This window comes from Protopterus annectens, chromosome 7.part0 (genome assembly GCF_019279795.1).
Source record: "Protopterus annectens isolate FY-2018-M chromosome 7.part0, PAN1.0, whole genome shotgun sequence".
Taxonomy (NCBI): Eukaryota; Metazoa; Chordata; order Ceratodontiformes; family Protopteridae; genus Protopterus; species Protopterus annectens.
Window position 1 is genome coordinate 300,235,526 of NC_056739.1, and position 72,089 is coordinate 300,307,614.

Below are 72,089 nucleotides of genomic sequence, written 5' to 3' on the forward strand. Positions count from 1 at the left end.
CAATTTTCACACTCCTCAAAACTGAGGTGGAATCCTTCAAAGCCCCCGGGCCTGTGGAAAATATGGCCCAGACCGCAGAATCCTTCATAAACGCATTCTATGAACACCTTCAGGAATGCATGGATCATGCAATCCCAAATAAAACCAAGACCCAATCCTCCAAAGGCAGACGTCCTGTCTAGTGGACCCCAGCCATAAACAAACTATACAATAGCAGGAGGAAGCTACTTCATGATAGAGCAAAATCCCAAAAAGGGAAGGCATCTCTGATCAGTGTTAGCAAAAAACTACGGGCACTCATAAAATCGTCTAAGGCCAGCTTCGAGAGAAAAATTGCACAGGACACTAAGGATAATCACAAGGCTTTCTTTAGTTATGTTAGGAACCTGGGTGGGAATTCCCAGATATGCTCAGAATTGGTCCAAAATGACAAAAAATATACCGAACCCACAGACATTGCCAACATCCTAGCTGACAGGTTCAGCGCAAACTCCCCCCCCTCCCCACCAAAAGGGCAAATATCTATCCCAGCAGAGTGCTGCCCCCCTGACATCTTAGATGCTCAGGTAAGAGCCACCCTCTCCAAAGCAAAAAACACAGCATCAATGGGACCAGACGGTGTCCCGGGCTGCATCCAATATGAACTCCAAGAAGAGCTAAACCTAAACTTAAAACGACTGTTCAATCGCAGCCTTACCACAGGATATGTACCCAAAGAGTGGCGTACAGCAACAGTGGTCCCTCTCCACAAAGGTGGTGCCTCAACGGATCCTGGAAACTATCGCCCCATAAGCCTGACTAACTTGGTCTGCAAAGCTATGGAAAGGATCATCATGGACCTCATAAAAAAAGATATTGGGGACCTACAGACACTGGAACCTACCCAGTTCGGCTTTGTTAAGGGCAGATCCTGCCTCTTAAACCTGGTCAATTTCTTTGAAACAGTCACCAAGGCCATTGACGAGGGGAAGGTGGTCCACACAGCCTACCTGGATCTCGCAAAAGCCTTTGATACAATACCCCACTCGGGCATTATAGATAAGCTCACCAGCTTAAATATAAACCCCTATGTCACTAGATGGGTTGAAAACTGGCTCAAGGACAGAACCCACATTGTTAGAATTGGTGGAGCCATGTCAGACTCCAAACCAGTTACAAGTGGCGTCCCACAAGGCTCAGTCCTGGGACCTCTCCTGTTCAGTATATATTTCTCAGAGGTACAGGCAAACACGGAAGGACTGTGGTTGACCAAGTTCGCAGATGACTGCAAACTGGGCGCTATAATCGACTCTCCAGCCGACACAAGCATCCTCCAAAAGGGCCTCATAGAAACAGACAACTGGTGCCAGAGCCATGGCCTCAAGCTAAACGCCAAAAAGTGTATAGTCATCTTTTTTGGCAAAAACAAAGTGCTCACAAATTACCACATAGGTGGTAATCCATTAAGTACGGAAGAAGTAATTAGGGACCTGGGGACCCAAGCTGATAGCAATCTCCCGTTTGAAAACCACGTGGCCAAAGTGGTTAGAAAAACATTTTATATAGCCCACCTAATCATGAAGGGATTCACATCTAGATCAGGGGAGGTCATCGTGCATCTTTACTCATCCCTCATCAGGCCCATAATTGAGTACAATGCCCCTTTTGGGATGTACCTTACCAGACATCTGCAGCAACTGGAAAGACCCCAAAAGTACCTCACCAAGAGGATCAAAGGGCTCAAACAGATGCCATATGCTGCCCAGTTAAAGAAACTCCAGCTCTACTCAGTGGCATACCGCCTGCTAAGAGGCGATCTATGCCTGACGTATAAAGCCATGTCCAACCCGAAATTAATAGACATGCTGCCCCTCAGAAAATCCAAATCCCATCAAGCTACGCCCTCCAGAGACTTGAACCTCAGCACTGAAATAAATAGGACATGCTGGAGTGACAGATTCATAACCCAGAGGCTCCCTTCACTCTGGAATAAAATCCCAGTCCAGTTTTGGCAGAGTCCCTCATTGACTCTCTTCAAGAGGAATCTTGATGAGTGGATGGGGGAGCGTAGGTTTACCCCGGGTATCACTTCTGTGTCACTGTTAGACAGAGGCACAGTATACTAACCTCGAAAAAGGGCATAGCAAAATTAATTTTAAAATGGGTGGCGAAAGCCAAACACACTCTGGCTAGGCTTATAAATGTCCTAGGGCAGATAGCCTAGTATGAACCTATAAACTTATGAACAAAAGAAATAAAACAATTGTTATCTGAACTCTGAGTATTCACTGAGTGGCTGTTTTAGAGTACAAAACACATTCAGAGATCACTGTACATAAGCTACAGGATTCACTGTACCCACACCACTACAAGCCAATTAGTATTTGTCAACTAATTAATATGTGATGTGGATATCCACCACCACCACAAACGTGAAGTGGATCCCACCACTGCAAACCACATGGGATGACAGTGCCCTGGCCCAGCAATCAAAAAGCCTCAATCATCACCACTAACACCAGAGAGGTCATCCCATATATGAGGAAAGGATAACAAATACATACAGTAAAGTGCATTTTTCTTAAGTGCACACAGAGATCACAGTCAGTCTGGGGCTGGTTGCTCACTTGCTCTCCAGGTCCCCAATAAGACTCCCCATTGGCACAGCTATAGGGTCCAGATTTCAGCCTATCTGGCAAGCTAACCTCCAGTACCCTCTCTTTCCAACCAGTGTTTTGTGTCGCTGCCCAAGTAGCTGACATACACTTCGAGATGAGTATTTACACAACTTCACAGACACTCCTGGGAAAGGCTGACACAGCTTCTCCAGCTGTGCCCCTTTACCCAGACTATATGGTAGTAATCAGTGCCACCACCAGCTAATAATTATCAGCTACGCAAAGGCCATTAAAAGGGTGTCCAATTATTACTGTGCAATATTATTATCCATTTGGTAGTATAGCCCAGGGCTAAAGCCATTGGAGTGGCTTTGGCAGTAAACTCTATAAATATGCAATGCTCTCTAGAGCTTAACTTCTCTACATAAGCCAGCCACAGGTAAAAGGTTTTTAAAATATTTAATAATAAATAATTAAAACACAAGACAATACTACTACACCACAGTGCTATTCAAGAGTTCAGAGATCACACAGAAATTTAAAATAATTCAGTAGTGCAGTTCTGACATAACAGAAAAACACTTAGTCTAACTTTATTCTAATTCCCTAGCTATTTCTACAAGAAAACATACTTCTGAAACAACTTACTTAAGACACAGGCAGAGTGCTGATGAGATGGATATCAAGACAAACATGCTTTATAATCTCTGGTTCTCACTGTTTAAATTGAAACTGCAGTTCTGATAAAACATTACATCATTTATTTACACTTTCCTGATTCCCAGGCCACACAGAAACTGCCTTTACATTCTTTTACACTTTGCGCAATAAAGGACATTCCACATGTAAATTCTGGTCATTAACTTTAGCCTTAAAACAATAGGCATGATGCTTACTCCAGAAACATCGACTCCAAATTCTAACTTCAAAGGAACAGATATAAAGTAATGTTAATTTCAAAGGACCAATAAGAAATGCTTGACTTAGTTTTCCTTACAGCAGATGGCAATGTTGCCACATTGTTGAAACAACGTTTATTTACATTTAAGACACAAGCCTGTATTTTACATTTATATTTACAAATGCCAGAATTATGTATCAAATTCTATCTGGCTAGGCTGGCAGCCTTCACTCTTCTCTACCAGTCTTCACAGTGCACATCACTTACTTATTACAAATTTTGTGCAGCAGTGATAAAACTGCTCACCCTAATGGAGAGTACAGAAATGAAATTGTTAACTCTTTCCTTCACCTATGGCTTCTATTTGCACTCAGTTAAGCAGGCAGAAATTACAAAGAGAAAAAATATATATAACAATTTGCATTCTAGAAAAGAAAACACAAGCTGCATGTTTACATTTAGAAGCAGCATGTGACTTCATCCAATATTCAAAGCATGCATCCTCTTTTCTGTTTCTTTAAACTCATTTCATTTGCACTGTGTGCTACACTGATACTTAGGTGAGGTGAGGAATTTCTTCTTTTACTGCTGTCATGCCAACTTAAATTTCTAGGTTTGTACCTTGGGAAGTGTGACTCTCTTTCACTGCTATGAAATGCTGCTAGTCTAAAATGCATTTTGCCAAAATGCATGCAAATGAGGAACACAATAAAAGAAAAAAATTATCAGTGGTAACAAATATCATGGAATAATAATGAAAATGAAGGATTGTGAAGTTTCCAAAGTTTGTGTGTGTTACAACCTGATCATATGCTCAGGAAATATGCATTAACTCTGTCAGACACCACACTATCTGCATTTGAACACTTAATTCAGTGCAATAACAACACACATCCAATTGCAACTCCTATCCCTCTTTGTCACCAACACAGGCTTAGAGCAGTAATCAGAAAATGTACATACCATACAGATCTAACTTAGAAGACCATCAAATTACAGGTCCAACAGTAGAAAGATCAGAAAATATTCCTTTCTCATTTGCTTGAACGTGTCTAGATGAAGGTAATATTAATGAACATGTTCAGCTAATAACAGCCCACACCAAATTAATGTAAGGTTGCCAATATTACCAGCTATTTATTCTCTTTATTTTCTAAGCATCTTCCCCTACTCTCAACATAACTACAGAAATGCAATGTCATGGGCATTTATTTGCATCTTTGTTTCAATCTGTAGCATAGCTAAACAGCATTTCATAAAGGTTTTTAAGCATTGGATGGACAGTGTGCTATTAGTACAATAATATCAATGATGTTATGGTTGTTATCATAGCTCTCAAGGTGCTTCTACTTTGTATTTTAAGCCTATACTGCATGATACACATACTTCAGAGTGATGAGTCTCTTCAGCATTGCTTGTTGTTGTAGTCAGAGTAATCATTAATACTTACAAGCCACTAGCAGCTAACGATTGTCATTTCTCCTCTCTGTAGTCCTAGGGCATGTGCGTGCAGTTGTGTCACTACTTACACCATGTTTACATCCCTACACCAAGTGATTTATTCAGTATTCAGAAATGCTAATGATGTCACACCTCATTTCCATCTTTACACTGCTCAGAGGGCTAAATCTACACTACATAAAGGTAATGATGTGGCTATGGAAGTAGAAGGAAGGGAGACTGAATAGAGAGACTGTTACTCTAGTTATTTGGAGATTTTTCTACAAATGACTGCACTATTTCATAAGGTATGTTTGTCATCTTTATAAAATACTTACATGTTCATATTTGGAATCTCCCTCAATATGTAGTAGAAAAAAGAATTTTGATATGTGTGCATTTTTTCATTCACTACCGGCATACTGCATGTACATCAGTCTTTGCTGTGCTTTCCAAATTAATCAATAAATTGTATGGTTACATCAGAGTATTGTGTTATTACTGCAGACAACTGTATTGTGCTAAATAATCAACTTCAAGGGGTTGTGCATGTATAGCTAATGGAAGTGATAGGCTCATCATATGTCTTGTTGCAATCTCCAAAACAGTGGAGAGACCAAAGTTAAATTGGACAGTTTGACTTTGAATTTTTGCTTAGTTATTGATAATCCTGCCATCCAGTAGTCAGTTACATAACTGCTGTCCTCATTATAGAAATGTTAACCTAATGAATGCAATGCTAATTTAATACAATGTTTCTTTTTGTGGGTGGGGGGGGGGGCTCTCTTAGCTTGTGTGCAGTCCAAAAAGAGCATTGTGTGTTAAAATTGTTTTGTGCTGAGGTTGGGTGCACAGATTTTCTTTTTTGGAGAATGATTACTGTATGAGCTACAAATGTGTTTTGTGTTTATTTCATGTCATACAGGATTATGTCACCAGACCATCTGTTTCATGCAAGCCACCATTCAGTGAGGTCATCACTAAAGCCTTACGCTGCCATGGATCCTTCCTGTTTGACAGAGTCAGAGGTGATATGACTGCCAGAAAAAGCATATGGCAGCAGGTGGTCACTGACATAAACATAGTGGGTTGCCATTCCAGAACTATAATGTGTGGCACCATGCCACTGATATGATTACAGTGGCATGCAGGAGAGCAGCTTTGGGTGCATGAGAACATATGGCTACTGGGGGGGGGGGTCCTGCTATGGAACCGCCACTCACTGAAAATGAGCATTTCCTGTCCACTGTCAGAGATCCAGACAGCTCAGCAGCAGGTTCACAGACTCCTTGATGTTGCTACTGATGTGGACAACAGGCAAAGTGTGTCCCAAGAAGAAATTTCTGGTATGGTATATATAATGCATTTACTGCCATACTAGACATCTTTATGTGTTACTACTTGTATATCTGTAAACACAGAGATGTGTGCCTTAGAAGAGAGAGAGATTGTCTTGGGGGGAATGGTCAGTCGAATTGATTCTGAGATATCTCTTAACGGAAAGATAGGCAGAGACTTATTCTCTTGTTCTTGTGTAATTTGCATTGTGATGCTTATTAGCCTTTTTTCTACTGTCTTCCTCTTTTTCCAGGAACATCAGTATTACAAAATGAAAGACCACCTCCACAAACTTCTTTTTGATTAGTAGTAACCATTACTTAGATGTTAAGTCTGAGGAGAGAGGGAAAGTACTGTATTCTTTTAGCATTTCAGATTGTTTAACATGAGTGTTTATAACCCAGTTTGGATCATTTCCACTTACTATATCTCTCCTTTTTGTGCTTGTTTATTATCACAGGTGACCTTGACAGTAGCAGTGTAGAACTTGCACCACCTGATGTCAGAGCATTGGTAGCCTCCGATGATGATGGTGATGATATAGAGCCACAGTCAGGGGGGTGTAGAAGTTGAGTCTGACACTGACGTTGTGGCTCACACATTCACTGGCCTTATTTTGGACACAGTCAGTATGCCTATGCATACTCATTCTACTAAACCTCAGATATAGGACAGGTTGAGAGTGACATGGTTGATTGGGGTAGTAAGGTTACTCCAGCTGCACACCTAGTTGAATCTGCCTATAGGCATCATGAATGTGTTGTCCACCCTCATACTGATGCTGGTGTGTCATTATGTGCCACCAGATGTATGTATAGGTACATAATGGAAGCAAAGGCATGTTCTATCAAGGCGTTGGAAGAGATTGTGTGAGTCCTAAATGGGGTGGATTTCTGATATGCATGACTACCTCAACCATGGATCGGGCAGTGTCTGTGATAGAACATCTACTAAGGAAAAGCTGGCATCCACGTGTCCATAGAGCTGCAATGGCATCTGCTGTTAGCCAACGTGACAATGCCAGATCCTGCTCCCAAAGTAGCACTATTTCCACTGCTTTGTTAGTGATTGAAGTGTCTACATCCAGAAATGGTAGGCCATGGGATCGTGGTCCTGGACATAGTCATGAAGAGAACTCATTTAGCATATATCACTCAAATTCAAGTAGCACTCCCACTTCAAACTGAGGACATGGAAGTGGCAGTACACACACACACACACACACACACACACACACACACACACACACACGCTTCGCATAAACTGACCATACCAACCCACAAACATGCAAGCTAGGAAAACCTTGCTGTTGATTGGAATGCATCTCCTATTAGGGGCCCTGAGATATCTCCTTCTTTCTTGAATGTTCTGTGTTTCTTACTCACACTCACTCCCTCAAAATGCAGATGATGCCCTTTATTCATTTGGGTTTGACATAGGGTTGCATATATGCTTGATGCACAGAGTGGATAGCTAAGAGAGTCTTTCTCACCATATTGATTTTATGTATATTTATTTCATAAGATACTTTTGGATGTTTTTGTACCTAGTCATTTCAGAAGGCTTTTTTACAGTTAATATTGTAAGCATTGCATTCAGACCACTGATGTTGCATTCCTGCTCATTTGCTCAACTTGTGACACTGCTGATATAATTGTCCTGTTGACTACTATGAATACAGTGGGTAAGTGATTGGCGTGATGCCAGTTATTGTGAACAATGCATAGCTGTATGTTACAGATATCATTTCTCTAAGCAAAGACTGTCATTGGTGGACACCTCACACAGGTTCTGATTGAGTGCATTTATAACTAGTAGTACGCAGTTATACCATTTATGTTTATCTTCTTACACAGTTATTCATACACTATGGGTTGCACATTTGCATTGACATTACAGCAGTTATGAATTGTGCACTTTGGGGCTGTCTCTGTCTGATGCTAGCTATTCATAGCCATTACATGGGGAGTAGTGGAAGCTTGGTTAAGAAGGGATGTGACGATTAGTGATCAGCAGTATGGTTTCATGCCGGGAAAGAGCACTGCAGATGCGATGTTTGCTCTGAGAGTGTTGATGGAGAAGTACAGAGAAGGTCAGAAGGAGTTGCATTGTGTCTTTGTGGATTTAGAGAAAGCATATGACAGGGTGCCTAGAGAGGAGTTGTGGTATTGTATGAGGAGTCGGGAGTGTCAGAGAAGTATGTAAGAGTGGTACAGGATATGTACGAGGGTAGTGTGACAGCTGTGAGGTCTGCGGTGGGAGTGACAGATGCATTTAAGGTGGAGGTGTGATTACATCAAGGATCAGCTCTGAGCCCTTTCTTATTTGCAATGGTGATGGACAGGTTGACAGACGAGATCAGACAGGAGTCCCCGTGGACTTTGATGTTTGCAGATGACATTGTGATCTGTAGTGAGAGTAGGGAACAGGTGGAGGAGACCCTGGAGAGGTAGAGATATGTTCTAGAGAGAAGAGGAATGAAGGTCAGCAGGACTAAGACAGAATATATGTGTGTGAATGAGAGGGAGGCTAGAGGAATGTTGAGGATGCAAGGAGTAGAGGTGGCAAAGGTGGATGAGTTTAAATACTTGGGATCAATAGTTCAGAGTAATGGTGAGTGTGGAAGAGAGGTGAAGAAGAGAGTACAGGCAGGATGGAGTGGGTGGAGAAGAGTGTCAGGAGTGATTTGTGACAGATGAGTACCAGTAAGAGTGAAAGGGAAGGTCTACAAGAGGGTAGTGAGAGGAGCTATGTTATATGGGTTGGAGACAGTGGCATTGACAAAAAGGCAAGAGTTAGAGCTGAATGTGGCAGAGTTAAAGATGTTAAGGTTTGCACTGGGTGTGACAAGGGTGGACAGGATTAGGAACACGTATATTAGAGGGTCAGCCCACTTTAGAAGGTTTGGAGATAAAGCCAGAGAGGCAAGATTACGTTGGTTTGGACATGTGCTGAGGAGGGATGCTGAGTATATTGGGAAAAAGATGCTAAGGATGAAGCTACCAGGTAACAGGAAAAGAGGAAGGCCTAAGATAAGGTTTATGGATGTAGTGAGAGAGGACATGCAGGTGGTTGGTGTGACAAAGGAAGATGCAGAGGACAGGAAGAAATGGAAACAGATGATCAGCTGTGGCGACCCCTAATGGGAACAGCCAAAAGATGATGATGACATGGGGAACTAAAGTTTGTGGACATTGGATGGGATCACTTTTAATATTTCTGTGTGCTTAGATTATTATGTGTATTGCTTTGCTGGTGACTGTGTGTGCTCATTTGCCTCTTAACTCATGAGTATGTATGCTAACCTTTGAGTCTTATGTTGTGAGTGTGTGTGCTGTCTTTTATTTCTTAGCCACGGCAAGGGCATATTTTACATGCATACATCTGCTGACACCCTCTACAGCCGGAGGTTCTCCCTCAGAATCATTGTCTGTAGGTGCTGGCCCTGACTGTGGTGCAGGAATATATGGTCCTGACCCTTGCTGCCCCTGATGCAGCTGTTTCTTCAAGATGACATTGTGCAACATGGCACAGACTGTGAGAATTTCTGCACAGGTGCCTAGGTTGTACTGCAGGGCACCCCTAATGTGTCTAGTCTGTGGAATCATGACTTCAGCATGCCAAATGCATGCTCTGTGATGTTTCTAGTTTCAGCATGGGCATCATCATATCATTCTTCTGTTGGTGTACCTACATTTCTGATGGGTGTCTTGAGCCATGGTTCCAGTGCATAACCTGCATCACCCAGTAGATCAGCAGATGGCATTGTAAAACATCAACCCTAGCAAACCTTGTGTAAAGCTGCAAAGTGTGCATATGTATGAGTCATAGTAACTGCCTGGGTTTCCTGCATATAAATTGAGAATGTTCAGCAGGTAGAGCTTTTATTTCTATGTCAGTGCAGTCAGTGGCCCCCAAAACGTGAGGGAAGTGTGCTACAGCATAAAATTCTTGCATTGTTCTTGCTCTTTCCTCTGGTGTGCATGGAAAATAGATGTACTCTATTGCATGTTCTAGTATAGCATTAAGACACTAGTGTAATATTTTGGAGGCTGAGGCCTGTGACACCCCTAGTATATCCTCTGTTGGTCTCTGGAATGTACCAGCAGCTAATATCCTTAATGTTACATATACCTCAGTTTCCACCAGTATAGGTTCTCCTCAATTTCCCCCTGGGTCTGAAGTGGGGGTGGCAGAGGTTGCTAAGTTCGTGTAGTGTTTCCCTATAAACCCTATATCACTCTAATATTTCAATATTATGCAGTCCATGATATGTTAAACAGGCTCTGAACACCTTGGACAAGGTCTGTCAGCAACAGCAGTAGCGTAGATCTGAGCCTGGTCCACATACACACAAAAGGGAGCTGCAGCAGCCCCTAAAATTGCATTTTTATCTAAGTGTGATGGTGGCTGTATTCCAGTAGGTTTTGAAGTTCATGGCAAACTCTTCATAATTACTTTATAGCGTCCTCAATGGCTCTGCCATCTTGGATTGGCTAATTAACATTTAATTCAGTTGATTAGGCTTTCATTCACACTCTGCTGTTTACCTTGGGCAGAGCCATTTAATAAATACAAAATAGTGTGCCGTTGCGCAATGTGCCCCCAATAGCAGTGCAGAGATTAGCTGTTCATGAATCTGGCCACCTCTGTTTCCACTGATTGCCACTTGTTTTTTGTACTTCTGTAATTTCTGCTGTGTTGAGTGACTTTGCCCTTGTTTATGCTGAACTGTTTAATGTTGCTCACCTGACAGAATGATTTACTGGAAGTGACTAGTTATCTGATCTCTCCAACATCAGGCATGCACACTCCCATTTTTAAGGCTAACATTGAGACTTGTGTTGACTCCCAGTAGCTTTCATTTGGAGCAACTGTGAAAGGAGGAGGGTTATGTTGTGCTTAGAGCATTTATTTGTTGTTAGCCAGCACTGTGAGTTAATAAAGGCTGTTGCTTGAGTTTGGCTTGCTGTAATTTCCACTGTGTTCTGCTCTTATTTGAACTAAGCTGCATAATGCTGCTCACCAGATAGACTGGTTTCAGGAAGTGATTAATGATCTGATATATTCAACATAAGAGAAGTGTCCTTTTTAAGTTAATTGACATTGACACTTATGCTGTCTGCTGGTATCTATCCATGCTATATAGTAGCAACTGGGTACTTTTTCCAAATTCCCATTTCAAATTATCTAAACCTATTTATGGTACTCTTCCCATCTGTACCAGATACCCTGTGTCTTCCCATCCTTATTGTGCTGCTTAAATAACTATATTTCTCTTGCAATGACAGTTTCCAGAAAATACATCTCCAAAGCCAGCACGGCTCTTACATGTCTGCATAAACAAACTGAAATTGTATTACACCATTTTGTGTCTTGTTGCACTGAGTTTTCCCCTGCTGCAGTGTTCAACAAATTGCAGCACCAGTGCCTATACTGTCCTGCTGTATCTGAACAGATAGCATTACATTTTATTTTCCTCCTTGCTTCATTGATTTTCATTTACTGTATCTGTTGCACTGTTTAAGTAATTGAGGTGTCCCTGCATAAAGCGCTCTGCCATAGCTGGATATACTAACTCAATTAATTGGGCTTTAGCATTGCAAGCCCTGCCACGTTTGGATATAAAACCTCAAGCTGTTTTATTATATTTTTCTTCTTGTTGCTCTGATTCACTCTCACAATACTTAACTGCACTGTTTAAGTAACTACTGTTTTCTTGTTCACAGTGCTGTGACATATCTGAATAGAGTAATAACTGTTTTTATAGTTCCCCCCCTGTCTTACTGCACTGATTTTTACTTATTGTACTTTCAAAATAATTGTGGCATCTGTGCCTGCACTGTCCAGCCATTACACTATGTAATTAGTCATATTACTGTGTATATCATACCATTTACTGTATATATCATACTACAGCTGGAAAACGGATTTAGTTTCACTGCTTGTGAGTAAGATTCCCTGCACTACTCAGCACAGTTTTGGCTAAGTTATAAATTACTAAGCTATTTAATAGGCAAATAAGGGTTACAAGTACTAGGAAACCTATTTTCTGTTCCAAGCGTAATGAAATCTTATTACATTCGTATGTCACCACTTTTAAATAATATGTAGTTGTAGCCAGTTCTCACCCTTTCTTTAGCCGGTGTTATAGAACTTGGTGTATCAAGGCAGTGAAACAACTACATTATATTTACCAGAAATATATTACTGCTGCCACAAAATGACTCAACATGTGAAAATTATAAATATTTAATGAGTCTTGGGGCATCCTTCTAACAGTATAATGCATTCAGTAAGCACCACATACATGCCACCACAGCACAAAGTACCTCCAGTATACTTACTTACGGTGGTATGGTTGAAATGTCACTCCTCAAATCTCTCATTATTAGAGCAGAGAAATCTCAAGCACTAGACAACACCTGGACATCATTAATACATGCTTCAGCAGCTATTACATATACTTCAGAGAGTGACAAGAGTGCATACCTTGCTCCCTTAAGGCCTAAAATGGCTGCATCCACTGTCAAAAATGATTTGATAATTGCTGTTTTATGAAGCACACTGACACTACATTACCAAGCTGGACAAAAATAAGGTTAGGGTGATACTTGCCGTCTTTTCAGACCTAGAATCTGGGACATTGCAAGGGCACTTAGAATCTTCTGTCATTGTATATACAACAATAATCTGGTGGATGTCCATTTTGTGGTAAATGACCTGTGGTACTTCATGCAAGGTGAACTGCATTACGGTATGATTGATCCTACTAGGTATGTGACAGAGGCAGGAAAGGCTGTAGGTTTGAGAGGTATTTTGCCATAATGAAGAATGATGCCAAAATTTAAGAAGATTTCTGTTTTCAGTTATTGATGTGCTTGCTGGTGTTATTCTAGAGGCATCCAGTTATATGTTTGATTGGGATGAGATGTCTAGTAGAGCCTGTCTTACCAGGGCTTTCAACTTCTGGTTAAAGCATTTGTAGACTTCAACTTTTTAACATTCTCAGCTAGGGAATTCCAATGTAGGACACATTAAGGTGTTTCTATTCAGTGCCAAGGGTGTTAACAAAAAGGTGCCTGAGCTTGTATAGCAATAGTAATATGGCTGCAGTGCAGTTAATGCCAATTCAGTTTATTCCCAAACTTATCAGTTTTCATGCTTTCATACCTATGGAGAATTGTAGGAGACTATCAGTCATCATTAGAGACCCCCTAATTTCAAGGCATATTGTTCCATGGGCCCAGTTATGAAATTTTGCAAATCTATATTTTGAATATATATATATATATATATATATATATATATATATATAATATATAATCTATATCCATACTTCTACTCTAGAAGCCTCAGTCATCCAATATGCAGATGACTCAACACTAATTTGCTTCTCTCCTTCCCTCCAAGAACTGCAAGCCCAAACACAAGCCTCCTTCCTCTCCGTGGAAAAATGGCTTACCAGCTCGCAACTAATACTTAACCCCAATAAAACCAATCTTCTCATCTTCCGCCCTACAAATCACTCTTCTCCCCCTCCACCCTCATTTACTATCCTTTCTAAGAACAAAACTGCCATCTCTCCAGTCACACACATCAAACTCCTAGGGATAGAAATTGACTGCAACATGAAATTCGATACTCACATCTCACTTACCATAAAGAAAGTACACAAAAAACTAGGGGGACTTTATAGAAACAAAACATTCCTCACAAATAGTACCAGAGCAAAATTAGCACAAACCCATCTCACCTCCACACTTCTATATGCATCTCCCATCCTCACCAACCTAAAAAAGTCACAATTATCCAAACTTGACACCTGCTTTAACAAAATTCCACGATTTTCCAACAACAGCCCCTACAAAACTCACCATTGCAAAGCCCTGAAACAACTAAACTGGCTTTAACTCCCCAATCTCCTTCTCTATAACCAGCTCTTACTAACCTATAAGATACTGTACCACCCCAAAAAAAACCTGCATTACAAAAACTAATACACCATCATACCAGTACGAGGGTTCTACCTTCCAACAACAAACCGTTTCTAAAGGTCACTAAGTCCAATAACTCTGCAAGGGCCACCCTGTATTCTAACTATATCGCTACAAAATGGAACTCACTTCCCACTAACATAACAGCTGCAACATCCTTATCTTAGTTCAAGAAATCTCTAAAAACACACCTACAAACTAGCCAGGTTTGCCATTGTGACACCCCAGGCTAATCCTACTCTATCTTACTCTGGCTCACCCCTAGTTAAATCTCCTAGTTAAATCTTCTCCCTTATTTTCATTCATTAGATTTCTCTTATTCTTGTTAGTCTCACTTCTCTAGCTTCACCACTCATCCAACTCTCCTCTCCCTCCTCCAAATGATGATAATTATGTATACTCTATAATATCATATCATTCTGGATATTTCTACTGATGTGCAGCTCAGTCAATAACTTTAGCTTAATCATTTATGCTATATTCTTATGTAAATATATCTCTACTGATGTACAGCTCACTGAACAATCTTAACTTAATTTTGTTATTCCTATTCTTATGTAAATGTATGTAATTCTTATCACTTAATGAATTAGTCACATGTGGTGTAACTGGAGCTTTTCTCCCTGGGCCTCTGCTGAAAAAGGACTTGTGTCCAGTTGGACTTCTGGGTTAACAAATGTGAACCAAAATAAATAAAATATATCACCATAAACAAAATCAGTTACTAGAGATCTCCCACCATGTCCTTTATCGACCATGACAGCTACCTCAACACCATAATACTACCACTATAAACCTAAATATATTTCTTCTAGGAGAGCATAGTTTCCCACAATAAACTTGCTCACATGCACTACAAATAGAAAGCCTGTCCAATACATCTTTGACTATGTACATGCAAACTAACTAGAACAGGTAAAAACATGCTAACCAGAGGATACAGTATCCTTGATCTTGCCCTTACTAATGTCACCCCCCCCCACATTGTATAACTCACCAGGTATTACGCACTGTTGTTAAATCAGACCACAAATTGATTAGTTGGTTATTTTCATGGCAACCATTTGAATTCCTGACACTCCCAATGTGGAGCCAGGAATGTGAAGACTGAAAAAACAGACTTGGGTATACTAATATCAAGACTGTCATTTCTCAGAATATTCTTTTCACCCTAAGGTACGGCAACATTATAGATGATATATGTAAGTTGTAGGTATGTGAGAGTTTGTGTCCTATATCAGGGTGTGCAAGGGGCTTGCCCTGCGCAAAAATTCTTTGTTCTTCTTTCGGCTTTTCCCGGTTAGGGGTCGCCACAGCAGAATTCCGGTCCACTAATGATTGGCAGTAAATTTTTTACGTGTGCCGAGGTGCCAGCTCAACGCCCAACCTTCAATGAAGGCACACCCATTCTACGCATGTCTTTCAAACACCACTTGACCACAGGGAGGACATGCAGACTCCACACAGAAGGCGCTCCAGCTGAGAATTGAATGGGAGAACCTCTTGCTGTAAGCCAACAACGCTACCAATGCACCACCACGGCTTATGCCCTCTGCAAAAATAATAAGTTGAAATGAGAAAGTCAGTGCTTGATATGCACTCTTCTAATGCAGTTTTGTTATTTTCAGTCTTTTTTTCAGCATTTCTGGGCTCAGCATTGTGAGTCCTAACATTTCAATAAGGAGGCTGTCCAAGTACATGCCTAGAGATACCATCTAAACAAATATATAAGTATTCAAGGAGTTCTCAAATGCAAGCTTCAAGCAGCTACTTAGTGACCTAAATAACTTCTAGTACACCCAAACCCAGACTGACCTTATACACAGAGCTGACTTTACCTCCAAATTCTTCTGTCACCTAAATAGCTGTATAGAGAAAGCAGTACCTCTCTATACAAAATACTTATGGACGTTTAAAAAACCTTTATGGTGAAACAATCATATAAATAAAATACTACAAAAGGAAGAACATCCCAAGTTCTTAAAGGAGGTCACATGCTCCCCATATTAAGACGGAACTTAAATATGCTAGCAAAAAGCTTAAGGCAGCAGTCAGAAAACACAGAGTTGACTGTGAACTCAAAATGGCCACTGATGCCAAAAGTAAATACAAATCCTTCTTTATGTATGATAAAAGGTTAAGAAACAACACCCAACAATGTTCACAATTGGTCACTACATCACCCATTCTGATCACTAGGAAACAGATAATATACTAGTTGCCAGATTTAGGGTGAACTTATATTCACTCCATATAATAACTGCCTCCATGATTCTTCAGTCCTTACATTCCCAAAATCAGCATGGAACAAGTCCTGGCAACATTTTTCAAAAACAAAGAACACCACATCCATAAGCCTTGACAATATACCATGAACCGTAATGGTTAGCATCCGTATGGCCTATTAGAATCTCATTTAAACCTCTTTAACATGAGTTTTGCATTGAGTTATATCCCAAAAGACACAATTTGCTGCTTTTATCACGTTAAATAGTAAAAGCAGTAGATACTGAATATGTATTATGTATATATATATATATATATATATATATATATATATATATATATATATATATATATATATATACATATATGGTCCCTATCATATGATAGAAACCTCATTTGACTGAAACTCATTTAACTGAGACCATAAGACTGAAATTTCAAAATACTGAAAACTCACCTGACTGAAACCCATAATACTGAATTTCAACATACTAAATTGTAAACTGGACCATATATAGGGGGGGGGCAGAATATTTGAGGGATATTAAGAACAAAAAGACCACTAATGCACTTTTTGCCACAGTGATGTTTGTGAGGGTTTTAAAAAGTTTTTATTTTTTTATTGTAGATAGAGTGTTATATAATGAGTGGGGGGGGGATTTTAAAACGTTACTGGAATTCAGGGAAACTATGTGGCAGATGAGACTTAATGCCACAGTATCTGCGGATGTCTGGGTGTTGTGATGACTTCTCTGTTTAGAAGTATTATGGAGACTAAGTGAAGTGCATGGAAATGTTTTGTGTAAATGAATGTTCTCATTAAGTGCAAGCATGTATTCACACATAAATGCATTACTCCCTTTTTCCACTCCTTGATCAAAATATGCACCAAAGAATGGTCGATACACACTGAAGCCATAAAAGATATAGGTTATGCCAGAGCACTGAATGACACTGTTGTACCAATACTGCACCCCTATAAAAGCTATAGGCCATGAACTGGCACTGAAGTACATTATCTCTTTTAGCCGCATCACACATACTACCATTTGATTACAGTACTGTATTGCAACAAAGCTCTGTAGAACAGACACAATACTTCACTTATAAGGCAGTGTGAGACATGCCCCTGTGCCAAATCAATGTGACCAGTCCCAAAGATGTCCACTGACACGTTTACATTCCTCTCAAACTCTTAGTGTAAGAAATCTGGACAAAGCCTAAAATAATGTGCAACAAAGGCCCAAAAATAAGGACAGATTTTATATATTGCCCTTATACATTTAGAAAGTTGCTAGACTAGCATGATTTCTGCTAATATCTATCTTCTAAAGGATATGAAGTCTGAAGCTCAAATTTATGCCATTATTTTGTGACTTCAATCCCCAGCGATTTGCCAGAAATCCACACATTTTATGAAAAACAGACCAAAATATGATGCAAAAATCTGGACATTCTATTAAAATCTGGAAAGCTGAGAGGTATGTTTGGCATTCAATACCAATTATTTGTACCACATCACAGCATCCAGTCCTAGAAATTCAACCATATCAATGCCAGTGGTCAGCACCATGTCAGCGTACTACATCATGGCATTAGTTCTACAGGTCCATTCACACAAATAACAAAATTTAACACTGACAAGCCACTATGCTGCAATATGGAAGGTAGTCCATAAAATAACATTGATCATCTGCACTCAGGCAAGCTAGGCCAGCACATACAGTATACCCTAACACCCAAACCATAGACATAGTAACAGCATTAATGCATGGAAGCCTACCATAAACAGCAAATTCAAATTAAAGGAATTTAAAAAGGCAGATCTATTAAAACTATATCAAGAACTTCAGAATGCAGAATTTCCAGGCTGCCAATGTAGCCTCTTTTGTCAGTTATGTCAATGAGTTTTACTCCAGTCCAAGAAACAGCATACACCAAGATGTCACAACCAATACTGAATATACTGAGAAATGTAAAAACTACAGCTGAGTGATTTGGTTCCCTGCACACCTCTCAAGTTCTTTGTTCAAGAATTATGGCTATAGCTAAAAATAGCTGAGAACAAAATCACTGACAATTTTTTATATTACTCTGATTTACCTAAACAAATAACAGAACAGTAGTTTTTTTAATTAGTGTGCATTTTATGAACAATAACAAGCATGAAACTCTAATGTTTGGCTTTGACTTGATTGTAATTCTCAGTGATTTACGAGAAAATCAGGGACAACAAAAAACGTGGGACAAAAGTCAAAGATGTTCTACAAAACCAGATAAAGTTGAGAGGTATTGTTGTCTGCTTGCCTCTTAACCTAGAATTCTGGACATAGCAAAAATGTAGTCGAGGGGGGGTAAAATCATGGACAATATTTCTGTAATTCAGTTAAAAAAGTTAATACAACTGTTTTTGCATCAATAATAAATAAATCTGAACAATAAGAAGTTTGAAATGCTACTGTCTAGCATTATTAACCTGTCTGAAATCCTCAGGGATTAACCAGAAAATCAAAAGTGTTATGAGATCCATCATAAAGATATGAGAAAAAAATCAATGACACTACAAAATCAGGGACAGATGAGAGGTATGCTTTCTGCTTAACTACTAACCTATGCAGGGATGGAAGCACAAGGGTGTAAACGCACATGGTTGCACTCATACATACTCACATGCACTCACATACACACACACACACACACACACACACACACACACACACACACACACACACACACACACACACACACACACACTGAAGTAAGAATGTAAGGATTCTGTTATCCCCTTCTGAATGGACAGCACTCAGGCTTATTTTAAATAATAGATGAGGGCACAGTGCATGATTTCAATGAAAGTATGTATGTTTTCTCACACCATATGGTTACAGTGCCCTTGTATATCCTCATGATGAACATTTGCTTTTTCATTGCAGTACAACTCCTTGACTATGTCATGCAGACTGTTTTTTGTTTACAGTGCCTTACTGCATAAGTTTCTGAAAGACTTTTTTTTAAAAAGTAGTGCTGTAACAAGCAGACATATCACTTCACAGTAGCCAGTCCCATGGAGGTCCATTCACACCAGTCCTCTGTGCCACATCATGGTTCTGTCCCAGATGTCCTTTCACACAAATGCCAGTATGCAAATATATGTGAGGGTCTATTGGTGTGGCAGGCTAATGGAATACACGTGCTGATAATTGCTCTATTAAGAAAGTTAAAAAACAGTGTTTAGGAAAATTAAGTGCAGTAAATTGCGTTTTATGGGTATAATAGCTGAATTTCCCCAAATAAAAAGAAAATGGCAGTTTTAAGTCAGGTTTTGAATATATTGGCAGAAAAATGTTCCCAAGTTCACAACAGTAGAGACGGCAAGATGACCCAGACATTATTGAAGATGAGTGTGGATACGGACACAGACAACACTAATGGGTCACACAACATCACATTAAAGTTTATTTTAGTAGAACAGCAGAACTCCAAAAAGTTAAAAAGGAGAAACAACATCGCTGAGGAATGAAGAGTTGGACACGGTCTTGTCAAACCACTCTAGCTCTCCAAAAAGAAAGTGCTTCTCTCAAAGACAGATTAGGTGATATGGAAACAACAGTAGAAGACATAAGGGAGGAGCAAACTGATACGGAGGGCAGGAGTCAAAGGAAGAATATCAGACCCCTCGGAGTTCCAGAGAGAAAAGAAGGTGGGAACTGTGCAGTCTTTGTCCAACAACATATGGCCAGATGGTCAGGTATACCCAAGGACTCCATTCAAATTAAGAGAGTACACAGCGCTCAGAGCAAGGCAGTGCTGAGAAGGGCAGGATAACAGAGACATATAATTGCCTGGTTCTAATCATATTCACTAAATGAAGTGACTTTAAATAAATTATAGAAACTAGGAATAATGTGCAAAAGTAGCAGATGACTGTATAATAATGGAGAATGACTTTTCAACAGCTACAATGCAGAAATGGTCATGGCTCCTTCTGGCTCTAAGATTATGTAGACAACAACATCTAAAATTTCATCTGGTCTGCCCTCTTTTCTTTAAAATCTTCTTATCAGGAGGTTCAAAAGCTTTTCATGATGAGCAGAAAGTAATTCAATTCTTGCAAAAGATGGCAGAAAATACTCCCAGCAGCCATGAATCAGAAGGAAGAAGGTACAGATCTCGCACTGACTTAAACCATCCCACTTCTGAAAATAGCCAGTTTTTCAAAAGGCACATTCAAAATTTTCACAAAATCACAAGGGGAAATATTAAGAACGGAGACCTGCTGATAGTATGTGAGTACAATAAGGTCTAAACAGAGTTGATAAGGACCCATATCCTATAAAGGGAAGGACTTGTTATATGGGAATAGAAATGTAATTTCTAGTGTGACTGATCATAGTGAATAACAATTGTTACTGGTGTGGCATGGGTGAACTTTACTTCTCCTGGAATAATGTAAGATTTCCCCTGGACTGGCAATAAATTTGAGCAGTAATGGATATGCTTATTGGAAAAAAGTCCACATTAGACACCCCTGCTCATAGGTTCATAGGTAGATACTAGGCTATCTGCCCTAGGGCATTTATAAGCCTAGCCAGAGTGTATTTGGCTTCCGCCTCCCTATTAGATTAGCCTACTGTGCCTCTGTAAAGTAGGTCACAGAAGGTACCCTTTTAAGATTAGTTTACTGTGCTTCTGTCTAGCAGGGACACAGAAGAGATCCCAGGGGTGAATTTGCGATTTCCCATCCACGCGTCCAGATTTTGCTTGAAGAGGGTCAGCGAGGGGCTATGTCTAACATAAATTGGGAATCTATTCCAGAGTGAGGGGAGCCTCTGGGAAATGAATCTGTCCCTCCAGCATGTCCTATTTATTTTTGTGCTGAGGTTTAGGTCCCTGGAGCGTGTAGCTCTAAGGGACTTGGATTTTTTGAGGTGGAGCATGTCCATTAATTCTGGGTTTGACATGGCTTTGTACGTCAGGCATAGATCACCTCTGAGTAGGCGGTAAGCAACTGAGTAGAGCTGGAGTTTCTTTAGTCGAGCTGCATAGGACATCTGTTTGCAGCCTATGATCCTCTTGGTGAGGTACTTTTGGGGTCTCTATTTTTGAATAATGTGTACAAGAAATTCAGACTGGCTTGCAGTGGATATAAGAATCTATACCTTAATCTACTACAGTTTGCTTTTTAGGTAATATTTTGTTTCACTAGATGTGAATTCTATTGACAAATATTTGAAATGAAATGGAGCACACCATGGGTTTCAAAGACGGATGTTGTTGTTGTGTCTTTCGGCTTTTCCCGGTTAGGGGTCGCCACAGCAGAACTCCGGTCCGCTAATGATTGGCGGCAGATTTTTACGTGCCGAGTTGCCAGCTCTGACGCACAACCTTCAACGAAGGTACGCCCATTCAAGCATGTCTCCACACAGAAGACACTTTAGCTGAGGAGGGAGGGTGGCCTAATGGTTAAGGTGTTTGCCTTACAAACACAAGGTGCAAGGTTTGAGTCTTACAAGGGATAATTGACTAGGCTTAAAATGGCTCACAAGGCAGTTAGCTTAGTACGAACCTATGTGTGTTCTTTTAGGGTTGGGAGGGTAGCCTAATGGTTAAGGTGTTTACCTTACAAACACAAGGTGCAGGGTTTGAGTCTCACAAGGGATAATTGGCTAGGCTTAAAATGGCTCGCAAGAGCAGTTAGCTTAGTACTAACCTATGAGTCTCCTATGAGTAACCTATGAGCCTATGAGTCTCCTATGAGAATCGAACAGGACAACGTCTTACTGTGAGGTGATAACGCTACCGCAGCACCACCACCACAGTGGTCAAAGATGGATGTGATTGTAGCTAATAACAAGTGAAACACTCAGCCACTAAACACACTGGCAGTGCAAGCAATTTTTGCTTGACAGCTGAAGGACACTGTATCTGCTTTGTACATAGTTTAATAATCTTTACCAAATTATTGTTTTCTTTTTTGCAGTTTCCAAAATGTATATTCTTGCTGTGTAATAGGCAGACTAAGATGGAATACTTGTTAAATATAATTAAATGTGAAGGTGCCATAGAGGTGCAGATCATGATGAGGTAAGAACGATACAAGTAATAATTAATCTGATTTTTTTATGGGTTCTTTTAAACTTTAGTTGAATCTTGGATCATTACTGCAAGGGGATATTGATGATATATGGGTGACTTAAGGATAATCTCTTGGAATAAAAAAGGATTAGCTAATTCTGTTATGTGAAGGTGTATATTTCTGTTTATTTATGCAATGAAGGGAGACCTTTGCTTGTTACAAGAAACACACTAAAACATTGCAGAACATAAATCCCTTCTGAAAGGAAAATGGAAAAGGGAAGTTATCTCCAGGATAGATGACAGTAGGAGCTGGGGTGTGGTAAACTGCTTGCAGATATTAGCCCTTTCCATATGCAGGATTCTTTAACGGAGCCAGAAGGGAGTTTTATGGCCATTAAAGAGTCATATGGGAGAAACAAGTTCACCATATGCTCAGTCCAGGGCTATCTGCCCTTGGGTTTCAAGCCAATACAGTTCTGGGAGATTTTCTCCCAGTTGATACAGTGTAATGAGGAAGCTTTGATCTCTTTAGGGAACTTGAATGTGGTAACATCTACTAAAGATGGTAACAGTGACCCTAGGAGAAGTAAAGTTATGAGAATGGGCAAATATATAGAAAGATAGTTTACAAGTACAGAACTATTGGATACTGTTAGTATCAAGTAATTAAACTCTCCATATACATACTTATCCAGTAAATACGGCACCACAACTAGGCTGGATAGGGGATATATCTCAAAGGTATATGGCCATTAGTTATTACATAATGAAATGCAGGCCACTTTGATAGTAGATCATGCTCTTCTATACACTGAGATAAAGGTATAGGGCCAGAGTCTAAGGGATAGACAATGGAGATTCCCATGGTATTATTTGAAACAGGAAAACCTTAAAGATGGGTGAAAGAGCTGTTTAGCACAGAAATCTCTGTGCTCTGTAGAAAAGGGCAGGAATTAATGATACAATGGGATCAAATGAAAAGGAATATAAAGTTAAAAATATAGTGATACACAAGTGAAGACTGGTAGGTTGACAAACTATCTGGAGGAGCTAGACAGATTAGAATTTATGAAAGTTTTGGGATGGGTAGTAGGTGAAGCTCAAATAGGGAATTAAAACAATCTATAACTAAGTTAATGGACAAAAAAGCAGGAATTCTATCCTGAAGGGATTAGGGAATAATATTTCAGAAACTCACCAAGATACCAGCATGTACTAGTGTTGAACTTGAGACTGAGGAAAGCTAAGCAAACCATAGAAGTTCTTTATATGAGCCCATAGAATTGGAAACCATTTGAATAAAAGGACATATTAGAGAAACTGAGAAGGTACTTTTGCCAGTCTTTAGCTTACTCAAAAGAACTTCTAGCTTATTCATCGAAGATTTCTTGAATAATATGAATCTCCAAAAACTAGTCCCAGAACAGGCACAAACCCTAATGAATCCACTCATCCTAGCTGAGATAAAGCATATATTAATAGAGAAGCAGCACGGTAAATCCACAGACCTGGATGCGCTTTCACAGAGCTCTGGAAGGAGGAAAGTGGATCCCTATTTGAGACCATGAGAAAATTATTTAATGAAATAGTAAAAACAGGACACTCAACCATACCTTGGAAACAAGCATTAATAGTGATGATTTATAGGGAAGGAAAGTAAAAAAGGATACCCAGCATCATACAGACCAATAGCAATCTTAAATGATGATTATAAATGATTTTATCTATCTACCTATCTGTTTATTTATTTATTGACATTTGATCACTTGGAAAATCTGACTGGGTAGTAGCCCATTGTCAGCAGAGGCCCAATGAGAAAAGCACCAAAGTATTACAAAACATTTTAAGAATAATAATTTTATAATCTTTAAAAATAATACAAAACGCAAATACAGTTTAAATAATTATACCAAACTAGACATAACATGAAAACACTGGTTAAGAGTAGATACAAGGTATATGGCAACAATTTTAGACAGTTTAAAGAGAAATTAAAGCTACGTTAGTATAATAAAAACAGGAATTGCAATACAAAGTGAGTGTAAAGTAGGCTTATGCTATATTTAGAGAGAAAGACAGCTGAGAGAAACAAAGACATAAGGAAGTGAGTGAAGAAGGGAGAATAAGAAGATGTAATGTATAAAAAGGCATTTGTTCACATTTAGGGATATAGTTTATCTTTGTGTTGAGCAAGAAGAGAGCCATCTTTTGGCTAGGAATCTTTCAAAATGGTTTTGATGGATAGGCGGGAGGGTATTGACCTCACGGATAAAGATAAGGGGTTCCAGGCCTTGCTACAAGCACAGATAATGCCCAGCAGATTTGACAGGTGTGTGGATAGACAGGAGTCTTTGATCAATGGATCATAACAACTGAGTAGGAACATAATTGTCTAGAATATTGTTTAGTGCTGGACAAGCAGATGGGTTCTAGATAATTGTATATCTGGTAGGAAGCTGTGTATATGTCAATTGGTGTAGTAGTTCTAACCAATTTAGGGTTTTTAGTGCTATAAAATGGTGGGTTGTGAAAGGAGTATTTGCTTTGAATTTGGCAGCGTTGTTATAGCATCGCTCAAGTTTTGATTTTTGTGATGCTTGAAGATTATAGTACGGATGGGAGCACCATAAAGAAGAGCGGGAGGAGGTAAGTAGTGGCAAGTGTAGTTCGTCTTCTGTCAAGTCAGAAAGTGTTTAGCTGTATAAAGCATTCCGAGCTTTTGATGAGAGGTTACGCATGACTTGTGAATTACAAAGCTATGTTTCAGTTGCTGTTAAAGCTTCCTGAGTAATTTTTTGAAGGTGTGCCACATTGTCAGATGTGCAAATGAGTGTGCAGTCTTCTCCATACTGTATTAGAGAGGACTGTTGTGTGGATGTGTGGAGGGTGTTGGTGAGAATGTTAAAGAGGAGGGCACCAAGGATAGAGCCTTGTGGTACACTGGTGGTGACTGGGAGGTATGGAGACAGGGTGAAGTGCCATTTTACTGACTCATACCTATTGGGTATGTAGCCTCTGAACCATAGAAGGGTGGGCTCTGAAAGACTTAATGAGGACATTTGAAGTAGAAGTTTGCTGTGAAAAACTGTGATAAATGCTTTAGACAGGTCTAGAAATAAGGGGGAGACTAGTGTGCCATTATCTGTAGCTTTATTGACAGTGCCCATATAGGGTAGAAGTGCTGTGTTAGTACTATGGGAAAGATGGAAGCCATGTTTTGTGGGGGATAAGAGTGCTTCCTTCAGGAGATAGTTTAGCAATTGTTTTTGAATACATTTTTTAAGTATTTTGGAGAGGGGTGATAAGATTGCTATAGGTCTAAAGCTAGTAATGTCTGTTGAATTTCCTCCTTTGTAAAGAGGAATAATGTGTGACTTTTTCCAGAGAGAGAGGGAATATGGGATTCCTGGATTAACCTATTTATAAAGATTGAGACAGTGTATGCAATGCAATCAGCTGCTGTTTAAGGTATATGCTTGGAAGGTTATCAGCTGAAGAAAAGCATGGTTTGAGTTTAAGTGTAGTTTTATATACAGGATGTGGGCACAGGTTTGAAGGTGAAAGTGGTTGTGGTGATATGTGGCTGTTGGGCAGGGTTAGGATTAGATATTGGGGAATCCTTGGTTAGAGATGCTATATTATCTATGAAGTAAGAGTTGAATTGTATTGCAGTTTTGAGTGATGAGTTATTGAGATGAGTTATTTATGTTGGCAAGAAGATTAACTACCCTCATACCCACCTTAATTTTTCAGGATCAAACAGGTTTTATTACAGGTAAGAAAATGTTCAACAATATAATTAATAAGCACTAATCATGGAGCATGACAACAGGCATAATAAAGCAGTAACACTACTTAGTCTAGTGCTGAGAATGCATTCAACAGGGTAGCATGGACAGATCTAAAATGCACTCGAAGTATTAGGGCTCACCTTGAAATTTATACACCTTATATTTTCCATATATTGTGGGTCGAGTGCAAGGATTAAAACACAGACAAGTCTTTCACAAGAGTTTGAGATAACCAGTGACACAAGACAAATATGCCCTTTCTCCCTAGTATTTTTGGGGTTATACTTGGATCTTTTGCTACAAGTGGTTCATTCCTCCTGTGTAACAACACAACATAAAACTGCAGCTCATGCAGATGACATATTGGAATATTTGGTGAACCCAGGTGAGGATGTGCTGCTATTACTTGAATTGTTAAGGAAGTTTGGTACTTACTTAGGGTATAAGGTAAATATGAAAAGGACCAAGGCACTATCCATTAATAGTCATCTATATTTGAAATTAAGACTCCAATTTCTGAGTCTTTAGTTAGATAAAAAGTTTAAATATTTAGATATCTGGATGTCCTTATAAATTCAAGACTCAGAAATTAAAATGTATGATTTTCTAATGAAGTCAGAGCTCAGGTCATGGAAATTACTTTAGTTGTAGCAGAATCAGAGAATTCAAGTGGTTCTGCGTATTTCAGACATTCCCCTGTAATGCCCCTTATAAGTATCTTTAAACCATAACAAATTTAATAACAGATGTTATACAGGAAGGGAAGAGACATAGAATACCATGAGATAAAATGTTTATTTCCAAGGAGTGTGTGTGTGTGTGGGGGGGGGGGGGATTGGGGTACTGAACCTCCATAAATATTTTCAGGTTATACAACTTGAAGTAGTACTTCTTACCTTAAAAATACTGGAAGCTACAGGGAGATGGAAAATATTGTAGTGAATTGACAGGAGATGTAACTAAAAGATGATTGTACATACAGGCTTTTGGTACAAAATGTTAAATAGGAGCAATACCCCCAATATTTTGAAACCAATTGTTGAATATAAAAGACTGGTTAAAAGACACCCTTATACAACCCTGGAAAGCACTCATATTGTCTATTGGGATGAGTACACCAAGGGAAAGAGGGTGCAAGGTGGAACCAATATGAAGAGAAAGGAGGACTAACATACATTTCTATCCCTGATTGAGAAAATGCATGAAGTGTATGAAATAGAGACTAGCCAAGGAACTGTCTCATTTAACAAATGTATTATAGACTGAATATGAGGGATTAATGCAGTGAGAAAAAAGAAAAAGAAATACCCGGACGAAAGCACATTCCGACCAAGAACTCGAGGGTATGGACTAGTAGCAATAAAGGAAAAAAAAAATAAGTATTGCAAACTTCTGCATTAATCAGATTGATATGAAATAAGTACTGGGGTTAAGGCTTCCTGGAAAAAAGAAATGGACCTAAAGGTTTACCTTTACAACACCGAATCACAGTGGTGCGATTGCTCACAAGGACGAATCGTAACCACGAAAAATCAAAACAGCGACAGTTTTACATGTTCGAAAATCAGCAAATCAAAAAGCAGATTCGCTGATTTTCAATCATAAATGTCGAAAAACGAATGTAATGAAGTGTGATCCCCACTATAGTGCAATCTGCCCCAAAATGCTGAATGTGCAATGAGCGAATGTCAATGTGCATTTGCTCATTGCACATTCAAACCTTTTTCCGTTTGGCATTTGCAAACTTTGCAAATGGCCTTTTGGACAATTGTTGTTTGCCCTTGTGCAATACGCACACATGAAGGTAAACCGGACCTAAATGTGAGTATGACATACTGGGAAAGAGTGTGCTAACTGCTCAGGTATGTTACTAAAAGTAGAAGATTTAAAATCTTTACATGGAAGTGCTTGTATAAATATCTCTATACCCCTGTGAAGCTGTATCACATGTTTTCATACTGTAGTGCTGGGGCTGCAGAATAGGGGTTGCTGGATGCTAGACCCATGTTTTTTGGGACTGCTCTCGGTTAGAAGGATTTAAGCATCAACTTCAAGGACTGATTAGATGGGTGATAATCTAATTACTCTGATGGCTATCACAAAAAAAATTTTTTAAAAATTAGATCCAACAGACATCAAAGTAGTGGAAGACCTCCTTAATGAAATACAGAAAATAGAAGGTAAAAGGTTAAGAGGAAAACAAAAGAGGAAACACCTCCATAAATGATGGGGGTAGTTAAAAAGATGATAATGACATCATAACTAAGGCCTCAAATGTTAAGATATGCTTGTGCAATTGAGCATTAATTTAGGCAACTGCATCTCTACTGCTTTACTGATGATTGCATAAATGGTATGCTATACTTTCAACAGAAGAATGATTACTAACTTGGTTATTATCAAATATGATTGGTTTTGAAATAATTGATTATTTGCTTGATATTTAACTTTGTCATTGGAATAAATATTTAATAAAAAAAATATGTGAGCAGCAGTGCCACACATTGTCTACCTGCCCATGTTTTTGGTTGAATCAAATACCTGATGAGCGTCAGACTGACAAGTTACACATGCAAGTGGTGTTTGATGAAACCAAACAGAATTACTCCAGATTTATCTTCTTATCTGCATATCTTAAAACACTAGAGTATAATGCTAACACAAGAAATTACACTGTTTTATGACATGTTTTGCTAGGATTACAGAAGCTTAAAAAACTGTTGACCTGCTGCAACTCAGGTGGCATAAAGGGATAATGCCCTGACTATGGTCCAGTTGACCTGGGTTCAGTTAGTATCTTGGTTGACTGATGGAGCAGTAAAGAGTTGTGGACATTAGCATCTGGGGTGGGCATCCATGTGTCCATCTCTTGCGATGATCCCTGGTGGAGGCTGGTGATGCCACATAGAAGGAGGTGTAGTCCAGAAGAAGATGCAGGGAGTGTACATGACTGAGCTGCTGCAGAGGTGGGACAATACACCACAGTGACTCCATTGTAAGCCTTCCCCTCTGATGTAAACACATCATCTTACAGGAAGGGGAGTGGATAGGACATAATTAAAACAATTCCAAACAGTGGATGCTGATGGCTGAGACCCACAGGATGCCTTTATGTTCCATGACTGGCCCTGGAGCTTTAACAAAATAAGTCTGGGGAGTTTAGGAGTAGCCTGCAGACCTGGCATGGATGTGGGGCAATGTGAAGTAGTGCCAGAAAAATGATGTAATGGAGGGACCCCCCTATAAAAAAAAAAAAAAACAGCTGACCTTGAGATACAGTTTTCATTAAACCATAATGATATACCAACTTTCAAAATCTGATAAGTGGATTAAGTGCATTCACATTTCCACTTCTACAACTCATTTGGAGCACTTTCATTTAAGTAACCTTCCTGTTTTGTAGCAGAAATGTTAAAATTCTAATGCCCACTCCAGTTCATACAGTAAAACATCTGCAGTCAGGGGATTTTCCCAGTTAATTTTTAAATGATGACGCTGGTCACGGCAAAATTTATTTTTCAGCTCCACTAAAGCCAGACAAAAAAAATCACATGCCATCCAATAAATACCAAGACGACTGCATGGATAAATTAGCATCATGATTGTAAATAGGTTATGCCGGGGGTGGGGAGAGGGGTTTGTATCCTTTCCATAATGCATTATGGTAAGGGAGTCACTGTCGCCAACATGCAAAAAGAATGCAAGGAGAGTGCACCAATCAGATTTGGTCAGTGTGTTGTGTACAACAGTCTCTGTTAGGATGTGGAGAGATTACTGGCTCAAAGTCTGGGGCTGCTGATAGAACCACTTGCTACTGGCATTATTGTGGTGGTTGGATACCTCACTTATATCTCAGAGATATCAAAGGAACTTATATAGGATGACTTTTTTCTGGTTCTGTCCCTGATTTGAAGCCAAAAACTGTCACTGGTATGAACTGCACACCTATATATCTTCCACCTATGCTAATGGAAGTTTTTAATATTTCTAACACAGTAGGAATAGAAGTATATGAGGGCAAGTTTACGAGGATGTGAGTAGAGTGGGATTCTTCATGAAAACAAGACTACCATTGTATGCATTTACATGTCTACTTTTAATTTTTATTTATTTACAGGTAAGACCACAAGGAACAAGTATCTCTTTTCAGGGGTGAACCATTGACATTGTCTGATTAAGTGACTTGCTCAGAGTTACAAATTAGGTAGTTGAAGAGTGACAGAATCAAAGTAAAAAATCTGGACTACAGTATGAAACGCACACACATAGCGTCCACAAACAGACTATCTTATAGCTGAGGAGCTAAAAAGCAATCTCCCCAAACTTCAAAGACTTTGTAATCCTGCAAACAACAATGCCTATCCTCAGCAGTCTCTAAGGCATATACCAAAAGCAACATCAAAGACTGTACGTAAGCCTACACACAATGGAACACATAAGGCAAGCAAGCAATTTACCCCGAACTGTTGTCATAGAGGACTCCAGTGTATGACACATAGATGCCCCACTTACCAGACTGGACAAGGAGAAGATTATGGTCAGTTACTTATCTGGAGCCAGGCTCCACCAAGTTACACACACACACACTCAGGTCATTGCACCACAGGTACCAGTATGATTCGATCATAGTCCATGTGGGTGTAAATGACCTGAAACTAACCTCTCTGGATTAAATGAAAGAATACATTATGGACTTCTCTGAATGTGTCATGGACTGGTATATGCTTTGCACTGAGCAGCATTCTAGCTTCACCAGGGATGATGCCACAGTCCAAACAAAAAATGATTGACTTTAATAATCGGCTTAGTTTGTGGTATCAGTCTGGGAGGATTCAATATTTTTCACTCTTGACAATGTAGTTAACAGACCACACTGCTTTGCAAAGGTGGCCTGCCCTGTACTCCAGGGTTTCCAGATGTTGGCTAAAATTTTACCCACCCCCACTGGGCCTTTCTTAGGCAATGCCTAAGAGATAAACTTACTGGCATAGAAATAAATCCTAAAGGAACCTAAAGGGGTTCCTGCTCAATGACAGGAGCCTTAATAAGAAACTCCACACCCTACAGTAAGCTATGTAGAGCCTTACTTTAAGTTGATTGTTAAGATTGTACTATTGTACTATTGTTTAGAATTTGTTTTTGTTCATTTTACTCATAGACTTTTCGTTTTTTTTTAAATCTGTTTATTATATTTTATTTTTCAGAACTTAAAATACACAATAATATCAACATCACAATAAAAACAGGTTCCTATTACCTGACTGAATGTTTAGTTTAGCGAATATCTCAATGTTGATCTGGTAATAGCGAAAGCAAAAAAAAAAAACGCGAATGGCCAATTTAATGCAGGGAAAGAATTTCCTTGGCAGTTATATGGATTTTGCCTCTTTCCCCACTGTAGAGCAATCTCGGAGTTTGTATATTTAGTTAGTGGGGGTGTGGGGGGCAAAGCCCCCACTTTAGTTTGGTCATTTTGATTTAAAATTTTTTTATTTTTTTTGTGGCCAAGGGAATTAATTCCCTATGATAAACCAACCGTTCCCTGTTTTAATTTTTCAATATTACCAGGATGACGTTTAGGTATTCGCTAACCAAACCATTTGATCAGGTAAATAGATGCAATAAAAACAGTTATTCAGAAAACATGTATAGATAATAACATATATAACAAATAACTACATACAAATGTGCCATTTGCCCATAAATGAAAGTACAATATTTGCATTAATGTAGAATGCCATTGAATAACATATCCCAAAATTCAATAAAATGTGAATGTAGTTTTTGACTATTGATTAAGTATTTGTGAGTTAATAAGTATTTATTAGCTATCTGTTTAAATCCAGTCCTTGAAAGTAATGATCTATCATTCCAGTTTAGTGTAATATAGAATTTGATTAGGGTAAAAAGTGTTATTAAAATATGTGTATATAGTTCTGCCAACCCAGGAGGGGGATCTCATAGACTTTTCTTGTATATTTATTCTTTGCAATTTCTTTGTAATTTCTGTGTAATTTCATTTTTTTAAATCAAATTATTAATTTCTTGTACTGTGGAGCTTTTCTCCCCAGGCCTCCACTGAAAATGGATTCTGTAGGTCCAGTGGATTTTCCTGGTAAACAAAATGCAAATAAAATAAAATAAATAATACAAACTCTCCTCACTCTGGCAAGCCCCCCTGTACCCCCCCCCGCTCTTTAAATATACCAACTCTAACATCGCACTACAGTGCAGAAAAGGGAAATCTTCCCATTATGCACTATATGGAGATCTCCGGTGAAACATTTGAACTTTTAAATGTTCGATCGTATGGTGTCGACCATATGACGTTCCAACATTTAAAAGTTCGACAATGTGATACAGACCCATTTTGCTTAACTGCTTATGCTTCACTTTTAGTTATATTTCCTGGACTTTATTAAGACAAATGCCCTTGATCAATTAGCATCAGACATACTGGACCTGGTTCTCTACAATAAGGGAGAGTTCTACTTCCCCACCTCATGTCATAACCTCACTGGTGAGGTCAGATCATCACAAAGCTGTCTTATTCAAAATAAAAATCAACTTGCAAAACTCAGCAAAATCTATTATAGTTAGAAACTATTTAAAGCAAACTACTTTGTGTTAAGCAACAGTTTGTCAAAATTTATTTCTGTGTATTCAATGGAATTAATTGGGTTTGGTGGGGATTTGGAGCTAGCCAATGTATCAATTAGGAGTAGTTAGTATGTGTTAAAGAAATTTCTAAAGGTACCTTGGGTTGAAGGGATCTCTGGTTTTAGATTTTTTTCAAAGGAGAAGGTATGAAGGGATCATGCAAGATGCTCTCATATTAGCAAGAATATGATCCAAGATGTTATTCCCCCTAGTGTGTACTCTGACCAATTGTTCCAAGGCATTTGTATTGACAAAGTGCAGGAACCTCTGTACTTGTGCATTAGTGGTGGTATAGGTTTCCCATTATATTTTTGGACAGTTTAGATCACGTAGGATATTGGTATTGGGTTTAATACTGACTAATTCTAGTTTCTTTCCTGTAGATAGGCATTGTGGCTTTCTTTTGTCATAGAGAAAGTTCTATAGCTCACTAATATATATAATATGGGACCTTTCTGATGGTTATTTGGACATGAAGAAGCTGCAATGTATCATGCTGCTTTACCAACCTTGAAGTGAACCTTTTCTGAATGCAGACTGGTTTTCCTATCCTGTGCGGTTGCTGCCTATGTCGATGTGTGGAAGGTGTTATAGCCCTGCACAGTGGGAATATTTTCTGCTATTTTAAACCATGTCTCAGTTACTCTGCAGATGTCAATGTTTTTCAGGGTGAGAAGGGCTTATAGAGAGTGAAGTTTCTTGTTCAGGCTCCTAGCACTGATCAGTAACAGCCTCATATTTTCTTTTGCTTGTTTTGTTTTGTTATGTCGGTAGGTTTATCAGGTTGACATCTCCTAAAAAGGGTGCTATGGGAGTGGACTATGTATTTGCTCCTAATCAAAACCCTAAAGGGGACAGTTGCAGGCCATCGATGTTGAAGCAGTGTGGTCTGTCGATCATATCCTTCCAGGCTGACAAATATTGGACCCACTTTGAATGACACCAAAAATTAAGCCAGTTATTGAAATCAACTTTTTTTTTTGGTCATATTGTGACATCATTCTTGAAGAATGCAGAGTGCTGCTCAATGCTAGGCTAATACCTGCCTTGGACACATATTCTGAGCGCTCCATCATGTTTCTCTTCATATAATCCAGGGAGGTACACCTCAAGTCATTGGCACTGCCATGAACTATGACAGAGTCATACTGGTGCTTATTACTCAAACACTTGAGTGCATGCATGATATGACAGATCCTGGCACCAGACAAGCAACTAACCATCACTCTTTCCATGCTCAGCCTGGTAAGAGGCACATCTGTATGTCTTACAATAGAGTCACCCATAACAAGAATGTTTGGTTGGGTTGATACCTGCCTTACAGGTTCAACATCTGCGACTTTGGGACTCCTTGTTCTATGTGAGGAAGTTGGCTTAATATGCTGAGTGTGCTTTGTGCCTGTGTTGTGTTTTAGAGGTCTTTGAGGTTTAGACAAGTCAATCTCTAGAACCTCAGCATATGATGGATTATGTGTATTATGATGGCCTTGGACAGGTGTGGAGTGTGGCGTACTGCTGATGATTTTTGTGTCTTGAGTTTACTGTCTGTGATATGTTTGCCTCCAAGGATATTATACAAGTACATCTCTCATACACTGTGTTATGCTGTTTGTGTAATAAATAATCATCAGACAGCATGGGACAGTTCTTACAATATCTCAAAATACTCATCTCAATCAGGCTGGCTAGACAAGTTGTGGGGAAATGCTGGTCAATGACATCGACAGGAATGACTCCAGGGGCAGGATTAACTATTAGTGCTTAGAGTTCATTTTTAGATTAATGATTGGGTGGACTTGCTACTGCGTATTTAAATTTCAATACAAAGCTAGCCTGGAAACCTTCCATCACCAGTAGGAGCCAGTAAGCTAATTATAGTAAAAAAAAAAAAGACACTAATTTGATACTAAAATCAATGCAAGCATATCAGTACATTCAATATTAAGCAACTTTAACAAAGGTCTTTAGCCTAGTGAGTAGTTTAGGTGGAGAGACTTGACACTAAGTTAAAGTTAAAATTGAAAATTAAAAAGACTTTGGGTAGTTATATTTTGATGGGTTTTTTTTAGCTGAGAGTGATTTCTCTATTGGCGAATAAAGGACGATGGTTACTAAGGGAATCAAGCAGTATCCCTGAGCTAACATACTGGCTGGGGTCAGAAAGCAGTATCTAGTCGAAGATAACAATTTTATGATTTGATTTGTTGAATTTAGTAGAAGAGATTAGCTATTTGAACCCATACAAGCTGAGTCTAGTAGTTGGGGTGATGGATATCATAGACAATCAATGAATGTTAATGTCACCTAACATAATGGTTTCAATAGAAACATTTGTCGTTGTCCAGCAAAGAATTTCTGTGTACTTGCTGTATATACCATCTCATTTTATTTATATGCATCTCCTTCATCTCTGTTTTTGTGGTTCTTCCTTTCAAACTGCAGTTAAAATAAGTTGCCAGACAATACTATGTGTGCAGTTAATTGAAATATGTGTATATTCAGATGCACACACACACACACACACACACACACACACACACACACACACACACACACACACACACACACACACACACAATTACAGTTCACTTGGTCAAATGCTTATTTGGTTGATAAAGGGAAAAAGAAGTGCCATTTGTGTGAATAGAAATTTGTGCAGATGTGTGACTGAATGACTGTCAGTTTTGTCAACAAATATGAGTCGGTTTTTGTAGGACAGGGAGTTTGTGTGGAGTGTATGTTTGTTAGGATTAGAATTGGGTTAAATAAAGGGACAGATTTGCCCTAGGATTCATTAATGTCTACACTAAGTGTACACTAAGTGTACAGTGTTCTAAGTGAACAGACAGCACAAACATAACTCACATCTTCTTACTCCTAATTTTAAATTTCCTACTGATTTTCATGCAACTTTAAATACTGAAAGGGATTCATAAAGTTTACCACAAAGTGTGGACTACAAGTACAAGTGTAATCTTTCTGAGTGACTAGAAAGTGCAAAAAATGTGGTAGGGATGTTCTTGAATACAGATTGTATACACTTAGTGTAGGTGTTATTGAATCTGGCCTTTTAGTGTATATGTGAGTGTGTGTTTTAGAATTAGCATTAGGGTGAGGCAAGGGAATAGATTTAGTGAATTTGGGTTGGGGTTAGGGTTAAAGTTAGGTTAGCATTATGGTAGGGGATTTATTTTGTGAATGTGTAAGTGTGTGTGAATTAGGGCTAGAGTCAGATAAAGGCATATATTCAGTATGTGTGTGTGTGTGTGTGTTTGTGTCTCTGAATGTTCTTGTGAAGTGGTAGTACCATGGAAAGTTGTTTTTTTAAGGTAAAGTGCACAGTTAGGGTTAGAGGGTGGGACAGGTTTAGTGTTAGAGCTAGTATGCATTACTAAGGTGGAGCTTGTGGGATTAGTAATGCATACCAATCCTAACCCTCACACTACCCCTTCCCCTAAACAGACACCTTACCTTAAAAAACCCTTTCCATAACATCTTGCACTATCCCTTCCCCTAAACACGCACCTTACCTTAAAAAACCTTTTCCATAACATTACCCTTATTCCGACAAATTTGAGATGAATGTTATGTAGGGTTATGATTTGGAGATCAGAAAAGGAAATGTATTTCCTTTTCTATCTACTGCTTTCTGTGATGTGCTGTCAGTATTATGAATGGCTGACATGTTTCTTTCAGTCTTTTAATTTTATCTTTCTCAGTAGACAGCAATCAACAAAATGATTTCATGCAGTTATCATGTATATAATTTATTTCTTTATAATAGATCTTTGTTAGATTCAGAAAACCAAAATTGTTTCAGTGAAGTAGTACAAATGGCAGTCAAAAAATATGGCATCATTTGACTAATCTTCAAATTATCATTCCTTCTCTTCTGAGATGGACATTATTATGTCACTTTATGCTGAATGTCTTCTAACAAATCTATGCAAGTGAATGAAAAATATTTAATATATAAACAAAAAGAATAGCATTTATTCAACAGTCATTTTTGCCTATTTTGTTATTTATTAATTTCTTGTCAAAAGCATAAAAGGTAAGTGCAAGCTAGAAATAATGAAGATTAAATTCACGAGGTTCTCTCGGGTAATACATATATTATATTTTTAACATTGTAAAAATGAGCAAGAAGAACTTTAGACCAAAGCCTGGCTACTAATATCAATCAGTAACTTCAGCAATATATTACAAAGATATTAGGATATCATATTCTTATATGAGAAAAGAAATGCACACATATAAACACATTACAAACAAATGCATTATGATACCATATTCTTATATTAGAAAAGGAAACAGAACTAAATCCTAAAGTACTTTACATATTGTCTCTTACTAAAGTTCATGTTGATTAGTCCAAGAAGACCTTCCCGTAACTTCACTGATTTTAACCCTGATACATTTAATAGAATACTTTATGTGACGGTGTGAGGTACTGACAGCTATGCCAGGAGAAGCAGGGCAGTGGATGTGCAATGCATGCCAGCACAGCTAGTTGGAGTTTAGTAAAGAATTATATGTTATTCGAATATCAAACTGATTCGTACAGATGCTTATATTGAAAATGTATATGTAAAGTTGCTTGTGTTAATAATGTATCAACAGTGTGCCCTGCTGGACAGAAAAATTAATATACATGCATTATTGTAACTGTTGAAATGTATATATTGTAATGGATACTGGAATAGAAGAGGTTAATCTCAATCCATCTGACTTTGAAAGATAGTAAGAAATTAAGTTACTTAATTTAGGCAGTAAAGATTGTATCTTACAGTTCTCAATGTAGCCAGAAACTAAAAGTCTGTACTAGGAAGCTTCCTGCATTGGCATTGGGATGAACTAATTGCTACTCTGAAAGGGTGGAGGTTTGAAAATGTTTTATGACTTTCAGGAGCTGGAGCAGATCTTAGCAAGGCTCTCTGGGTGTGTATTATTGACACCTATGTGCTAATCTCTGACAGCTTCTAGCCAAGGGAACTTGCATGAGAACAAGAAGTCATATGACCAGATCTATATGATGTCATTCTATAAGTCATTAAAAATAATATTTAATACTAGGTGAGACTGAAGTCTCAGAGCACTCTGCTTTTGTAACCTGACAAAGAAGGGTCTCTCACCTACTTCAGCTTGCCTCGCTCTAGTAAGTAACCAGGGAATAATACATTTTTGATCAGTCAGGAAAATATAGTGATATTTGTTAAGTATTGTTTTTTTTCTGTAATTGTGTAAACCTGCCCACCTGTGTTATTTTTAATATTTCCTGCAATTGAAACTCTGGTGTTTATTGTAAATAGATATTCAGTATTTTCATGTTATTTTATTATTTACTATTAAATATATTTAAACCTTTCATTGTGGCTGGTCCTTTATAGAATATTTAAACCTTTGAGAGCACTTATGTTTATTTGTGACACTGCAGCCACCCCTGAAAGCCTTGCTGTTTGGTCCACATAAGAATTTGTATTAATATTAATTTCACTCCGTGTAATTGGTTACCCTTGCAAGAGCCTTAGAGTAACTGGCTTTGCAATGTCTGGTGGCAGTGTAACTAGCCTACAGTCTGGACAGAAGGGGGCATAGCTACTAAATTTATGCCAGCCTTTACCAGGAGTGTGTGTGTGTGTGTGTGTGTGTGTGTGTGTGTGTGTGTGTGTGTGTGTGTGTGTGTGTGTGTGTGTGTGTGTGTGAAAATCAAATCTCAAATTATGTGTGTCAGCTACTTGGAGCAGGGGCATGAAGCACTAGTTTCACAGAGAGGGTACTTGAGGAATTGGCTTGAACACTCAGCTGAGGTTTCAACTCTATAGCTTTGCCACTGGGGGAGTCTGTCTGGGGACCTGGAGGGAGACAGATAAAGAGAAACCCATACCCCAGACTGAGTGTGTTCGCTGTATGCCCTTAAGGGAAATTGTGCTTGATGCAGAGAGCTGCATCTGGAAATACTGGGTGTAGTAATTTTTGATTCCAAATGAATGTCACTCTCCAGTGTCAGTGGTGAGAATTCAGGCTCCTTCATTACTGGCCCAGAGTGAGGACGTCACACTTGAACTAGTATATCTTGAAAAATATTCCATTCAATGAAGGTGCAATCAGATTTAACACACTTTTTCCTGAAAACTCTCAGTAGTCTGGCTTCAACTAGAAGAAAACGAGTAAAGAATAAACATACTTGTTTATCCACTCATAGCAGGCACCTACTGCATGAAAGAGATCAAGCTTGTAAAGAATGGTTAAAACATGGATCTTTCCAAAACCTGCAAAACTTTAAATAACTGTACTAAAAGACAGATTAACACAGACAAGAAAATCTACTACACTAACCTATTAGTAAATCAATGTTCCAACCCTAAGAAAATCTGGTCTTCTATTAATAACACACTCCATCCTGGAACAACCACCATTTCTAATCCTGCCTCAAATAACACTCCCTCTGAAGTAGCTTTTCAATTTAACACACATTTAAAGAAAGCATTAAAGCCCTTATTAAAGATTTTTTACCTAACATTCCTAACATGCCCTCTCCTCAGACAGCAAACACCCACTACTTCACCTTAAAACACATCCAAACCTTCTACATCAAATCACTACTCCTTAAACTGAAACCCTGTTCTCCTTCAGCACATAATCTCCAAGGAGAATACCTCAAGCCAGCTGCCATTCCCATAGCTTATCGTGTGTCTGACTTAATTAATAGATCTATCAAGGAATCACTAATTCCTTCTCTACAGAAAAAAAATCTTCTCATCCCCCTTCATAAAGGGAGGAACCTTATCTGATATAATCATTTTCAGACCTATTGCCATATTACCATCTTTGTCAAAGCTTCTGGGGAAGTTCATTCACAAACAGCTGAACACATCCTTCAGGGAAAGTTCCTGACCCCCACACAGCATGGTTTCTTTCTAGCAATAAATTCTCAATACAGTGCTTGTATGTTATTTATGAATATCAGTACAAATGTTAGTATACTGACTACTGTGGTACATATTCACTGAAATTGTATTATAACATTTGTTATTGGAAATAATGTTTGCAATAAATTTGTTACTTTGGAGCTTTTCTCCCTGGTCCTCCACTGAAAAAGGGCAACTGTGCCTAGTCAAACTTCCCGGTAAACAAATGTCAATAAATAATAAATAAAAACAAAAATGTTTTTCAGTACCCATTATCTGAGGTGTGTTTTTGTCACTGATCTGAAGTTTAAAAACTGATGAGAGTATATGTGGGCCTTTTGACTTGTGGTTGAGTATAACGTGGATGAGGATTCAGCTCCCTGAGCATCCTTCCCCAAACTCCTAATCATTAATTAGTAATTAGCAGAGGGGAATCAATGCCATTGCAAGTTTTGTGTGTGCACTAGCAGCAATTCAAAGTTTCTTGGCATTTTACTTTTATCTTAATCAGTTTATTTAACTATCATACTAGAATATTTTAGTAAGGGGCTTGTGGACTGCATAAAAAGTACTTTTGGTTTAAATCTCATCACAGTTTTGACTGGTTTGTTTCAGTCACTCATAACTTTGACTGGTGGTGTCTTCTTGACAAGACGTAGTGAAACTGAGTAGGTATATAAGAACTTCCTTATGTCTTTCATAACCTAAACATTACAGAAGTGAGGACAAGTGACACTTTATCTGTCTATACAGAAACAGATTCATGTCAACTCACCAAAGGCACTTTCTGCAAATGTAAATAACATCAAAAAATGTTCACTGAAACTACCAAGGGCAAACATCAGAAGGACAGTATTTTGCAACTTTGTATGTGGGAATGCAGCCCCCACACCTCCGGAACTTATATATACCAACTTTGGAGTCACGCAGCAGTGAAAAAAAAGGCAAAGTCCATGATAACTGCACATAGTTTGGGCTAACTTATTATAATGTACTTACATTTGCCAAAACTACCTTTGGACACCTGATGCTACATCTGAGTGAACTGTGACACCATCAGCATGGGGACTATAAACCCCAAACATATCATCCAGTGGTACCATATGTCCTGCGTGGTCATCTCATGTAGTTTTCTCCTGGGTACCTGTATTACAGGGCATTCACATGAAAAGTGAAAGTAACTGGCAGTGAGATACACTTATGTTTACCATAAATAATTGTTTACAACACCACTATCTTTAGAATAGTCCAGAAACACTTGCCATCTAGGCACTGTTACAAAATATGTGAAAGCCATAAATGCTGGAACATTTAGTTTGCACTTATGTGATGTAATATTGTCCCACTATACCTGCTGGAAAGATACCATTAAGTTCTTCTCCCAGGCCTGTCCTCTATAGCAAAATCATCAGAGACTACTTCACCAAATATTTCTAAATAGGCCCCAATGAGGGAAAAAGCATAGAAAGTTGCCCATCAGTGTATGCATTCCACTTGTTTTTTCCATTTAAATATTAATGGTGTCTGTTTAGACTTGTTCCATGAACCATGAACAGAACACAACTGTAGTTATTACAACACTGTAAATCAGAGTGTGTTGCCAATGAACAAAGTTTCTCATTCCTACCATCTATAATGTCCACCTAATACCAGATGTCTGGTTGTATCCAGTTATGCAGCTATGTAAGCTGTGAAGCCAGACAATTTGACAATGGTCCTATATTTTATTTAGCAAGCCCACGCCATCTACATTTTTGTTTCTTTTTTCTTTTGCCTTGAGAAGTAGGCTCCAATGTTTGCCAGTTAAGCCAAGCCCCCAGGATCTCACACCACCTTACTTCGTGTAGTTCAACACATGCTCAAAAAGTATTTAAGTGGGTCTAGGTTTTTATCTAGATCTTAGAAACTTAAAAAAGGCTGCAATACCACATGGCTGACAACTGATGCGCTTGACCAGTAGCTTTTTCCTAAGTAGTCTATACAGATGTGACACCTGAGTAGAATCCAGAATCTTTCTGTGTAGCCTAGCTATACATTCAAAGATGGATACCCTTATGCTCTGTGCTGCTGCACAGCAAGAGGGATTTGAGCAAGATAAGCATTTTAGCTACTTGGATATTAGCTAAAAAGGGGAGATGCTTTTTTATGTTCATTTTTCTTACGCAGTCTGCTTAGGGGGTTATCTTTGAGTATTTTTTCACATTCTGTATTTAAGAAAACCCCAAAATATTTATGTTCCTACAATCATTCCACTGGTACACCTGGAAAGGCTTTATTTCATCTACACAAGATTTATTGAGACATAAGATCATTGTATAGCTGTTATTTATCGTAAAAGCTTAATTAGAAGCAAATTTTGCAAAATATCATGTACTCTTGGGATTTAGTATAATGAGCATGTCACCCAAGTCACATTGCCATCATGTGAACCCCTGTCTGCCTAGGTGTTCAGTTCTATGGATACTTATATTTCTGGCCTGCTGTGTGTGATGTGGCAGTCAGACATTTTAAGCATAAGAATAGTAATTTCTTCTTGTTCACTCTGGATTGGTGGTAGTAGGTTATCTTTTAAAATGTTCTTACCATATGTCTGTAAGAAAAGAACAAAATAGTTGTGGTACTGTGTTTGCTCCACTGGTATTGTGCAGGGTCCTTCCTTTTAGTTATACAGGATTTATTCAGGAGGAAGATCATTGATTTGTTGTTATTGTTGTAAGACTTGAAATAGCAGCAATATTTTTAAAAAGGTCAAATACTTCAGGGAGTTATTGTGATGGATGTGTGAACCAAATTACCAATCATCCATGAATTATGTTGCTGTAGGGTACACAGTCATGAATGGCTATACTATTTTTGGCAAGTTTTGTGCAAGTTGACTGTCTAAAGTTTTTGTCACAAGAAAAAGTGAGAGCAAAAGGCAGAGAAGTTACTATTTTGTGGCAGTAAATGCTTCATTGTACAACTTTCATGTTGATGGCATTTATGCAGTGCCTTTATTATTAGGAGGGAAGCCTAAATCTGATGTCATCCTACTTCTTTTACAGCTTTGTCTCAGTTACAGTTATATTTACTTTTACTTGAGATTTTTACTTATATTTTTCAGGAACAACACAGGGTGCTGAGCTGATACCCAATAATACAAATATTTTTAAGGATTTTGGTGAGGCTTCTATGGTGTATTTAACTGATATTTAAAGAAAATGAGTTTCTTATGCCCAATATACTGACAATTTCATTTTTATTTGTTAAGGAGCACAGCATGAGGTCTGGAAAATTCTTTGTTCATGTTAACGAATTGTGTAGAACTTAAATTTATTGGTGAAGTGCAGAATGAAAAGTTTATTTGGGTGTTTTAGTGGGGTTGATGGACTATCTCCAGGAAGCCCACATCAGTTAATAGTGAACGTCAGTGCCTCTAATCATCAGCATACAAATTTATAAAACCCAATATCTCATGCTAAGTTACACTCAGTAAGAATACAACTGTGGAATCTGATTTTTCAGAGGTAAAAAAAAAAAAAAAAAAATACAGATTAAGATTTTGGGAAAGGTACTTCTTAAACCAGTTTCACACTTATGAAAGAAAATTGTTTAAACATTCTCTGGTAATATTTTTTTCTTAAAAATGTTGGGAATGAATGATGGGAAAATAAAGATAGGCTGTATTTTGATAATGCTTATAACAGTCTCTTCCATTCTATGTGTATAGTATGAGACCAATTGTACATGTTAAGACAGACTTCAGCTTTATTAATTATATTAGCTTCCAAGTTATTTTTTTTTTCTTGCAGAAGGGTCAGTAGTTTAAGTGGCATGTTGACTGTAGACCCTCTTTGTCTTATAATTATTGTTACCATTCTCTGTATGAGAAAAGAAAACTTAAATGGGAATGAGATTAATGGCATGGAGTTTTGATTTCACTAATATTTCACTTGGATCTCTAAATGAATTTTTACATTATATGACACAGATGCTATTTAGCAGACTAAAACTAAGGATTACTAAAAGTTCTAGTCAGCTTCAAAAGAGCAACAAAAACACACACTTTATCTGTACCTTATCTTTCAGTGCATGGGGCAAAACTTGTTTTAGCTGTTGCTGAAACTGTTATTAGTATCATTGGGCAAATTAGTATTGAAATGTTGTACCTTGTAACCACAAGGACTCCGTGTAGACCTTGACTGGCAACAATTTCTCATGAAAGTTTTTGAAACTTTCTGAATCAAATGAAGTACCAGTAAATGTTTGCTTGCTTTGTTCTTCCTGATCTCTCCCAAAAGATTATTTGACGAGGTGCCAGAAGCCTGTGCCTGATTTAATAAAGCATGCAAATGGTTCTAGCAATCATTATGGTTTATAGCTTTTCAGTATTTTGCGGAAGAACTTACTTTAAAACCAAGCCCTCAGGTTCACACATTACTCGCACTTCATATAGTCCATTAGGTGTTGTGACTTCATGTAACATGAACAGCTGGAAGAGTATAATGTCAGTCCTGGGTTTTGTCCGAATCTTAGGAACTGAAAGAGGAAAACAGAAAGACTAAAGAGTTAAAAACTGACATTTGCAGGCCTCCTTTCTGAATCCCTGGTTTCCTAGATCGTCTGGATACATTAGGCCCTAATTTGAAGTCCAGAACTGTTCTCTGTAGCCTTGCTATTCTTTCATGCATGTCCAGTATGTTTTACATGTTCTATATTCCTGCACAGGAACGTGAGTTTGGGTAAAACAGGCATTTTAACTACTTTGATTTTTAGACAAAAAAGGAAGAAGCAACTTATTCTTCAGTTTGTATTGCACATTCTGCTTGCAGGGGATTATCAAGCATTTTCTCACTTTCTGCCTGAAAGAAAACACCTAAATATTTATATTCTTGTATTCACTCCACTGGTACACTTACAAGTTCATTTAGGAAAGAGATCACTGAATTATTATTTATTGTAAGATAATGAAACAGCAGCAAATTTTATAAAATGTGAAGCACTCTAGAAATTTATTGTGGTGAATGTGTGACTCAGTCATATTCGAAGCAAGATCAATTCATCTATACATCCACAACCCCTTTTCCCATTTTTACAGAGGAGGTCAGGGTGCCACTTCAACAGTGATAATGAACTGGAACCAAGGTTCACACTGCCAGATAGCTAGATTTGCCACAGGTGTTCTTCTATACCACACACTCGTATGCACACTCACACCCATAGCCGGTTTAGAGTCTCAAATCAACTTACTGCATGTTTTCGGAATGCAGGAAGAAACTGGAGAACTCAGAGGAAACCAATGCGAACACAGGGAGGACTTGCAGGCTCCACACAAAAGGCACCCTCAGCTGAGAATCGAACTGGACAACCTCACAGTGTAGAAATTCAGAGCCATTAATACTTACACCTGTTTTTGCCAGTTTTGTGTGAGGTGACTGCCTTGGGTTTCACCAGAACAAATAAATGAAGAGACAAATGCACTCCTATCTTTTACATCTATTTTAAGCTTGAAAGTGGGGATACAAAACCATTGGTAGAAACCTAATTTAGTGGGATTACTGTATTACGGCTGGATGTTGTTGTGTCTTTCGGCTTTTCCTGGTTAGGGGTCGCCGCAGTGGAACTCCGGTCCGCTAATGATTGGTAGTTGATTTTTACATGCTGAGTTACCAGCCCTGACACACAACCTTTAACGAAGGTATGCCCATTCATGCATGTCTCCACGCAGAAGACGTTCTAGCTGAGAATCGAACCGGACAGCGTCTTACTGTGAGGCGACAACGCAAATTCTCCTTTAATTCCAAACCTCCCTAACACCCTTCTATAAAAGAAATGTAAAGAGTCAAAGGTCTTATTAGTAGTTGGTAAATTCTATCTCTCACACACACACACACACACACACATATATATATATATATATATATATATATATATATATATATATATATATCCCTATCATATGATAGAAACCTCATTTGACTGAGACCATAAGACTGAATTTTCAAAAGACTGAAAACTCACCTGACTGAAACCCATAAGACAGAAACCCATAATACTGAATTTCAACATACTAAATTGTAAACAGGACAATATAAAACTAGACTATGTGGGGGGATATGTCCCCCACAGCCCCCAATATGGGGGCTGTGCCCCCCCACACCCCCTAACTATATATACTAACTCCAGGATTGCACTACAGTGGGGAAAAGGGCATACACCTTTCACAGTGCCTTACAGTACTCTACATGCTGCCACTACTATGCCCTTTTCCCTACTGTAGTGCAATCCTGGAGTTAGTATATATAGTTGGGGGGGGGGTGGGGAGCACAGTCTGCTTTTATGAGTTCAAGTTTAAAATTTATTATGTTGAAATTGAGTATTATGGGTTTCAGTCTTATTGGTTTCAGTCAAGTGACTTTTCAGTCTTTTGAAATTTCAGTCATGGTCTCAGTCAAATGAGTTTCAGTCAAATAAGGTTTCTATCATATGATAGGGATCTATATATATATATATATATATATATATATATATATAGATGTTAGATATAGATAAAGATATAGATATATCTGCCAGACTGTAAATTTAACATGTTTCCATTTATCTAATAAGTTTACAATTGCTTACACAACATAATTAACCTTATTAGTGCTTACTTTAACAATGATGTGGGGCCCTCGACACAATCCCACATTTGGGCATCATTGATAAAATATCCCAGTTGAATATCAACCCTTATGTTGTCAGGTGAGTTGCTAACTGGCTCACTGACAGATCACATTCAGTCAAAGTTGGGGGATTTACCTCAACCAGCAGACCTGTCACCAGTGGAGTTCAATAGCGGTCAGTGCTGGGCCCCTGTTGATATACTTCTCAGAAGTTCAGACCAAAACAGAAGGGTTGTGGCTGACTAAGTTTGCTGATGACTGCAAATTAGGTGCAATCACTGAATCCCCAAACAATGTCAATGCCACAACAATAAATAGAACATGCTGGAGGGATAGTTTCCTGTCACAGAGACTCCCCATGCTTTGGAACAAAATTCCTAACTACATTAGGCAGAGCCCCTCACTAACACTCTTCAAGAGAAGCCTTGACGAGTGGATGGGTAACAGAAAATACACCCCTGGGATCACTTCATTGGCTCTGCTTGACAGAGACTCAGTTAATTAATCAATGGGGTGGCGAAAGCTGACACACTCTGGCTAGGCTTATAAATGCCCTCAGGCAGATAGCCTAGTACCTACGCATGAACCTATGAACCTATGTCAGTATACTTCAGGAGGGACGTACACAAACAATAATTGGTGCCAAAGCCATGAACTCAAACTCAATGCAAAAAATGCATTATCATCCCCTTTGGTAAAAACGAGATCCTTGCAGACTATCATATAAATAATAATACCCTAAGTAACAACACAGTAGTGACAGACTTGGGAAAGCGAGTTGACTGTAGCCTAAACTTCAAATCCATGTATCTACTGTGTCGCACACCTCATTAGTAAAGGCATTGCCTCAAGAGCGAAAGAGGTGATAACACCCCTGTACTCGACCCTCATCAGGCCAATAAGTGAGTACAGTGCTCCCTTTGGTATGTACCTTATAAGGCACCTGCAGCAACTACAGAGACCACAAGGACTTCTAACCAAGAACATTAAGGGTCACCAGTACATGCCATATATTGACAAACTGAAGTCACAGTCACTGTACTCAGTAGCATACAGACTACTAAGGGGAGATTTGTGGCTGGACTACAGAGCATGTTAGCATGTATACGAATACACATGGACATTCATTTCTTGAAAAACTATTTTTTTTTGTTAATACACATGATTTTTAAGCAGCTAAGGAGAAAGAATAATTATGAAGGATTTGATGAAGTCTACTGTCACTCGCTCATCTCTAATACAACTAAAAAGAAGGCTTGGGGTTTTGTTTAGATGCTTTAATATATACAAACACATCAGGATTGGTAGGAGCATGTTTAAATACGAATGAACTAGTTAACTAACAGAGCTTACATATATACATGTTCAGATCTCAACAGCTAACTACAAAATGGAAGTCAGGCTCGCACATGCTCAGTATTTATACTCTAGTACAAGCCCTTGGATAGCTTCTTAAAGGTATATGCACACATATTGATCTATATTGTCCCTCTTAAAAAGATTGCCCTTCATGCAAAACAATGTTAGAGCTAGGCATGCGTTACTATGCACATCAGAAGCAAAATACAACATTCATGCTCAGGTTGCTTCATATCTGCTACAGAGTTTAGAGATTCGACCATATCTCGTGACATAACAGTTGGGACTAGCTTTAGCAACATGGACAGCCTGCGATGCACAAATCCTGTCAGGAGCTTCTGGATTCATCATAGCAATAGGAATGTCCTCTGGAACTTCCTTTGGAATTGGAACACCGGACAAGTCACTCTGAGATAAAGAGTCTTTCTCACAGGCTATTTGCTGTGGTATAGGCTTGGACACCGGTCTCAAATGCTTCTGATTCCACCTAAAAGGTGCTCCTTCTGATTCTATAATATACAGTCTTGGCTCGGGACCAGTATTCTTCATGACACCAATCCGATCATAACCTTTCGATGTTTACATCCTTACCACTTCTCCCTCACGTAATGGCTTGAGCAGTCTACTGGTCTTATCATAGTAGGATTTCTGGGATAGGTGCTTCTTCAACAGATTATGTTTCACTGATCTGCAGTTCTTAACACATGGAACCAACAACTGACTACTGATTGGTAATGTGGTTCTGGTTTGTCTCGACAGAGGTCTCTGAGCAGGTGAACCAAGATGTTTATCTGAAATTCAAGAGATTCAGGAAAAGATCAGTATTGTCTCATTTTGACTTCTCAAGTAGCTGTTTTGCATGTTGAACTGCATGTTCTGCCAAACTATTTGACTGGGGATACTCTGGACTACTTGTAACATGAGTAAAGTCCCATTCTTCTGCAAATCTTTTGAACAGTTGGCTTCCAAACTGCATGCCATTGGCAGAAATAACTTTGTGCAGACTTCCATGTACAGCAAAATGACGTTTCATCTTAGTAATGACAGTACTAGATGCTATGTTAAGAAGGAAGTCAATCTCAACCCAATTGGAGTACAGGTCCACTAACACCAAATAATGTTGACCATTCCACTCGAACATATCAATGGCTACTGCCGACCAAGGTAGTTCCGGAATCTGGTTAAGCTGAAGTGGTTCTTTCTGTTGATGAGCCTTTAGTACTTTCTGAACAAGAGGAAAGTGCTCTCTCAATGTCTTGTGACATAGAAGGACAAAATACTCTCTCTCTCAACCTTCCTTTGGTAGATTCTGTTCCTAGGTGACCACAAAGCAAGATAGTAATGTACTCAAGTTGCAAGGATTTTGGAAGAATTACTTTTGGATCTTTCATTACGATACCTTTGTCAGACAAAATCTCATCTCTGTATGGAAAATAAGGTTGCAGTTCCTGAGGTAAACTAGATTGTTTTGACAGCCATCCTTGATTAATAAAGTGTTTGAGCCTCTGTAAAACTGGATCTGTAGCTGTGTGATCTCTCAGGTCATCAAGATGTGTGGAAGAAAAATTTCTCCTTCCATGACTTCAAAATCATCAAGCAACGGAGAACCTTGATTGTCATTCTATTCAGTGGTACTTCTGGGTGATCTGAATAACATATCAGCAAGATAAAGAAGTTTGCCTCTCTTGTAGACAATATTAAAACTGTACTTTTGCAATCTCAGCATCATACATTACAGTCTGTCTGGAGCTGAATGCATAGGTTTTCGCAAGATAGTGACTAGAGGTTGGTGGTCTGTTTCAATCTGGATAGGTCTACCATAAAAATAATCATGGAACTTTAAACATGCAAACACAATTGCCAAAAGCTCTTTCTCAATCTGGGTGTACTGCTGTTCAGTTTTGGTAAGAATCCTCAATACATAGGCAACAGGTTGATCCTCTTGTAGAATAACAGCACCAAGTCAAAAATTTGAAGCATCACAGGAAAGCATAACTGCTTTGTGAACATCATAATATCTGAGCATTGGCAGACTGGCAATCCTCAATTCCAGGACAAAAAATGCTTTTTGGTGTTGCTCTGACCAAGACCAGGAGATATATTTACATGTCAGATCTCTGAGTAGTGCTGAAAGTTGGTTCATGTCTGGAATGAACTTGCCTAGGTAGTTGACCATGCCAAGAACACATTGCAGGGCTTGAACATTCTCTGGAGCTGGCATCTTGAGAATGGCTGTTTGCTTTGAAGGATCTGATCGTAGGTCTGTATTTGTAAATAAATAACCAACATAAGGAACATCTTGTAGCCTGAATTTGCATTTCTGCGCACTGAGCTTAAGATTCACTTGACGTGCCCTTTCCAGAACTTGTCTGTGATTTCTGTCATGTTCAGTTTCATCACTTCCTCCTACCAGTATGTCATCTACTATGACAGCACAAAGATACCCAGAAAAATATGCTCCATTGCATGCTGAAAGACTTCACTTGCAGAAATAATCCCAAATGGCATTCTAAAAAATCTGTACCTGCTGAAATGAGTACTGAATGTAGTGAGCACTGAGGATTTTTTGCATCTAAGACAGAAAAAATAATGGCATTTGGCATCAAGGCTGTGACTTTTTTGACTGTGCGCATTGGACGATGAGGTCTTTTTAGTGCTTTGTTCAAATGCCGTGGATCAATTCATATTCTGATATCATCTGAGCTTTTCTTATGAGCTACCACCACTAAATATATTCATTCAGTTGGAGTTCCCACTAGGCAATTCACACCTTGTTGCACCATTTTATCTAACTCTGCTTTGACCCTGTTCTGCATGGCTACTGGAACTTTATGTGCTGGTCTGATAACTGTACTGACCTCTGTGTCTAACTTCATGAAGTACACAACTGGAAGTTTGCTTAGTTTGTCTTAGAAAAAGATCACAATACGTAGAAAAAATGTACTGGGCAAAATTAGAGTAGTAGTCTTTTAAGCTAACATGATGAACTTCCTTATTAAATAAAAGCAGTCCCATTGTCAAAGAGTTCTTGAGCCTTAATAATGACTGAATGTGCCTCTTGACCACATAAAATACTAAGTCATAGATTCTTCTATTCTACTGAAAGTAACATGAAAGCACTACTGAGCCTTCAGTTTGAATTTCTTCACCTCCATAAGCAATACGTTTCGTACACCCTGCCAAATCAAGCCTTTCACGTTTACATACTCTGGCAAATGTTTCTGCAGACATAACATTGCACTTGGAACCTGTATCTACTTTGAGCTCTGTGGGTTTGCCATTTATCCAAGCAGTACAAAGTATTTAATTCTTGCCCTTTAAATCTACTGCATTAACTGTTTCATGAATCATTGACACACCATCAACATAAAGAGTAGGCTTGTCACAGTCTAACTGATCAACTCACTTCTTAAAATGTTCCCTTTTAATAAAAGAGTGTGGGCCTTTTAATTTACAAAATGTTTTGAAGTGATTCAATTTATTACATTTGTGGCATTGCTGACCAAAAGCTAAATATTTTTCCTTTTAAAGTCATGATTACCACCACAATTACAACAGTTTGCAATTAAAGTGGGTGGGGGCCCATGCTTTGAGTGTGCTGATTCACTCTTGTGCTTTACTGAGGCTGTACAAAGTCTGGAATTTGCTAGAAAGTTCTGAGGGTTACCAGTGAGTGCTGCAGGGGTTACAGCTGCCATATGCTTGGGCCTGTTTCTTTTAACCACATGCTGCATACTATCAACAAGATCTTTATCACTGTGCCTTCTAGAGCTGCTCTCATTGGTAAGCATATTTGTGTGCTTTTCTGTGAGCTCATATCTGATGAATCTCAGTGGCCTTATTCAAAGTTAAATCTGTGTCACAAAGCAAATCTTTCTCACAGCATCATCTTTTATACCACACACGAGTCTGTCCTTTATCATCTCATCCCTTAAGTCACCATATCTGCCTTTTGCTAGCTTTATTTCTCAAGTCAGTTATATACACTACAAAAGTTTCACCAGGCTTTTGATCCCTTGTGTAAAATAAGGCCTTTCCATTGTAACATTTTTCTGGTGGTTACATGTTTCTCTAAATTTACATTTTAAGCACTCTGGGTCCTCCATTGACTCTGCCATTACAGCAATATGAGGGCTTTCCCCCTCTCCAGCATAAATAACAGGTGCATACACAAATGAGCATTCCCTTTCTATAGCTTCTGATCCAGCTAAATTAAGTAGAATAAATGCCTTTGTACAGTCATCTTTATCAGAAAATGCAGTCTGTATGAAAATGTAGTACTCTTGCTCAAACACTCTCCAATTCTCAGCAATATTACTGTCAAACACAAGTGCACTGGGCTTTTGAAACCCATCTGTCATGCCCACAAAGTATACACAAACACACTGAAAATATGGCCCTTGTAATTATGTATGAACAAACTGTGCTGTGATCTTGTAACAACATGCAAATGCACAATAAACTCTTCAAAATACTTTACTTTGCGAAATATGATCTGTAATGGCTGTACTCTGAGAAATACGCTTTGTAATGGATGTATTTTGTGAAATATGCCTTGTAATGGCTGTACTTTGCAAAATAGCCTTACTGTAACACTGCACAAACATGCAAACACTTTATACACTTCTGAAAACTTGGATATCTTTGCTTAATATGAAAATACATATACTTTGTAAGAATGTGGTCATTACCCCTTATTTTATGCAATCAGACTTTGATCAAACATCTTCCGTAGTAATTTGAATATTTTTATTGACATTGTACATATTTGCCTATACGAAAATTATTTAGAATGTTCTGTATGCCTCATTTCATATTACGCAATAAAGAAATAGTGCTGAGCAAGTTTTAATACCTGAAATTAATTTGACCTGTTTTACAAAGTATGCAAAGTTTTGGGATGGCCCACTCATTTGTATTCCACCAGCATCTGGATAAATACATTAAATCATTTTCACAAGCCATTTTAAACTGCATGCCCCTTTAGTATGCTGGTTCTGACTGCAGGCCATTAGCATATATTTCTGATACCATGACGGTATGGATATCCTACTTCTGACACCATGTCACTCATTTGTCTCTAATACAAATAATAAGAAGGCTTGGAGTTTTGTTTAGATGCTTTGATATATATATAAACACATCAGGATGGGTATCAGCATCCTTAACTACAAACAAACTAGTTAACAAACAGAGCTTACACATATACATGTTCATATCTCAACAGCTAACTACAAAATGGCAGTCAGGCTCACATATGCTCAGTATTTATACTCTAGTGAAAGCCCCTGGATAGCTTCTTAAAGGTATATACACACATATTGATCTACATCTACCATCAAATCTTCCAGACTGACAACTTTAGCACAACTAGAGGATGAGGTGGCATGTATCAGGTCAGACCCATACCTGGTTCTTTTTAACAAAGTGAGTTCCTGTTGTCAATGGAGAATTACAGAGTTTAAGAAAAGTTATGTCAGTTATGGTACAAAGTTTGACACAAAAGGAGGAGAAGGTCTGAGGCAAATGTTGCTTCATGATTGTACTGATATCAATGGGATTAATGATCTTTATATTATGCAAGCTTATAAGACTCATAATCCGCTGATCATCCTTCCTCATTCCTAGTCAAGAAACAAAACATTTAGCAGATGAAATGCACTTTGCCCATTGGAGGGTATGGGTCCACCTTTAGTGCACTTTGGCATATTCAAAAGACTTCAGTCATTTCTTTGTTGATGCCAATTCCCTCTGCATATCTATATTAAAAGACTTATCTTCATTGCAGTCTCTTTTTTATGTATAAATTTGTGTTTCAAATATTGTAAGTTGTTTCTTGGAGTCTGTCCATCTAGATTTTTAAGCCTTGCCACTTACCCCTGTTTTCCCATCGTAAATACCTCCCATCATGCCTCACAGGAGACCATCTCTAACTCTTCATTCTTACAAAAGAATTGCATTAGGGTATATTAGTATCTCTGATATTGGTGAAGGTACATATTTGACCAGCAGGAATTCATGAGGGGACCTTGGTTCCTGTCAGTTGTGCAAAGACTCAGCAGTGGCATTAATAAGATTTTATAAGACACAAACGTTGAGGAAAAAATACACCTTTATAAACAGCAAAGCTTTCGGGTTACACACCCTTTCTCAATACTAATACAGGTTTCATTAAAACATTCCATTTAAATAGGAGTCAATGTTAATCACATGACATGCAGCCCAAAAAAATCATGTGACAACTACAAAACTTTAAAATTTCATACAACTAAAAGAGTATGAGTGGATATTAAGGCTATCAGCTGATTGTTTACCTGGCTTGAATTCTGCTGTCACATTAAAACCAATTTTAGTTAAAATACAACGTACTAAGTTATGCTAAAGGTTATATGTGAGTTTGTAGGTTGTGAATTTATTGTAGAATTTATCATATATATATGTAAAATATTATGTTTTATTATTTGTATGAAATTTTAAAGTTTTGTAGTTGTCACATGATTTTTTTGGGCTGCATGTCATGTGGTTAACATTGACTCCTATTTAAATGGAATGTTTTAATGAAACCTGCATTAGTATTGAGAAAGGGTGTGTAACCTGAAAGCTTTGCTATTTATAAAGGTGTATTTTTTCCTCAATGTTTGTGTCTTATTGCATTTTTGCTACAGCATTAATAAAATTTTAACCATGATTACCATTGCCATAAGGCCCTGAGTTAATAAGTCAATAGTTGGTTCCATTAGCCACCCCTAGAGTTGATGCAGAGAAGCACAGTTCTTTTGTGCAGAGGTGTCTGCTCTTCACATTTTTCAAATATTAAATTCCTTTAGAAATGTCAGAAGTCATTGGACAATCTGATCCTACCGTATCTCCTGTTGCTGTCATCTCATTAGTGTTATATATATATATATATATATATATATATATATATATATATATATATATATATATATATATATATATATAGGTTCATAGGTTCATACTAGGCTATCTGCCCGAGGGCATTTACAAGCCTAGCCCATAGTTTTGTGGCTTACGCCACCCCTTTAGTTTGGAGAAACTATGCCCATTATTTTGCTGTGCCTCTGTCGAGCAGTGACACTGAGGTAACCCCTGGGGTGTATCTGTGATCTCCCATCCATTGGTCAAGATTCCTCTTGAACAAGGCCAGCGAGGTGCTCTGCCTCACATAAACCGGGATTTTGTTCCACAGCATAGGGAGTCTTTGGGTGATGAATCTATCCCTCCAGCATGTCCTATTAATAACCGTGTCGAGGTTTAAGTCTCCCACCCTTGTGGCTCTCAGGGATCTAGATTTTTTGAGATGAAGCATGTTCATCAAATCTGGGTTTGACATGGCCTTGTATGTCAGGCACAGGTCACCTCTGAGCAAGCGGTAAGCAACTGAATATAACTGGAGTTCTTTTAGTCGGGCAGCATAAGACAGATTTTTGAGACCCTTTATCCTTTTGGTGAGGAACTTTTGTGGCCTCTCCAGCTGCTGCAAGTGTCGGGTCAGATACATTCTGAATGGGGCATTGTACTCAATCATTGGTCTGATGAGTGATGAGTATAGGGAGACTATGACCTCCCTTGATCTAGATGTGAATCCCTTCATGATAAGGTGGGCAATGTAGAATGTCTTCCTAACTACTTTAGCAATATGAGTGTCGAATGAAAGGCTACTGTCAACCTGGGTTCCCAGGTCCCTGATAACTTCTTCTGTGATCAGGGATTGCCACCTATATGGTAGCTAGGGGTAACCTTGTTTTTCCCGAAGGGTATGACTATGCATTTCTTGGCATTTAACTTTAAGCCATGGCTCTGGCACCAGTTATCCGTTTCTGTGAGACCCTTCTGAAGGATATCTGTGTCAGATGTGTTTTCTACGGCCCAGTTTGCAGTCATCTGCAAACTTTGTCAGCCATAACCCTCCTGTGTTTGCTTGCACTTCAGAAAAGTAGATGCCAAACAAGAGTGGGCCCAGGACTGAGCCCTGTGGGACACCACTTGTGACAGGCTTTGAGTCTGACATGGCGCCAGCAACTCTGACCCTGTGGGTTCTGTCACTCAGCCAGTTTGCAACCCATCTTGTAATGTATGGGTTTACATTTAAGTTGATGAGTTTTTCAATGATACCCGAGTGGGGTATTGTATCGAAAGCCTTCGCCAGGTCTAGGTAGGCTGTATGGACTGCCTTTACCTCGTCAATGGCCTTGGTGACTGTTTCGAAGAAGTCAACCAAGTTTAAAAGGCATGATCTGCCTTTGACAAAGCCAAACTGGGTTGGATCCAAAGTCTGCAAAATCCCTATGTCTTTATTTATGAGATCCATTATGATCCTCTCCATGGCTTTACAGATAAGGCTTGTCAAGCTAATGGGACGGTAATTTCCAGGGTCGGTGGAGGCACCGCCTTTGTGGAGTGGGACCACAGTCACTGTGCGCCACTCCCTGGGTATGTATCCGGAGGTGAGACTAAGATTAAACAGCTGTCCTAACTGTGGGTTTAATTCCTCGTTGAGTTCGTGGAGCACACAGCCAGGGACACCATCAGGTCCCATGGATGCTGTGTTTTTTGCCTTGGAGAGAGCAGTTCTCACCTGGGCGTTAGAGATGTTTGGGGGGCTACAATCATTTGGTATAGATATCTCTCCTTTGGGGGAGAAGTTTGCACTGAACCTGTCAGCCAGTATGTTGGCAATGTCTGTAGGATCAGTAATCTTCACATCATTTTGAACTAATTCTGAGCATATCTGGGAGTTTCCTCCTAGGTTTCTGACATAGCTAAAGAATGCCTTATGGTTGTCTTTAGAGTCCTTAGCTATTTTCTTCTCAAAATTAGCTTTGGATGATTTTATGAGAGCTCTTAGCTTTTTACTTATAGTGATCAGCGGTGTCTTACCTTTTAAGGATTTTGCTCTATCTTGTAGTAGCTTTCTCCTTTTGTTGTAGAGTTTGTTTATGGCTGGGGTCCACCAGACTGGACACTTGCCTTTGGTACAAAGAGTCTTTGTTTTGCTTGGGATTGCCTGATCCATGCAGCCCTGTAGGTGCTGGTAGAAGGCATTTGTAAGTGATTCAGCGGTTTGAGTAATGTTTACCGCCGTCTCGGGGCCTTTAAAGGAGACCACACTAGTCTTTAGAAGTGTGAAGTCGGCTTTCGAGAAGTTCTTTACTGTGGTCTTTTTTATTTCGGTGGGGCGGGATGAGGACCTCCAGCGAGATTAGTTTGTGATCTGATCTCACCAGTGAGGGGTATACTTCCGGTGTTGAACATTGTGCTCCCATGTTCGTGATGATGAGATCAAGTATGTTTTCTCCTCTTGTGGGGATGGTGACTAGTTGTTCCATGGCATTTGAGTTTATGAATTCCAGGAACTTTTGGGCTAGAGTGTTTGGGCTTGAGTAGTGTTCCCAGTCCATATTAGGGTAGTTGAAGTCACCTAGTATGATGGTGTTCGAGATACATTTATCCCTCCAGTGTTTTCAGGAAGGCCATGTGAGGTTCCTGAGTTTGCGAGGGTGGCCTGTAACATGCTACAAATTGCAGAGCAGTCTTGCCTATGGTTAATTGCACCTGGATGGTTTCCGATGCATCGTGCGTTGCCACCAATCTTGAGGTGTGGGTGTCCTTGATGAATATGGATACCCCCCCTCCTTTCTTGGTATTGTCCGGATTTTGGGGCCAGAACGCATGATATGAGGTAAAACCTGATAGTGCTGGGGTGCTCTCAGGAGCCTTGAACCAGGTTTCTGTCACAGCACAGACATCGATGTTCTCCATACTGAGAAGGGCCTTGAGTGCGTGCATCTTGAGGTTGAGACTTCTGGCATTGAGCAGCATTACCCTTAATTTTTTTTTCTTTGTTGTGTTCTAGGGTGGTAGGTTTAGAATTTGAGCCTTGCCTAAAAAAGGCACTATGGGGGTGGCAAGAGCCTTAGCCAAAATCCGGAATCCCAGGGGTGACAGGTGCAAGCCGTCCCTTGCGAAGCAGCACGGCTTGTCCAGCATGTCATCCCAGGCAGACAGACATTGGATCCCCTTTGAATGACACCAGAGTTTAAGCCAATTGTTAAAGCTGATCATCTTATCTCTGTATTGTGGCATCATTCTTGGTGAAGGTAGGATACTGCTCAAGGTCAGGGTCATAACTGCTTGGGCTACATAATCAGAGAGCTCCTCTATGTCTCTTTTCATGTAGTCCAAGGAGGTACGCCTCAGGTCGTTTACACCAGCGTGGACAATGATTGAGTCGTACTTGTACCTGCTGTTGAGAGACCTGAGTGCATGCGTTATGTGGCGGATTCTAGCACCTGACAGGCAGCTTACTGTGACTTTCTCCTTACTCAGTCTGGTGAGCGGGACGTCAGTGTGTCTGACTATGGAGTCACCAATGACTAGTGTGTCTGGCATTGTGTTTGGCCTTAAGGGCTGTGACTGCTTGACACTCTGACTGTGTGGTCTATGTGTTGCAGGTGTTGTGTTCTGAGATGGTAGTTGTTTGGGTGTCTGCTTTGGTGGCCTCTGCTGTTTTGGTAGATTTTTGATCAGATCCTCCGAGTATGTCTTTGTGTGTTTATGTGTATGATTTGAGGTTGTGATGGTATTATGTGAGACTGGGTCTATAGTGTGTGTGGTTACCTTCTCCTCCTGTCTGGTCTTGCCAGTCCTATGTTGAGAGAGCTCAGCCTCCAGTTTGGCCGTATAGTTGCATCTCTTGCATGTATTTGTGTTTTGTGGGAGGAGGAGAGGGTTGTCTGTGTACATGAGGCAATTGTAACATTGCCTCAATATTCCCAGGTTCACCAGCTGAGCAGGAGAGGATATTAGCAACTGATCCCTCGACATGCTAGAAGGAATAGACAGAAAAACTTAAAAAAAGGTTCTGGGGGATGTGGGTGACCGAGAAATGGGGTTTGCTTTTTTGGGGTACTTTCTATAACAAGAGTGCTGTATTGAGGTGATAAGTACTGTAGGAGCGAGTGCTTGGCTATACAGATAGAGAATAGTCTACTTGGGAGTCAAGTAGAGATAATTAATAGTTATAGGATACACTAAATAGAACCGTTAAATAAGAAACAAATAAACTCACTGAAAACAAAAACGGAACACCACTGCAGCCAGAACGATGTAAAAGAAAAGAAACGCAATTTGTTTCAAGACCAAAACAGCGTTTTCGCTTCCAGAAAGCCAGAAGCTTCATCAGCAGTTGAAAGGATTAAAACCAAATGCATTTAAAACAAGTACTGGCGGCTTGTTGGCGACATCACCACAAGCGCCAATGTTGCTTAAAGGGCAACGATGAAACTTAAAAGGGCAACAATAACAAGGAGAGCGGGTGAAAACAAATACATAGTATGCCCTGTAAAACTTATATAAAAGAATAAAAACATTCTAAATGAAATGTGAAGCTAAAAAGTTGTATATAGTAAATATCAATAAACAAGAGCAACTAAATGTACTACTGCATCGGGTCACCTAACAGGAGCAAATATGAAAAAAGCTACATATCAAAGGAAATCAATATGTTAAGGTTGCTATTACTTTAAACTATAGATGGAATAGAACATTCAATGGGCTTAACCCTAGCAAAGCAATATATGCAACATTATTCACTATCCTTGGAGTTGACCAATGGGATAGGTTGGTACCACTAAGAGTAAAAAGTATTATCTAAGGTAGCTCTTATATTTAAGAATAGCAGCAATATTACAGTTTTTTAGCCCAGGAAAAAAAAAAGGCCCAGTTGGAGTTGTCATTCGAGCTCACGAGTCTCAACAATGAGAGATTGTGGGCCACCTCTGATATCCATGCTGATATGGTCAATGCCCATGAACAGGAAGCTGTGGCGCTGTTGTTAAGAATATGTTTTGACAATGCGTTGTCGCTTTCTTATTGTTGATAGCGTAGATGTGTTGGTATATACGGTCACAGAAGCATCTATCCCTTTTACCAACATAGAAAGGCATTGGCAAAAGCACGAGCTACGATACTATGGCCTTCGCTTTACAATTAATTTTGTGATTGATGAAATATTTCCTCCCCAATGATGAAAGAGTTACCTACCGCAGGTATCTGCACCATTTGCAACACCCACAAGTAGATGTGCCCTTTATTCTCGCCAAGTGATCACATTTCGTGTTTCTCTGTAAAATATCTTTAAGGTTATTACCCCATCCTATCACGTGAAGAAGGAGATAAACCTAGCCTATCGTGGTAGCCCCAAATTCATGATAAAAACCAGTTCTTCCTCATAATGGAACAAATATGCCTTGGGGTTTGTGTTGAAGGCAGTAATAAACTGGCCGAGAAGTCAGGGTCCTTATTGGTGTCCACAACAATAGTATCCTGCCCACAAGATGGGTCCAAAGGCAATGGATCCAATGTGTTAATGGTCTTCCACTTGGCGAGGGGAGATCTAGAGGAGAGAAGAGGTGTAAGAAAACCCTCCAAGCGTTTAGAGGAGACTTCCACAGTCAAATCAATGACCAAGTATCCTGTTTCTAAGAAGAAGTCTTTTAAGTAAGGCACCGGTATTCTTTTTGAAGAGTAGCACATTCTTTTTTGAAGGCTTCATCGGTGCTGCACATACGGCTGCCCTCACTAGTTGTCCCTTCCGATCGACCTTTTCTGTTTCCAAGGGTGACAACTTGAAAAATGCAAGAAGGAATTGCAGTAGATGGTTTTCTTGGAAGAACAAAATTGTTGTTGAAATTGTCCTTTACCAGTTGTACATCCAAGTAGTCGATGACAGAGGAAGAGAAATGGTGTGAATCTTAAAAATTCAGTTGTGGAATTCATATATGAAATGAGTTCCAGAGCTTCCTCTTCACCTCCTTCAAAAGGATGAAAATGTCGCCCAAAAATCGTGTGTAGATTTTTGAACAACTGAGAAAAATAGGAGAATTAAATAGAAAATTTCTCCCAGTAGGCTACAAATAGATTCGCAACACAACTGCCACACGGGAACCCATTGTTTCTTTTGCAAAGTATTGATTGTTGAAATGAAGAAATTAAAGGATAAGACAATGTCAAGCAAGACAGTGACAATATGAATGTCATAAGTTCCCGTAGCATGAGTTCAATCCATTCAACCGCTTCACGTGAGGGATGGAGGTGTACAAATCCCACGTCCACCACGCCTATAGTCAGGAAATTAAGATCAGCGTTGAATTGCACATCATTAATCGAGTTGAGGAACGCCAAGAGTCTTTACAAATCTATGGATAGATTTCAAATATCTACCAATGATGTTATCAATGATACGGGCACAGGGTGCGTGATATAACTTCTTCCGCCAACTAGTGCCCGTGATAGGTGGATCTGAAAGGCTCTTGTGAATTTTGGGGATCCCAAACATGACTGGTACTTTAGGCATGGTGATGTCAACAAAATTGTAAGTATCAATGTCAATTTGCCTTCCAGGAAAAGATCCCTGAAATACCCTCTAATTCTTATATGCAGTGGACAGCTCGCTCAAGGATGAAGTGGCATAGGCAGGGCATTCTCCTGGTGTAATCTTCCTTGTCGAAGATAACTAGACCACCTCCCTATCTGGTTTAATGACTCGGACAGCTTTATCGCAGAGATTGTTCAAGCTTTTGATTTGATCCTGATATATCCTGTTGATTTTGTTTGGATTGTGGAAAAAAAAAAAGTGTCTGGGTCAAAGTTCACAGGCGCTTTTCAAAGATGTGAAGACCAGGATGTAAAGGAGGGTTGAATGAACTAGTTAATTTCAATTTGTTGTCCAGTGCAGAAGATTCACTATTGAAAAACGACAAGTTAATTTCCGCACATAAAATTTGAGATCCACCAGTGTTTTAGCTAATTTAAATTGGTGGTCGGGTAAATTTACCCTTTTGCCAAAAGTTCAACCAGTTCTTGGTCAATCAAGGTATTAGAATTGTAAATGTGGAAGAAGCCTTTAAGATTAGAAATGACATGAGCCAGGTTGTCGCCACCAGAAATGCAGTTTCATGTGGGGTGGAATTTCATCAATTAATTCCACCTCTTGTACCTCTGGTTCTTCTTCCCTAAAAAGGCCTCTGTTGATTATTGTAGTTGTGTGCTTTATTTTGGTTTTTAAGCCTATTACTTCTTCTAGGCCCTTGCACAGGACTAGCCGGACTATTAGTGTCTGTGATGTCCTCATCACAGAGGGGCTCTTCCAGCATTTCGTTATCACATCTGTTATGTGCTGGGTCATCCCTTTCTGCATAGATATTTTGTCTAGTAACCTTTTTTACCAGATTCGGATATGCACAGTGCGTCTGGTAAGCCAACCTGTCTCTTGTTAACTTTTTGCCCTTGTTAACTTTAAGTTTGGACAGTAGGGCATCAATGCTGGTAAAAATACGGTAAATTTGGTCTTGAAATAAATTGCGTTTCTTTTCTTTTACATCGTTCTGGCTAAATAGAACCGTAGTATACTTTGAGGAAGGTAGTTTTAAGGGAAAATTTGAAGAGTGGACTTTAGGTAGCCCTAATAGTTTAAACCTGATTAACCGGCGCTGCCCTAGTGTGCGGTAGGAGCGAGTGCTTGGCTATACAGATAGAGAATAGTCTACTTGGGAGTTAAGTAGAGATAATTTATAGTTATAGGATACACTAAATAGAACCGTAGTACTCCAACAATCATAAATAAATATATATGTGTATATATATATATATATATATATATATATATATATATATATATATATATATATATTTATTTATTTATGATTGCAGGAGTCCAGAAACTTCAACAATTAAACAAAAAGCAGTGAATTCTGAAATGTATGACACATTTTTAAAGGATTTTGGAATACAGCTCTCCCCTAGTGCTCCCCATAGCCTTGCCGTTCATATATATTTATTCCAAGATGGATGTACCTCAGATTAGATGCAATACAACAAGATACCATAACCACAGAAATCAAGTACACACTTCCCTGCTTTCACACTTCTAGTTCTGTCATTCTAAAAAGAGTGCAGTCATTTTCCTTAGAATTTCAAAAACACCCATTTTCTGTTATTTTAGTAAGCAATACATACCTCCTGAGGTATGTATTAAGCTGTTATTCATTGTTCCTAATAGACTGTTAAATGTATTTAAGTTGAATTGTGCGATTTAATAGTAACTGATGTAACATTTTTGCTACATAGCTACATAATGCAGTATTGAATGGCATGAATATTGTAGCTACTTGTTTCTTTAAAGCTAAGTTGTGTCTCTATAGCTAAATGTGTTTGGTAACCAGACTTTAGTATGACAAGCTCTTTGCAGAGCTGTTCATTAGAGAGAAAATTTAGAGCCTTCTGTATATTTTTTGAGAAGCAGGATATTCAACATTCAACATTCTTTGACTCTCAGTCATAAGGCACTGTTGCAGTAAAATGCTAATGTGTTATAATGATTTATGCTATATGTAAAGATATGTGAAGATTTTACTAACATAGTTTAGGGGTTTCCTCGGGTAGTCTAATGTTGTTTAAGCTACACAGCTGCTTCTGACTGCCTCTGAAATCAAGCTCTCTCTATCCCTCCCAGGTCTTCCCTGCACAGCGTAAGGCAGAAAAGAACTTAGCCTTTTTGACGACTACTCTACTTTTGCCCACAACCTGTAAAAACAAAGCAGGTAATTATCTGGTCATTTTAGTATAGACTTTAAAGTAAAGTATTATTTAAGGGTCCTCAGCACTAGCACAAATCTCCCTAGGCTTACCCAAACAAAAAATCCAAGCTTGTTTGCATATACTCCACTTAAACTACAGGACACACTCTAAAACTAAGGCAAACTGCTATAAAATTGTAAAAACAAGCTCCCAACGCATAGGCATTGAACCTGGTGTTTGTTTAGATGAGATTACTCACCTGCAAGTTAATTATTCAGGAGTTACATCTTGAAACCTGGGCTCTAGTGGCTTAGTGTAAACCCCGCTCGTGCTCGCTCCCCGCCCTGCCCCCTATTCCCACCCGCCCCCAGTACTCATACTTTTATAACTTCAAACCACTCCCCCTACTGTCCACTAACTTCCTGTACCTCACTACTGCCCTCTAAGATCAAACGGAATATGACACCACCCAGGAAGCTTATCATACTAACACTTTTTCCCCTCCTACTTGTCCCTTACCTAGCTACCCTATATGAAACCTGGTCTTACATAGGCTTCCACCACCCAGGCTACCAAACCAACCCCTCACCCATAATTAACAACAGAGGCCATGACTCAACTCCCTACTCACCCACCTTGTTAGAACTCGAACACTATGTAATTATCAAACCTACCAATATTAGGCCAAATGATAAACATTACTACAAACTTCTACTCAAAGCCCTCAAATTCATTACCACTCTGAATCACAGACTAGCCACAGATGGTGATATCCACCCCAACCCTGGCCCTTCCCCTCCACTCAATTGTAATTCCACCCTATCCTCCCCTCCACTTCTCAATCTAAACTCTATACCCTTTAACTCTCTTCTGACCTGTCATCTAAACATCAGAAGTGTAAACAATAAGATTCACAACCTACATGCCCTTTTAGCTACTTGTTCCCCAGACCTACTATGTCTCACAGAAACCTGGCTTAAACCAAGTACGAAAGACACACAGATAATCCCACCAGGGTATGATATACTAAGAGCAGACCGATTAACTCGTAAATGTGGCGGTGTAGCCATACTCTACAAAAATACATTACAAATCTCCCTTGCCTCTCCACAACCCCTCCTAACAAACAATGCCGAAATTCTACTTGTAAAACTTCAACCAAACAAACATAAAAGCATAAATATAGCATGTATTTACATCCCCCCAGGCAACAATAATAACAAAACCTTAGAGGACTTTCTCCACTGGTTAACTCAAACTCACCCCCAGGAATCCATAGTGTTAGGTGACTTCAACATCGATTGGAATTCCTTCTCATCTAGCTCCCCATCTAGCAGCATAAATCTACATGGCTTTCTCAGCTCATATCCACTCCTACCAGACTAGGTAAACCCCAAAACAAAGACAGCATCCTGGACTGGATCCTTACTAATAAAGATCCTGACCAGTACTGCAGGTACTCACCCAGAGGACATGAGTGATCACTTACTCACCTATGTTATCAAATTCAAGAAAATCACACCCCTTCTTACAACCATAAAAAAATCAGGAATAATAATAAATTCAATGCCTCCATTTTTCAAACTGAACTTAAAGCCCACAACTGGACAATACTCAAGTCTCTTCCTCTTGAAGAGGCAGTTATCTACTTCAACACCACCTTCCTCAAGATTCTAGATTCCCATGCTCCAATACGGTCCATTAGAACTAAAACCAAAACTGCACCATGGCTCTCTAAGGAAACAAAATCCAAAATCCTATCTAGAAACAAGATGTGGGTCACATGGCGTACCTCTAAAGACCCACACTCCCACCAAACCTTCCGCAACTTAGAAATGAAACTAAAAGAATGATCTTAAATGATAAAAAACTTCTTCCTCCACCTCCAACACAAACACCTTAATAATCCACAAAAATTCTGGGCAGGCTTAAACAAGTTCCTGCACCCAGGCCAGGCAACCACCCCCACTCCAACAACTTGCAAACAACAGTGCCCTGTAAACATTGCTAACACATTCAATAGTTTCTTCACAGAAACTATACAATCCCTGGCCACACAATTCAAACAAACAACCAGCCCACTCCACTACCCATGCCAGCAGAATACTACAACTACATCAGATCATCTATTTACCTTTGATCCAGTACCCATATCCTTTATAACATCTCTTCTTAAAAAACTAAAACCCACTAAGCTAGCAGCTGACCTTCTCCCAGCTGAGTTTCTGCAAAAAGCAGCTGAGACCATTTCCTATCCCATCTCCATAATCATAAACCGTACCTTGTTGGAAGCCTTCATCCCCTCCATATGGAAAATGTCCCACATTATTCCTCTCCATAAAGGTGGTAACTCACTAGAGCTAACCAACTACAGACCTATAGCTATACTCTCACCCCTGGCCAAAATTATGGAAAAGTGTGTCCACAAACAACTGATGGAACACCTCACCAAAAGTAAAATTCTAGCTAACTCCCAACATGGCTTCAGGCCAAATCACAGTACCACATCAGCCCTACTATCCTTTTCTAATACCATCAATAACTTCAGAAACAATAATAAACTATCATCTGCTCTTTTCTTAGACCTCTCCAAGGCCTTTGATATGGTGAACCACATTCAACTCCTCCATACATTAAAAAACCTATCACTCAGCAATTCCACGCTGAAATGGTTCCAATCCTACCTGTCCAATAGGCAACAGGCTGTTCTATGGCAGGACAAATTATCTACATGCCTACCTGTTACACTTGGAGTTCCCCAAGGATCTATTCTTGGCCCTCTTCTCTTCACCATCTTTGTTAATGACCTGCCCACAATCACCCCCATGCCACATGCATTCAATATGCAGATGATTCGACTATCATCAGCACTGCCTCCAACCTGGCAGACCTCACTGCTTCAACCCAAGACACCTTCAACCTAATAGAAAATGGTTCTCAAGTCGACAACTAGTTCTCAACCCCAACAAAACAAAACTACTTACTTTCTCACCCACTAACAAGACTCTTCCCCACCTTCTCTATTACATCCTCCAATGGAATCACTATATCACCAGAAGCTCACACAAAGCTATTAGGTGTTACCATTGATAACTCCCTTAAATTTGACACCCATTTCAATCTTACCATCAAAACCGTCAATAAAAGCTTGGCTCTCTCTATAAAGTAAAACACTTTCTCACTCCTCACGCTAAAATTACAATTGCCAGCACACACCTACTATCAACTCTTTTCTATGCCTCCCCCTCTTTACAAACCTAAACAAGACAACCCTTAACAAACTTGCTTCTTGTTACAATCACATAGCTAGATTTGCCACAAATTCCACCTTTAGAACGCACCACTGCACTAACTTGAAGCAACTAGGGTGGTTAGAGTTTTCCAGCCAACTCCATTTCAACCAACTCAAAATGGCTCACCAGATACTGTATCACCCAGAGAAAACACCAGCTCTGAAAACATCATTCACCCCTATATTAACCTGCAATCTTTACGCTCCTCCAATAAGATCTTAGCTCAAACTACCAAAGCCAATAATTCTGCTGGGGATTCTCTATTCTCAAACTTTGTAGGTAAAATGTGGAACTCCCTACCGACCATGCTCACCTCAGAACCCTCACTCCTACAATTCAAAAAAAAGCTTAAACCCCATCTCAATACTCTCTGGCAATGTCTCTGTTCCAAACCTGATTAACCACTATCATTTACCCTTCTCTTACCTCACTATCCTTAACCGCTTTTTAACAAGGTGCCTCGCCTTTGTAACTGACCTATGTTTTTTTATATGCTGCTGTTGTTTTTTTTTCCCAAGATGTGATGTATCTTTATATTGTATTTAGAACTCAACTATCTTCCTTTTTTTGCATTAACAATGTTATTATGTCTGTTATGTACTTGGAGCTTTTCTCCCCGGGCCTCCGCTGAAAATGGACATGTATCCAGTCGGACTCTCCCGGTTAACAAATGTAAAATAAATAAATAAACAATAGTATGGAAAAGCTCATTTAGAATGTTATAGTTGCCCTCAACAATAGTGCAGAAATTTGCTCGGGTAGCTTCTCCATGGAGTTTTCACTGAGGTTAAAACCCATTGCCTTTTCTTTGTTATATTTTCTTTACTCATCTTCCAAGCAAGATTATGGAGAATCAAGATAGCAGCCCCCCTATTAGCACAGGTGGCACAGCTACATGTATGCCAACAGAGCCAGTGCATACCTGATGTATGTCTTTCTTCTTAGCTTTGTCTCTTGTAAAATAGTTTAGATACCTGTAGTTTAAGCAGATTTTGAATAGCACAGGTTCTGCTCAAAGGTTAACTTAGTTCTTTCGCATTCTGTGAAATATATTTAGCCAACTGAATAGATGAGAGGGATAAATCTGATTTCTGCACCAACAGCTCAACTCTTCTACTTACTTGGGTCTTCACTTTCTTAAACCATTGTTGTTCAATCCTGCAGACAACAGATTAGTAGGCATATACAGGGTAGGAAGAAAAAAACATTGCAAAGAGGTAAGGATGGAAAAAGGAACGTCAGAAACAAATCTCTTCCTCAAAAGTGTAACTGCAATGTTTCGTTCAGGCCCTGAGAAAGAGATCACACTTACAAATAATTAAAACACTATTTTAAACCTCCCAAAGGATTTGTGCCAGGCTGGTTCTGCCAAGAGTGAAGCACATACAACAAGCCTATGAACACCACATTATCAGTATAAATTAACAGTATGAACAAAAAATTAATTGTTGTCAGTAACAATTTCAAATTAAATGTTGTGTCTTTCGGCTTTTCTCGGTTAGGGGTTGCCACAGTGGAACTCCGGTCTGCTAATGATTGGCAGTAGATTTTTACGTGCCGAGTTGCCGGCCCTGATGCACAAACTTCAACGAAGGAATGCCCATTCATGCATGTCTCCACACAGAAGACGCTCTAGCTGAGAATCGAACAGGACATCTTACTGTGAGGTGACAACTCTACCGCAGCACCACCACCGCAGTAACAATTTCAAATTAAATGCAGGCAATAAAAGACTAGGACACTCTTTATAAGCTCCTTAACTGTGAAAAGAGTCTTCTTTCCTTTCAACTTTTCCTGTTAGGGGTTGTCACAGTGGAATATGGTCTGCAGAATGATTGGCAGTGAAGTTTTACAGTGCCGAGTTACAAGCCCGGCACCCAACCCTCCACAGAAGGCACATACATGCACATACTCACACCTAGGGCCAATATGGAGTGTCCAATCCACCTTCAGCATGTCTTTGGCATGTGGGTGGAAACCGGAGCACCCAGAGGAAACCCACATGACCGCAGGGAGGACATGCAGACTCCACAAAGAATAAAATCCAGCTAAGAATTGAACCGAAGAGCCTCTTGCTGTGAATGAATATCAATATTTAGGTTACTGGGAGCTGGAACCCATTATGCTGCAAACTTGTAATGTTCTGGCCTCAGGACCATAGGCAGATTGAAATAGCATTAATGGTCATTCTTAATGGCATTATGCTCCCTTGCAGAATCTGGCCAGCAGAATACAATGAAGGTTTTTAGGGGTAAGGTGCTTTCATGCAATTTTGTTTAGAGCGGTAAATGATGCCCCTCAATGACCTGTCATTTGTAATTTGTGTAGCAGTCTGTCTCTTTCTAACAAAGATGATGGTCAGGTCTTATGTATGCATATGTCTAAATCATGCTGCCTATAAAGTATAGCCTGTTATCTTTAGTATTTGCAGAATATAACAGAGAAAGTATGCAGATATCTAAGTAATACACCAGAATGTACTTAAATCAGCCAGACTGCTCCGACACATGTAGCATGTAAAGTTTACACAGAATGAAGTGGATTATAGGGACTGACTTCAGGTTTTTGTGATATCTGGGCTGCTTCTGATTTTGCTTCTTACAAGATGATTTAGTCATATTATGTATACACTAATATTTATTTGTTCTTGTGCCTAGTTATACCATTAACCTGTAGCAAGTCACCATCTCATAAGACGGAAGTAGCTATACTCTAGCATAGTATGCTATCCAAACATTACAAATTTTAGGGGTTAGTGAGTAACATATGTAGGTTAACGTGGGAGTGAAGAGAAAGTATGCATGCTAGAATAAAGAAAAATAATAAGGGAACAGTCTATTGAAGCTGGGGGTTATTATGAGAGTTATTTGTAGTACATACATTAAAGTGTGGGATCTACTGTGATTCATGCAGTCTTTTAATGAGTAGCTGCACGTAAGCCCATTTATTGTACAGGAAGGCTAATTAGAGGCAAGGTTATTTTGTTCGACATTTATTAGCAACATACTATGCCTCACTTATTGACTGTATCACTCATAGAGTTTAATTCACCACATTTTTTAAAGGTACCCTAGCTAATTACCACCCTGGACATGCATAGTGTCCTCAGCCTCGTGCCTGCATAATGACTTGATTTTCAGTGTATGTGACCTCAGCAACTATTTGTTTTCTTTTTTATTTGCATTTGCAGTGTTTGTGTGACATATTTGTTGTGTACGGACAATGTTCATCAACTGCAGTTGTTGTGCAGTTTACTGTCGTACTGTTTGTGCTGTGTATCTCACTGTTTTGAATACGGATTTACTGTTTTACTGTTTATGTATGTTAACTGTGTATCTTACTGTTGTAAATGCAAGATCTTTATTATCAAATCCTGTACATTTATTGTACCATATGTACCTTTTTTTGATGAGAGGTATATTTTGTTCAGTTTATCATTGTTTTGGGAACCATAAACTGTATGACAGTTTTCCGAAACACTTTACGACTTTTGGCCCGAGATGTGCCTGAAAAGAGTTCTTGGACCAGTGGGCTTACCCTGTCAACGAATATGCAAAACAAATCCACCAAGTAGAAAACTCAGCCCACAGAAAAGAAAAGCATTACTAGTGACCAGCTAGTCTGTGTTAAAAGGACTGCAGGCAGTTCTTCATTAATGCACACTCTTGCAATTTATGAACATTTTCCATATGCAATGAACAAATCATTGAGATCACTGTGAGTGCAAAGTAATGAAAATAAATGAAAATGAACGTTTGTTGAAGTCACGTCTACTGAAAATGAAGTTATTATTTGCACATATGGTTGTTATGTTAGCTACAACTCCTCTGAACAGTGTGCTTAATTACAGTCTGCAAATGATGTATTTAATGAGATGAGGCTTGCCATATTACTAATACAAGTCAAACAAAGAACTCAAGCCCGTAATAAGGCTCCCTGTATAGACAAAGATGTACAAGGCTAACACGCAGGTGCTCATTACAAAAATGCTTGCCTCACAGTTGAGCAAACTTTACTGTTCAAGAGAGTACCTTCATTTCTTGTTGCTGTTGCTTGAAATATATGCTGTTTTGTGTTGTTCTAACTTGTAGCTTTTCTGGGAAAGACTAAGGCAGGTTTTTAATACTCCATGGAGGGGATAATAAAGTAAGGGGGTGTAGCTGGTGCACAAGGCTTGCCCCCTGCAAAAATGCTTTCATTGTTTTTTTTTTTTTTTTTTTTTTCAAAATATTCTTTATTTCAATTTATGTAACAAAACTAATAGTCATGTAAAACAGAAGTTAAAGAATAATTTGAATGTGCTGCCTTTGTCTAATACCTGTATAGAATGTATTATTTGTGCACTGTGTATTTGTACACTCAAGCTGTCTGTTTCAAGTGTCTACTATTAGGAAATTTTCACCTGGGTTTTGTAGGGAAACACAGACATACAGGATCTCAGTCAATGATTCATGAACTGAGACTTTCAAACAACACCAAAATAAGCTCAAGCAGTTAGCATGATGAATACATGTACCATTAATCACCCTAGATAAAGTATTAAGCTGTTTCTCCCTTATGTCAACAGTGTGTTCAGCTTCACCAAATACAGTCTCACAGGATAATTCAAGGAATCCAAAACAGAGAAGTTAGCCCATGCAGTAAAATACCGCCCTTAGATCTTGATCCTGCAAGACTCCAATATTTGGAGTGTCCACCACAAACACTGCACTGTATTATCTAACATGGGTCAAATAAATGAATGCTTGAAATGTCGATCGTCATATGGTCGAGACCATATGATTGACATTTCAAGTGTTCAAAGGTTGACTTTAACGGTGCCGCACAGTGCAGAATGGGAGAATTTCCCTTTTCTGCACTTAAGTGCAGTTTCGGAGTTGGTATATTTAAGTAGAGGGGATGGGGAGTGCAGGAGGGTTCCCCCCCTGCTTGCATTGTTAAGGTATGTTTTTCTTTTTTATTTATTATATATACAAACTTTCAAATATCGACCATATGGTCTCAAAATATGGTATTCGACATTTGGAAAGTTCGAATATATAACATAGACCCTTTAACATGACGGTCAGCAGTTTACAGCATTGACTTATTACTCAGCATGGCTATTTTAACTACTGTAAGTACCTTTATACCTTCTGCTATGTATGTGGATTTCTCTATTTGGATTAGTTCTTTTTGTGCTGGAGCCATGGTGACAATCTGAGTAAGGAGTACAGTGAATGGAAGTGGGATATTCATTTTAAAAAGCTTGGCT